Source organism: Papaver somniferum, unplaced genomic scaffold, assembly GCF_003573695.1.
Source record: "Papaver somniferum cultivar HN1 unplaced genomic scaffold, ASM357369v1 unplaced-scaffold_33, whole genome shotgun sequence".
NCBI lineage: Eukaryota > Viridiplantae > Streptophyta > Magnoliopsida > Ranunculales > Papaveraceae > Papaver > Papaver somniferum.
Window position 1 is genome coordinate 6,129,195 of NW_020644373.1, and position 72,089 is coordinate 6,201,283.

Genomic DNA, 72,089 nt, shown 5'->3' on the forward strand with positions numbered 1-72,089 from the left:
TTAGAAAATAAGGCCTTTCTTCATAATTCATGCCTTCACCATTTCTAAGCAAGCAACCTCTATTGGCCATTTTATCCGCTGCAAAATTATCTTCACGATAGCTGTGCACACAACGAATAGAATCATATTTGCTTTGAATATCCCTCCACCTGTGTCGTGCAAACCATGAAACATTAGAAGAGGAAAGAGCTGAAATTGCGCCAACTGAATCTGATCTCACCAAAATCTTCTTTACTTCCCATTTCAAAGCCCATTCCAAACCTAAAATTATACCATACAACTCCGCCAAGAAGTTATTAGTTCTGCCCAAACCAATACACAATGCTAAAATTGCAGTTCGCATCACGAGCCGCAACACCCGCACCGGCGGTTCCAGGTTTGCCTTTGGCCTCCCCATTACAACATAAAAAGAAGCTCATCACTGTTTGGATGGTTCCAAAAACATTCAACAGGCTATGAATGCTTCACTTGCCTATGCCTCACACGAAAAAATTAAGAATACCCAAGTCTGAAGACGTGTTTTGCATATAACTCTTCAAACGAACAGAGTAGTCCTGAATCAAATGAAATATACGCTGCTTGAAAAAGTGAATGCTAGTTGATTTGTTTTGAAAATACTCCAGGTTTCTTGTCTGCCATAACCGAACGAATTACCAATATAGCAACAAGCCACATGTCCTTGATAATTCTACTTCTTCCCTTAGCAGTTTTGTAAGCACTAAATACATCATAACATGGTCGAAGGTTGAAAATACCTGAAATCCACTCTCAAATGTGTGTCGCATAAGAACAGCTCCACAAGATATGCTCCAAGTATTCCTCTCCAGCTTTTCACAAGTAGCATCTATTGGCCAGCTCCACCTTTAATCTACTCTTGATCTTGTCCGAAGTAGCACATGCTTCCCTCACTAATTTCCAGTTTTGTGCAGCAAGTTTAGGATGTACATCCCTCCTCCACAGTAGGTCGTAAACATCTAAAACAGGGAAAGCTTTCCTAATGATTTGTTTGGCAGAACTCACTGAAAAGTTACGGTGCATATCAGGCATCCAAACTCTAGTGTCATCCCCTCATTGCAAAACTGGCAGATTGCGCAAATCCACTCCAGCCCGGGCCAAGTTCTGTTCGTCATCTCCCTGCACCTGCCAAGTATTGTTAATAATAATAGCGCTAACCATGATTGAACTATCCAGATCATTATCTCCTAGCATATCAGCAATGCTTTCATTTCCATACCATACATCAAAATAAAGAGAAGTAGTTTTCCCATCACCAAGAAGAACTTTTGTATTTCTGTCCATAGTGGTATGAACCATTCTTATGCCCGGAAGAATCGAAGACTTCACACCATATTGTTTAATTCTCCCTAGCCGAGTGGTATATTTTTCCCATAGAAAAAGAGCCCATTTTTTTTTGGTGAGCGAATGTTCCACCATAACTTCATGAGAAGCGCCTTATTAGTGACATCCATGCTAGTAATACCCAAACCACCTTCTTTCAAAGGACAACACACCTTTGGATAGCCAACAACAAATTTCCTCGCAACCTCAGCATCCCCAGACCAAAGAAAATTGCGAATAGCTCTCTCAACTTTTTGTATGAACTTCTTAGGCCACTTGTAAACTGCCATGTTGGGAATGGCATAGTAGCAATCACTGAATTAATAAGAACAATTCGATCTTGAAAAGAAAGCAGTTTTCCTTTCCAAACAGCAAGTTTCTTTTTTATTTTATCAATCACATTACTGATATGATGATATTTAACAGCACGGGGCATAATTTGAACACCTAAATACCTGTCTGGGAAAGTAGTAACTTCCATGCCAAGAATATTAGTTATTGTTCGACAGCGACTCAACGAACCACCCCCATAGTAAACCTTACTTTTTTGACGACAAACAGTTTGCCCCGAGGCCGTTTGATATTTACCAAGCAAAGCAAGAAGATTATGCGAACTCCTCAAGTTTCCCTTACAAAAAATCATTATGTCATCAAAAAAGAAAAGGTGTGTGGGAGAAATACCTTTTTTGGAAAGCATTGGCATCATCTTCTTCTCAAGAAAAAATTTAGTAAGGTTTATCAGCTCTCAAAGGTCGTTTTCTAGTTCCAGAGCGCTTTCAGAGCGCTTCCAAGGGTAATTCATATATACTAGGAAAATATCATGTTTGAAACCAATGACCCGCGATTAGTAAAAAAACTAAGGAGGGATCTATTTTGATGGGAAATGGTGTTCAGATTTTAGGCAAATTCCATAATATCCTATCGAAAGCCAGTTTTTCCGATTTTAATAGTAATTATGTCAAATGTTGAGCGTTACAACACTTTGAGTTTCGTAAACAACTCAAGAGGAGAATATTTGGATGGGAAAAGGGCCAACTATGTTAGTACATCACATGGTCCTCAGTTTTCAACCACTATTTTAAGGTTTATCGTCTCTTAAAGGTCGGTTTCTAGTTCCAGAGCGCTTTCAGAGCGCATTCAAGGGTAATTCATATATACAAGGAAAATATCCTGTTTGAAACCAATGACCCGGGATTAGTAAAAAAACTAAGGAAGGATCTATTTTGATGGGAAATGGTGTTTAGATTTTAGGAAAATTCCATAATAGGCTATCGAAAAGCCAGTTTTACCGATTTTAATAGTAATTATGCCAAATGTTGAGCGCTAGTGCACTTTGAGTTTCGTAAACAACTCAAGAGGATAGCATTTGGATGAGAAAAGGGCCAACGATGTTTGTACGTCACATGGTCCTCAGTTTTCAACCACAATTTTAAGGTTTATTAGCTCTTAAAAGTCGTTTTCTAGATCCAGAGCGCTTTCAAGGGTAATTCATATATACTAGGAAAATATCCTATTTGAAACCAATGACCCGGGATTAGTAAAAAAACTAAGGAGGGATATATTTTGATGGGAAACGGTGTTTAGATTTTTAGGCAAATTCCATAATATGCTATCGAAAGCCAGTTTTACCGATTTTAATAGTAATTTTGCCAAATGTTGAGCGTTACAACACTTTGAGTTTCGTAAACAACTCAAGAGGAGATTATTTGGATGGGAAAAGGGCCAACGATGTTTTTACGTCACATGGTCCTCATTTTCCAACCACAATTTTAAGGTTTATCGGCTCTTAAAGGTCGTTTTCTAGTTCCAGAGCGCTTTCAAGGGTAGTTCATATATACTAGGAAAATATCTTGTTTGAAACCAATGACCCGGGATTAGTAAAAAAACTGAGGGATCTATTTTGATGGGAAATGGTGTTCAGATTTTAGGCAAATTCCATAATATTGCTATCGAAAGCCAGTTTTTCCGATTTTAATAGTAATTATGTCAAATGTTGAGCGTTATAACACTTTGAGTTTCGTAAACAACTCAAGAGGAGAGTATTTGGATGGGAAAAGGGACAACGATGTTAGTACGTCACATGGTCCTCAGTTTTCAACCACGATTTTAAGGTTTATCGGCTCTTAAAGGTCGTTTTCTAGTTCCAGAGCGCTTTCAGAGCGCTTTCAAGGGTAATTCATATATACTAGGAAAATATCCTGTTTGAAACCAATGACCCGGGATTAGTAAAAAAACTAAGGAAGGATCTATTTTGATGGGAAATGGTGTTTATATTTTAGGAAAATTCCATAATATGATATCGAAAAGCCAGTTTTACCAATTTAGTAATGATTATGCCAAATGTTGAGCGTTACAGCACTTTGATTTTCGTAAACAACTCAAGAGGAGAGTATTTGGATGGGAAAAGGACCAACGATGTTTGTACGTCTCATGGTCAGTTTTCAACCAAGATTTTAAGGTTTATCAGCTCTTAAAGGTCGTTTTCTAGTTTCAGAGCGCTTTCACAGCGCTTTCAAGGGTAACTCATATATATTAGGTAAATATCCTATTTGAAACCAATGACTCGGGATTAGTAAAAAAACTAAGGAGGGATCTATTTTGATGGAAAATTGTGTTTAGATTTTAGGCAAATTCCATAATATGCAATCGAAAAGCCAGTTTTACCGATTTTAGTAATAATTATGCCAAATGTTGAGCGTTACAGCACTTTGAATTTCATAAAAAATTCAAGTGGAGAGTATTTGTATGGGAAAAGGGCCAACGATGTTTGTACGTCACATTGTCCTCAGTTTTCAACCACGATTTTAAGGTTTATCATTTCTTAAAGGTCGTTTTCTAGTTCCAGAGCGCTTTCAAGGGTAGTTCATATATACTAGGAAAATATCCTGTTTGAAACCAAAGACCCGGGATTAGTGAAAAAACTAAGGAGGGATCTATTTTAATGGGAAATGGTGTTTAGTTTTTAGGCAAATTCCATAATATGCTATCGAAAGCCAGTTTTATCGATTTTAATAGTAATTATGTCAAATGTTAAGCATTACAGCACTTTGAGTTTCGTAAACAACTCAAGAGAAGAGTATTTAGATAGGAAAATGGCCAACGATGTTAGTACGTCACATGGTCCACAGTTTTCAACCAAGATTTTAAGGTTTATCAGCTCTTAAAGGTCGTTCTCTAGTTCCAGATCACTTTCAAGGGTAATTCATGTATACTAAGAAAATGTCCTGTTTGAGACCAATGACCCGGGATAAGTAAAAAAACTAAGGAGGGATCTATTTTGATTGGAAATGGTGTTTATATTTCAGGAAAATTCCATAATATGCAATCGAAAAGCCAGTTTTACCGATTTTAATAATAATTATGCCGAATGTTGAGCGTTATAGTACTTTGAAATTCGTAAACAACTCAAGAGGAGAGTATTTGGATGGGGAAAGGGACAACGATGTTTGTACGTCACATGGTTTTCAGTTTTCAATCACGATTTTAAGGTTTATCAGCTCTTAAAGGTTTTTTTCTAGTTCCAGAGCGCTTTCAGAGCGCTTTCAAGGGTAATTCATATATACTAAGAAAATATCCTGTTTGAAACCAATGACCCGGGATAAGTAAAAAAACTTAGGAGGGATCTATTTTTATGGGAAATAGTGTTTAGATTTTAGGCAAATTCCATAATATGCTATCGAAAGCCAGTTTTACCGATTTTAATAGTAATTATGCCAAATGTTGAGCGTTACAGCACTTGAATTTCGTAAACAACTCAAGAGGAGAGTACTTGGATGGGAAAAGGGCCAACGATGTTAGTACGTCACATGGTCCTTAGTTTTCAACCAAGATTTGAAGGTTTATCAGCTCTTAAAGGTCGTTTTCTAGTTCCAGAGCGCTTTCAAGGGTAATTCATATATACTAAGAAAATATCCTTTTTGAAACCAATGACCCGGGATAAGTAAAAAAACCAAGGAGGGATCTATTTTTATGGGAAATGGTGTTTAGATTTTAGGAAAATTCCATAATATGCTATCGAAAGCCAGTTTTACCGATTTTATAGTAATTGTTCCAAATGTTGAGTGTTACATCACTTTGAGTTTTGTAAACATAATTCAAGAGGATAGTATTTGGATGAGAAAAGGGCCAACGATGTTTGTACGTCACATGGTCAGTTTTCAACCACGATTTTAAGGTTTATCAGCTCTTAAAGGTCGTTTTCTAATTCAGAGCGCTTTCAAGGGTAATTCATATATACTAGGAAAATATCTTGTTTGAAACTAATGACCCAGGATTAGTAAAAAAAACTAAGGATGGATCTTTTTTGATGGGAAATAGTGTTTTGATTTTAGGCAAATTCCAGTTTTACCGATTCCAGCAATCCAATTCCAGGCTCGCGCAACAAAACTGCATTCGAAAAGCACATGGTTTAGAGTTTCCTCATCATTCCCACAAAGGCAACACTTATTGGCCAACTGAATATTGAATCTTTCTTGAAGCAGGTCATAAGTAGCACAAGCACGACGTAAGAATTTCCAGTTTTGAGCTGCCAAAACTGGGTGAATTTTCTTCCTCCAGATTAGAGAATCTCCTTCCAAAGTAGGGTATCTCTGACAAAACAAGTCCTTGGTAGAACTGACGCTGAACTCCTCTTTGAAATCTGGCATCCAAATTCTGCTATCTTCACCTCCAGTAGGGATTGGCAGATGAGCGACGTCCACACCGGTAACTACTAATCGTTCCATATGAACAGCAGGGAAGTCCCAATGGACGCCATTCCAAAAATCACCAACCATAATTGTTCTATCCAATGTATGATCATTGAGAATGTCTGCAATGCACAAATTAGAACACCAAATATCAAAGTAAAGAGCAGTGGACCTACCATCTCCCACAAGAAATTTAGTGTTGATTTAAACAAGTTTATACACCCAACGAATACTCGGTAAAATTGTGGATTTAACTCCATAATTCTTGATGCAACCATTCCTTCCAAAAAAATTGCTCTTAGAAAACCTGCCCATTTCTTCTTCGAAATACGAATTTTCCACCACAACTTCATAATAAGCGCCTTATTCATGGTAGCCATGCGAGATAAGCCTAAACCCCCCTCCTCAAAAGGACAATAGACCTTGTCAAATGCCACCACCACAACACGGCTAATATTAGAATCACCCGACCAAATAAAGTTACGAATTGCCCTTTCACATTGCAAAATGAACTTTCTAGGCCATTTATAGACTGCCATGTTGTGAATAGAGTAGCTGGCTATAACAGACTTAACAAGAACAATACGGTCATGAAAAGAAAGATGTCTCCCTTTCCAACCAGCAAGCTGAGCTTTAATTTTTTCAATGACATTACAAATGTGATAATATCTTACCGTGTCAGGCATAATTTGAACTCCCAAGTAACGATCCGGAAAAGTGGCCACACTCATACCCAAGAAATCAGCAAGGTAAGTTCTCCTACTCAAAGTTCCCCCTCCATAATAAATCTTACTTTTTTGTCTACCCACAGTCTGACCCGAAGCAGCTTGATAATTGCCCAACAAGTCAATAAGATTATGCACACTTTTTAGATTTCCTTTGCAAAAAATCATAATGTCATCAGGAAAAAAGAGATGAGTAGGAGAAATACCATTTCTTGTAACCATTGGAGTAATTTTCTTATCACGAAAGAGTTTCGTAATATTTCTGCTAAGAACATCTTCAATCAAAAGAAAAATCAAAGGAGAAAGTGGATCACCTTGACGCAAGCCTCTATTAATTTTGAAGTAACCCTACGGATTTGCATTCAAAAGAATAGAGATTCTTGCAGAACTTAAAATATCCAGCAACCACCTACACCACCTCTCAGAGAAGCCATACCTTCGAAAACTTCCAAGACAAAAGACCAATTCACCGTGTCAAAATCCTGAGAGATATCAAGCTTAAGACCAATATTACCATCTTTGCGCTTGATGTGAAGCCCATTAACCATTTCCGAAGCCAAACTGGTATTTTCATGGATATTACGACCCTTCATAAAAGCTACCTGTTCTTCAGAAACAATCTTGTCCAAAACACTACTTAATCTTGTAGCTAATATCTTTGTAAAAATTTTGAAGAAAAAATTACTAAGACCAATAGGCCTAAAGTTACGAAGAGTATTAGCACCTCTTACCTTGGACAGCAAAATAATCAAAGAAGAGTTCACACCATTAGGAATATGACTAGAATTCCAACAATAAATAATGGCCTTTATCAAATCATCTTGAATGATATCCCAGCAGTGACGATATAAACAACCCGAGAAACCATCTGGACCCGGAGCACTATCAGAACTTAGCTCAAATACGGCTTGTTTTATTTCCTCCGGAGTAGGAATTTTATCCATATCAAGACTCTCTTCAGCTGAAATACTAGGATGCTCAAAATCAAACAAATTTTCATCAAAATCCAACTCCTGGCCATTGAATTTATCTTCGTAATACTACACCACATGATTACGTAAATGATCATACTCGGAAATGGTAGCTCCATCAGCATCCACTAATTCAGAAATAGTGTTGTTACTTCTCCTAATACGAATACTTTTGTGAAAGAAATTCGCATTACTTGATCCTTCAACCAACCATTGGTTTCTGGATTTTTGTTTGAGCATAACAGACTGTTGTTTACGAGTCTCAGAAAGCCTCCTTCATAGCATTGAGTTTAATAATATTACTAGGGTCCTCGTCAGAATTTCTAACAGCAGTCTCAAAACGCAGTTGGTCTTTCTTCAGCCGAGAATGTATGTTGCCAAACTCGCTAAGATTCCACTCTTTCATCACCACCTTCAACCTCTTCATCTTATAAGGAAAGATAAAATCTGGCGAACCATGCACATGAGAGTTCCAACTGTCACTGACCATGCGATTAAAATCAGCGTGCAAAAACCATATTTTTTGAACTATAAAAGGAGCTCGCTTAGGCCGCGGCACAACAAACGGATACCCAAGAAGAGTAGAGTGATATGAAACCTCTGTCGGAAGGGCTTTACACCTCCAGTTTTCAAACTTAGCTAACCACATCATTATTATAGCTCTATCCAGTTTACTGATGATTCTACGAAGGCCAGATTGGAAATTCAACCAAGTAAAATTACTACCCAAAGAATCAGCTTCGAAGAGGTCATTATCATCCATCCAATCACCAAACTCATTAATGACTGAAGTTCTCGGCTCTAAACCCCCTTTTTCTCATTCAAACGCAAAACACAGTTAAAATCTTCCGTGACCAGCCAAGGAGTAATTGAGTCTTGCATAACCAACTACTGCCAAAGTCTCCTTCTCGTCACTTGAATATAACTAGCATGAACAAAAGAAATGTGCACCCCTTCAATTGAAATTGTTATAGCCTGTGTACTCATATTTACAACCGAAGGAGTCATACCATCTAAGTAGCAGATCCAAAGATTAGCAATATTAGACAAAGAAGCATTACGAATAATATCTGGAGAATAACCTTCCATCTGAAATCGTTTACCAAAGTTCGCAGAACAAACCACCTTTGGTTCAGCAAGACAAAAAACATCAGGTTTAAACTCTCTAAGTTTAGTTTGTGCTGCCTCACGAGCAACACCATTAATATTCCAGAATAAAACCCGCATAGTTAAACTTTGGGGTTGTTTTTCTTGGAAAACTTTTCTTGATGAGAAGAATTTGAGGAGGGTTTGATTCCTGGAGAAGAACCTCTTCTAGATCGTATCCCTAATTATCAGAGACATACTCCGAGCTATGTTCAAGAGCATCACACAGAGGTGTAGACATGGATGTCGCATAAATCCTATCAGGTAATGGAAGTCTAGTTCTTTCCAATTCAACATTCCCACCTGACTTAGCTTTCGAAGCAGAAGCACTCAACGACTTTGCCCTACTCGCTAAAACTGAATGCGCCAATACAGTCTTGTTCCTTTCGAACTTAGCAGACGCAGCACGCAATGCCGCTTCAGATTTTGCTAGGTTATCCGTTAACTGTTGTTCCAACTCCACAGTGTCATCAATGCTCAAAATTTCATTATCTGCCACAACACTTGAAGGAGCAATCCAAGTATTGTTTGGTAATTCAGGAACAAAAGGAATTACAGGAGTCGTCTTGCCTTTCTTCTTCTTTCTTGCTTCTTTCCATTCACCTGAATTGTTAGTTTCCTGGTGATTCTGAACAGTAGTTTCAGGTAAGGCAGTTTGCTGTGGATCATGAATCACAATTGTGTCTTGCTGTTGAACCTTGTAACTATTATTCTTAGTCTTCTTACGACACTCAACATCAAAGTGTCCGGTAATACAACACTTTGAACAAAATTTTGGTTTCTTCAGGATTTCAAAAGGTTTCGAAAAATCTAACCCTCCAACTGCAACATGGATATCATCAGTATTGAGATCCGCAAATCAATATCAATAAGGACTGAAGCAAAGTGACCGTTTCATGAGCCAAGGTTCGTTTATCTACCACAATAGGGGTACCCAACGTCTTTCCCATGGCTAAAAGAGTTTTTTCAATCCAAAACTCCATTGGAAGACCTGGAAACTTGACCCAAACAGTTGCACGAGAGGATCCTTGTTTATCTGCGTCAAAGCTAGGGTACCACTCCATGAGATTTAATTTCTGTTGAGATACAACCCATTTTTCATCTTCCAAAATCTTAGTCTTGTCCTCCTGCGATTGTAGCTTGATGATGAAGAAACCTCTATTCAACAGTACAAACTGGATTCGGTCATCTCCTAGTTGCCATTGAAGCTGTAGGTTTTTCTTCACGTCTGAAAAATTGAGCTCTTTGAGATCTAGCCTTCCAATCAGGCTAAACTTTCAGATTGCACACCCTTCCAAGTAGAAATACTCCGGAATCATATTAGAGGGTTTACCTTCTTTTTTTTGTAGTGTTTGGCAGAGTAGAAAGATCCACAACTGTTTTTGGAAGTAGTTTCTTACCCATTAGTCGATCAGCATAAGTTAAAATCTTATTTGGTTGAGGTGGATCTGTGGGATCCCCCATCTCGAATCACCAAAGATGATCGAGAAGAAGAAAAAACGAAAATTTGAAAAAACCTAAAAAATTCACCAGAGAGCTAAAAAATTTAGGAGAGAGAAAAAGGAGTGAAGAATTAAAGGTGACAAAAAACTTAGTTTAAAAAATCTTAGTTTCATAGTAGGCTTGTTATCAATAAACGTAGTCCTCTAAAATCGAAGAGTTAATAGATGTAACCTGGAACGCTAGAAACTGTTTAAACCATCTAATAATATACAAAAACTTGTAAATTTAAGAGGACGGTTCAAAAGAATACACAAAAGTATAGGTGACTGCTTAGTTTCATAGTATGCTAGTTATCAATAACTCATAGTCCTCTAAAAAATTTTGACTTATAAAAAAAATCATAGTCCTCTAAAATTAAAGAATTAATAGATGTCACTTGGAATGCTAGAAACTGTTTAAAACGCCTAATAATATACAAAAACATGTAAATTTAAGAGGATGGTTCCAAAGAATACACAGAAGTATAAGTGACTGCTTAGTTTCATAGTAGGCTTATTATCAAAAACTCATAGTTCTTTAAAAGAATTAATAGATGTCTCTTGGACCGCTCAAAATTGTTTATAACATCTAATAATATACTAAAACTGATAAATTTAAGAGGATGGTTCAAAAGAATACATAGAAGTACAGGTGACTGCTTAGTTTCATAGTAGGCTTGTTATCAATAACTCATAGTTCTTTAAGATTAAAGAATTAATATATGTCACTTGGACCGCTAGAAACTGTTTAAAACATCTAATTTTATACAAATACTGGTAAATTTACGAGGATAGTTCAAAAGAACACACATAAGTATAAGTGATTGCTTAGCTTCATGGTAGGCTTGTTATCAATAAATCATAGTCCTCTAAAATTAAAGAATTAATACATATCACCTAGAACGCTAGAAACTGTTTAAAACAGCTAATAATATACAAAAACTGGTAAATTTAAGAGGATGGTTCCAAAGAATACACAGAAGTATAGGTGACTGCCTAGTTTCATGGTAGGCTTGTTATCAATAACTCATAGTCCTCTAAAATTAAAAAATTAATAGATATTACCTGGAACACTAGAAACTAATTAAAACAGCTAATAATATACTAAAACTGGTAAATTTAAGAGGATGGTTCAAAAGAATACATAGAAGTATGGGTGACGGCTTAGTTTCATAGTAGGCTTGTTATCAATAACTCATAGTTCTTTAGGATTAAAGAATTAATAGATGTCACTTGGACAGCTAGAAACTGTTTAAAACATCTAATAATATACTAAAACTGGTAAATTTAAGAGGATGGTTCAAAAGAATACATTGAATACAGGTGACTGCTTAGTTTCATGGTACGCTTGTTATCAATGACTCATAGTCCTCTAAAATTAAAGAATTAGTATATATCACCCGGAACGCTAGAAACTGTTTAAAACATCTAATAATATACAAAAACTGGTAAATTTAAGAGGATGGTTCCAAAGAATACACAGAAGCGTAGGTGACTGCTTAGTTTCATAGTAGACTTGTTATCAATAACCATAGTCCTCTAAAATCGAAGACTTAATAGATGTAATCTGGAACGCTAGAAACTGTTTAAAACATCTAATTATATACAAACACTGGTAAATTTACGAGGATGGTTAAACAGTATACACAGAAGTATAGGTGACTACTTAGTTTCCTAGTAGGCTTGTTATCAATAACTCAAAGTCCTCTAAAATTAAAGAATTAATAAATGTCACCTGGAACGATAGAAACTGTTTAAAACATCTAATAATATACTAAAACTGGTAAATTTAAGAAGCTGGTTCAAAAGAATACATTGAAGTACAGATGACGGCTTAGTTTCATGGTAGGCTTGTTATCAATAACTCATAGTCCTCTAAAATTAAAGAATTAATAGATATCACCTAGAACGCTAGAAACTGTTTAAAACAACAAAAAATATAAAAAAACTGGTAAATTTAAGAGGATGGTTCCAAAGAATACACAAAAGTATAAGTGACTGCTTAGTTTCATAGTAGGCTTGTTATCAATAACCATAGTCCTCTAAAATTAAAGAATTAGTAGATGTCACCTGGAACGCTCGAAACTGTTTAAAACATCTAATTTTATACAAATACTGGTAAATTTACGAGGATAGTTCAAAAGAATACACAGAAGTATAGGTGATTGCTTAGCTTCATGGTAGGCTTGTTATCAATAAATCATAGTCCTCTAAATTAAAGAATTAATACATATCACCTAGAACGCTAGAAACTGTTTAAAACAGCTAATAATATAGAAAAACTGGTAAATTTAAGAGGATGGTTCCAAAGAATACAAAGAAGTATAGGTGACTGCCTAGTTTCATGGTAGGCTTGTTATCAATAACTCATAGTCCTCTAAAATTAAAAAATTAATAGATAATACCTGGAACACTAGAAACTAATTAAAACATCTAATAATATACTAAAACTGGTAAATTTAAGAGGATGGTTCAAAAGAATACATAGAAGTATGGGTGACTGCTTAGTTTCATAGTAGGCTTGTTATCAATAACTCATAGTTCTTTAGGATCAAAGAATTAATAGATGTCACTTGGACCGCTAGAAACTGTTTAAAACATCTAATAATATACTAAAACTAGTAAATTTAAGAGGATGGTTCAAAAGAATACATTGAATACAGGTGACTGCTTAGTTTCATGGTACGCTTGTTATCAATGACTCATAGTCCTCTAAAATTAAAGAATTAGTATATATCACCCGGAACGCTATAAACTGTTTAAAACATCTAATAATATACAAAAACTGGTAAATTTAAGAGGATGGTTCCAAAGAATACACAGAAGTATAGGTGACTACTTAGTTTCATAGTAGGCTTGTTATCAATAACTCATAGTCCTCTAAAATTAAAGAATAAATAGATGTCACCTAGAATGCTAGAAATTGTGTAAAACATCTAATAATATACAAAAACTGGTAAATTTATGAGGATGGTTCAAAAGAATATATAGAAGTATAGGTGACTGCTTAGTTTCATAATAGGCTTGTTATCAAAAACTCATAGTTCCTTAAGATTAAAGAATTAATAGATGTCACTTGGACCGCTAGAAACTGTTTAAAACATCTAATAATATACTAAAAAAGGTAAATTTAAGAAGATGGTTCAAAAGAATACATAGAAGTATAGGTGACTGCTTAATTTCATAGTAGGCTTGTTATCAATATCTCATAGTCCTCTCAAATTAGAGAATTAATAGATGTCACTTGGAACGCTAGAAACTGTTTGAACCATCAAATAATATACAAAAACTTGAAAATTTAAGAGGACGGTTCAAAACAATACACAGAAATATAGATGACTGCTTAGTTTCATAGTAGGCTTGTTATCAATAACTCAGAGTCCTCTAAGAAAATTTGACTTATAAAAAAAAAATCATAGTCTTCTAAAATTGAAGAATAAATAGAAGTCACCTGGAACACTAGAAACTGTTTAAACCATCTAATAATATACTAAAAGTGGTAAATTTAAGAGGATGGTTCCAAGGAATACATAGAAGTATAGGTGACTGCTTAGTTTCATAGTAGGCTTGTTATCAATATCTCATAGTCCTCTAAAATTAAAGAATTAATAGATGTCACCTAGAATGCTAGAAACTGCTTAAACCATCTAATAATATACAAAAACTTGTAAATTTAAGAGGACGGTTCAAAAAAATACACAAAAGTATAGATGACCACTTAGTTTCATAGTAGGCTTGTTATCAATAACTCATAGTCCTCTAAAATCGAAGAATTAATAGGTGTCACCTGGAAAACTAGAAATTGTTTAAAACATCTATATACAAATACCGGTAAATTTACGAGGATGGTTCAAAAGAATACACAGAAGTATATGTGACTGCTTAGTTTCATAGTAGGCTTGTTATCAATAACTCATAGTCCTCTAAAATTAAAGAATTAATAGATGTCACCTGGAATGCTAGAAACTGTTTAAAACATCTAATAATATACAAAAACTGTTAAATTTAGGAGGATGGTTCAAAAGAATACACAGAAGTATAGGCGACTGCTTATTTTTTTTTTATTTTTTTTGGGTAAGTATATAGGTGACTCCTTAGTTTCATAGTAGGTTTGTCATCAAAAACTCATAGATTTTTAAGATTAAAGAATTAATAGATGTTACTTGGACCGCTAGAAACTGTTTAAACCATCTAATAATATACTAAAACTGGTAAATTTAAGAGGATGCTTCAAAATAATACATTGAAGTACAGGTCACTGCTTAGTTTCATGCTAGGCTTGTTATCAATAACTCAAAGTCCTCTAAAATTAAAGAATTAATAAATGTCACCTGGAACGATAGAAACTGTTTAAAACATCTAATAATATACTAAAACTGGTAAATTTAAGAGGTTGGTTCAAAAGAATACATTGAAGTACAGTTGACTGCTTAGTTTCATGGTAGGCTTGTTATCAATAACTCATAGTCCTCTAAAATTAAAGAATTAATAGATATCACCTAGAACGCTAGAAACTGTTTAAAACAACAAAAAAATATAAAAAAACTGGTAAATTTAAGAGGATGGTTCCAAAGAATACACAAAAGTATAAGTGATTGCTTAGTTTCGTAGTAGGCTTGTTATCAATAACCATAGTCCTCTAAAATTAAAGAATTAATAGATGTCACCTGGAACGCTCGAAACTGTTTAAAACATCTAATTTTATACAAATACTGGTAAATTTACGAGGATAGTTCAAAAGAACACACAGAAGTATAAGTGATTGCTTAGCTTCATGGTAGGCTTGTTATCAATAAATCATAGTCCTCTAAAATTAAAGAATTAATACATATTACCTGGAACACTAGAAACTAATTAAAACAGCTAATAATATACTAAAACTGGTAAATTTAAGAGGATGGTTCAAAAGAATACATAGAAGTATGGGTGACTGCTTAGTTTCATAGTAGGCTTGTTATCAATAACTCATAGTTCTTTAGGATTAAAGAATTAATAGATGTCACTTGGACCGCTAGAAACTGTTTAAAACATCTAATAATATACTAAAACTGGTAAATTTAAGAGGATGGTTCAAAAGAATACATTGAATACAGGTGACTGCTTAGTTTCATGGTACGCTTGTTATCAATGACTCATAGTCCTATAAAATTAAAGAATTAGTATATATCACCCGGAACGCTAGAAACTGTTTAAAACATCTAATAATATACAAAAACTGGTAAATTTAAGAGGATGGTTCCAAAGAATACACAGAAGTATAGGTGACTGCCTAGTTTCATGGTTGGCTTGTTATCAATAACTCATAGTCCTCTAAAATTAAAAAATTAATAGATATTACCTGGAACACTAGAAACTAATTAAAACAGCTAATAATATACTAAAACTGGTAAATTTAAGAGGATGGTTCAAAAGAATACATAGAAGTATGGGTGACTACTTAGTTTCATAGTAGGCTTGTTATCAATAACTCATAGTTCTTTAGGATTAAAGAATTAATAGATGTCACTTGGGCCGCTAGAAACTGTTAAAACATCTAATAATATACTAAAACTGGTAAATTAAAGAGGATGGTTCAAAAGAATACATTGAATACACGTGACTGCTTAGTTTCATGGTACGCTTGTTATCAATGACTCGTAGTCCTCTAAAATTAAAGAATTAGTATATATCACCCAGAACGCTAGAAAATGTTTAAAACATCTAATAATATACAAAAACTGGTAAATTTAAGAGGATGGTTCCAAAGAATACACAGAAGCGTAGGTGACTGCTTAGTTTCATAGTAGACTTGTTATCAATAACCATAGTCCTCTAAAATCGAAGACTTACTAGATGTCACCTGGAACGCTAGAAACTGTTTAAAACATCTAATTATATACAAATACTGGAAAATTTACGAGGATGGTTCGACAGTGTACACAGAAGTATAGGTGACTACTTAGTTTCCTAGTAGGCTTGTTATCAATAACTCATAGTCCTCTAAAATTAAAGAATTAATAGATGTCACCTAGAATGCTAGAAACTGTTTAAAACATCTAATAATATACAAAAACTGGTAAATTTATGAGGATGGTTCAAGAGAATACACAGAAGTATAGGTGTCTGCTTAGTTTCATAATAGGCTTGTTATCAAAAACTCATAGTTCCTTAAGATTAAAGAATTAATAGATGTCACTTTGACCGCTAGAAACTGCTTAATAATATACTAAAACAGGTAAATTTAAGAAGATGGTTCAAAAGAATACATAGAAGTATAGATGACTGCTTATTTCATAGTAGGCTTGTTATCAATATCTCATAGTCCTCTCAAATTAGAGAATTAATAGATGTCACTTGGAATGCTAGAAACTGTTTAAACCATCTAATAATATACAAAACTTGGAAATTTAAGAGGACGGTTCAAAACAATACACAGAAATATAGGTGACTGCTTAGTTTCATAGTAGGCTTGTTATCAATAACTCACAGTCCTCTAAAAAAATTTGGCTTGTCAAAAAAAATAATCATAGTCCTATAAAATTAAAGAATTAATAGATGTCACCTGGAACGCTAGAAACTGCTTAAACCATCTAATAATATACAAAAACTTGTAAATTTAAGAGGATGGTTCAAAACAATACACAAAAGTATAGATGACCACTTAGTTTCATAGTAGGCTTGTTATCAATAACTCATAGTCCTCTAAAATTAAAGAATTAATACATATCACCTAGAACGCTAGAAACTGTTTAAAACAGCTAATAATACACAAAAACTGGTAAATTTAAGAGGATGGTTCCAAAGAATACACAGAAGTATAGGTGACTGCCTAGTTTCATGGTAGTATTGTTATCAATAACTCATAGTCCTCTAAAATTAAAAAATTAATAGATATTACCTGGAACACTAGAAACTAATTAAAACAGCTAGTAATATACTAAAACTGGTAAATTTATGAAGATGGTTCAAAAGAATACACAGAAGTATAGGTGACCGCTTAGTTTCATAATAGGCTTGTTATCAAAAACTCATAGTTCTTTAAGATTAAAGAATTAATAGATGTCACTTGGACCGCTAGAAACTGTTTAAAACATCTAATAATATACAAAAACTTTTAAATTTAAGAGGACGGTGCAATAGAATACACAGAAGTATAGGTAACTGCTTAGTTTCATAGTAGGCTTGTTATCAAATACTTATAGTTCTTTAAGATTAAAGAATTAATAGATGTCACTTGGACCGCTAGAAACTGTTTAAAACATCTAATTTTATACAAATACTGGTAAATTTACGAGGATAGTTCAAAAGAACACACAGAAGTATAGGTGATTGCTTAGCTTCATGGTAGGCTTGTTATCAATAAATCATAGTCCTCTAAAATTAAAGAATTAATACATATCACCTAGAACGCTAGAAACTGTTTAAAACAGCTAATAATATACAAAAACTGGTAAATTTAAGAGGATGGTTCCAAAGAATACACAGAAGTATAGGTGACTGCTTAGTTTCATAGTAGGCTTGTTATCAATAACTCATAGTCCTCTAAAATTAAAGAATTAATAGATGTCACCTAGAATGCTAAAAACTGTTTAAAACATCTAATAATATACAAAAACTGGTAAATTTATGAGGATGGCTCAAAAGAATACACAGAAGTATAGGTGACTGCTTAGTTTCATAATAGGCTTGTTATCAAAAACTCATAGTTCCTTAAGATTAAAGAATTAGATGTCACTTGGACCGTTAGAAACTGTTTAAAACATCTAATAATATACTAAAACAGGTAAATTTAAGAAGATGGTTCAAAAGAATACATAGAAGTATAGGTGACTGCTTAGTTTCATAGTAGGCTTGTTATTAATATCTCATAGTCCTCTCAAATTAGAAAATTAATAGATGTCACTTGGAACGCTAGAAGCTGTTTAAACCATCTAATAATATACAAAAACTTGGAAATTTAAGAGGACGGTTCAAAATAATACACAAAAATATAGGTGACTGCTTAGTTTCATAGTAGGCTTGTTATCAATAACTCACAGTCTTCTAAAAAAATTTGACTTATCAAAAAAAAATCATAGTCCTCTAAAATTGAAGAATGAATAGATGTCACCTCGAACACTAGAAACTGTTTAAACCATCTAATATTATACTAAAAGTGGTAAATTTAAGAGGATGGTTCCAAAGAATACATAGAAGTATAGGTGACTGCTTAGTTTCATAGTAGGCTTGTTATCAATATCTCATAGTCCTCTAAAATTAAAGAATTAATAGATGTCTCCTGGAACGCTAGAAACTGCTTAAACCATCTAATAATATACAATAACTGTTAAATTTAGGAGGATGGATCAAAAGAATACACAGAAGTATAGGCGACTGCTTATTTATTTATTTTTATTTTTTGGGTAAATATATAGGTGACTCCTTAGTTTCATAGTAGGCTTGTCATCAAAAACTCATAGTTCTTTAAGATTAAAGACTTAATAGATGTTACTTGGACCGCTAGAAACTGTTTAAACCATCTAATACTATACTAAAACTGGTAAATTTAAGAGGATGGTTCAAAATAATACATTGAAGTACATGTCACTGCTTAGTTTCATGCTAGGCTTGTTATCAATAACTCAAAGTCCTCTAAAATTAAAGAATTAATAAATGTCACCTGGAACGATAGAAACTGTTTAAAACATCTAATAATATACTAAAACTGGTAAATTTAAGAGGCTGGTTCAAAAGAATACATTGAAGTACTGATGACTGCTTAGTTTCATGGTAGGCTTGTTATCAATAACTCATAGTCCTCTAAAATTAAAGAATTAATAGATATCACCTAGAACGCTAGAAACTGTTTAAAAGAACAAAAAATATAAAAAAAACTGGTAAATTTAAGGGGGATGGTTTCAAAGAATACACTAAAGTATAAGTGACTGCTTAGTTTCATAGTAGGCTTGTTATCAATAACCATAGTCCTCTAAAATTAAAGAATTAATAGATGTCACCTGGAACGCTCGAAACTGTTTAAAACATCTAATTTTATACAAATACTGGTAAATTTACGAGGATAGTTCAAAAGAACACACAGAAGTATAGGTGATTGCTTAGCTTCATGGTAGGCTTGTTATCAATAAATCATAGTCCTCTAAAATTAAAGAATTAATACATATCACCTGGAACGCTAGAAACTGTTTAAAACAACTAATAATATACAAAAACTGGTAAATTTAAGAGGATGGTTCCAAAGAATACACAGAAGTATAGGTGACTGCCTAGTTTCATGGTAGTATTGTTATCAATAACTCATAGTCCTCTAAAATTAAAAAATTAATAGATATTACCTGGAACACTAGAAACTAATTAAAACAGCTAATAATATACTAATACTGGTAAATTTATGAAGATGGTTCAAAAGAATACACAGAAGTATAGGTGACCGCTTAGTTTCATAATAGGCTTGTTATCAAAAACTCATAGTTCTTTAGGATTAAAGAATTAATAGATGTCACTTGGACCGCTAGAAACTGTTTAAAACATCTAATAATATACAAAAACTTTTAAATTTAAGAGGACGGTTCAATAGAATACACAGAAGTATAGGTAACTGCTTAGTTTCATAGTAGGCTTGTTATCAAATACTTATAGTTCTTTAAGATTAAAGAATTAATAGATGTCACTTGGACCGCTAGAAACTGTTTAAAACATCTATAATATACTAAAACTGGTAAATTTAAAAGGATGGTTCAAAAGAATACACAAAGTATAGGTGACTGCTTAGTTTCATAGTAGGCTTGTTATCAAATACTTATAGTTCTTTAAGATTAAAGAATTAATAGATGTCACTTGGACCGCTAGAAACTGTTTAAAACATCTAATTTTATACAAATACTGGTAAATTTACGAGGATAGTTCAAAAGAACACACAAAAGTATAGGTGATTGCTTAGCTTAATGGTAGGCTTGTTATCAATAAATCATAGTCCTCTAAAATTAAAGAATTAATACATATCACCTAGAACGCTAGAAACTATTTAAAACAACTAATAATATACAAAAACTGGTAAATTTAAGAGGATGGTTCCAAAGAATACACAGAAGTATAGGTGACTGCTTAGTTTCATAGTAGGCTTGTTATCAATAACTCATAGTCCTCTAAAATTAAAGAATTAATAGATGTCACCTAGAATGCTAGAAACTGTTTAAAACATCTAATAATATACTAAAACAGGTAAATTTAAGAAGATGGTTCAAAAGAATACATAGAAGTATAGGTGACTGCTTAGTTTCATAGTAGGCTTGTTATTAATATCTCATAGTCCTCTCAAATTAGAAAATTAATAGATGTCACTTGGAACGCTAGAAGCTGTTTAAACCATCTAATAATATACAAAAACTTGGAAATTTAAGAGGACGGTTCAAAATAATACACAAAAATATAGGTGACTGCTTAGTTTCATAGTAGGCTGTTATCAATAACTCACAGTCCTCTAAGAAAATTTGACTTATCAAAAAAATATCATAGTCCTCTAAAATTGAAGAATGAATAATGTCACCTGGAACACTAGAACTGTTTAAAAACCATCTAATATTATACTAAAAGTGGTAAATTTAAGAGGATGGTTCCAAGAATACATAGAAGTATAGGTGACTGCTTAGTTTCATAGTAGGCTTGTTATCAATATCTCATAGTCCTCTAAAATTAAAGAATTAATAGATGTCTCCTGGAACGCTAGAAACTGCTTAAACCATCTAATAATATACAATAACTTGTAAATTTAAGAGGATGGTTCAAAACAATACACAAAAGTATAGATGACCACTTAGTTTCATAGTAGGCTTGTTATCAATAACTCATAGTCCTCTAAAATCGAAGAATTAATAGCTGTCACCTGGAACACTAGAAATTGTTTAAAACATCTATATACAAATACCGGTAAATTTACGAGGATGGTTCAAAAGAATACACAGAAGTATATGTGACTACTTAGTTTCATAGTAGGCTTGTTATCAATAACTCATAGTCCTCTAAAATTAAAGAATTAATAGATGTCACCTGGAATGCTAGAAACTGTTTAAAACATCTAATAATATACAAAAACTGTTAAATTTAGGAGGATGGATCAAAAGAATACACAGAAGTATAGGCGACTGCTTATTTATTTATTTTTATTTTTTGGGTAAGTATATAGGTGACTCCTTAGTTTCATAGTAGGCTTGTCATCAAAAACTCATAGTTCTTTAAGATTAAAGACTTAATAGATGTTACTTGGACCGCTAGAAACTGTTTAAACCATCTAATACTATACTAAAACTGGTAAATTTAAGAGGATGGTTCAAAATAACATTGAAGTACATGTCACTGCTTAGTTTCATGCTAGGCTTGTTATCAATAACTCAAAGTCCTCTAAAATTAAAGAATTAATAAATGTCACCTGGAACGATAGAAACTGTTTAAAACATCTAATAATATACTAAAACTGGTAAATTTAAGAGGCTGGTTCAAAAGAATACATTGAAGTACTGATGACTGCTTAGTTTCATGGTAGGCTTGTTATCAATAACTCATAGTCCTCTAAAATTAAAGAATTAATAGATATCACCTAGAACGCTAGAAACTGTTTAAAAAACAAAAATATAAAAAACTGTGAAATTTAAGGGGATGGTTTCAAAGAATACACTAAAGTATAAGTGACTGCTTAGTTTCATAGTAGGCTTGTTATCAATACCATAGTCCTCTAAAATTAAAGAATTAATAGATGTCACCTGTAACGCTCGGAACTGTTTAAAACATCTAATTTTATACAAATACTGGTAAATTTACGAGGATAGTTCAAAAGAACACACAGAAGTTATAGGTGATTGTTAGCTTCATGGTAGGCTTGTTATCAATAAATCATAGTCCTCTAAAATTAAAGATTAATACATATCACCTAGAACGCTAGAAACTGTTTAAAACAGCTAATAATATACAAAAACTGGTAAATTTAAGAGGATGGTTCCAAAGAATACACAGAAGTATAGGTGACTGCCTAGTTTCATGGTAGTATTGTTATCAATAACTCATAGTCCTCTAAAATTAAAAAATCAATAGATATTACCTGGAACACTAGAAACTAATTAAAACAGCTAATAATATACTAAAACTGGTAAATTTATGAAGATGGTTCAAAAGAATACACAGAAGTATAGGTGACCGCTTAGTTTCATAATAGGCTTGTTATCAAAACTCATAGTTTTTTAGGATAAAGAATTAATAGATGTCACTTGACCGCTAGAAACTGTTTAAAACATCTATAATATACAAAAACTTTAAATTTAAGAGGACGGTTCAATAGAATACCACAAAGATAGGTAACTGCTTATTTCATAGTAGGCTTGTTATCAAATACTTATAGTTCTTTAAGATTAAAGAATTATAGTCACTTGGACCGCTAGAAACTGTTTAAAAATCTAATTTTATACAAATACTGGTAAATTTACGAGGATAGTTCAAAAGAACACACAGATATAGGTGATTGCTTAGCTTCATGGTAGGCTTGTTATCAATAAATCATAGTCCTCTAAAATTAAAGAATTAATACATATCACCTAGAACGCTAGAAACTGTTTAAAACAGCTAATATACAAAAACTGGTAATTTAAGAGGATGGTTCCAAAGAATACACAGAAGTATAGGTGACTGCTTAGTTCATAGTAGGCTTGTTATCAATAACTCATAGTCCTCTAAAATTAAAGAATTAATAGATGTCACCTAGAATGCTAGAACTGTTTAAAACATCTAATAATATACAAAAACTGGTAAATTTATGAGGATGGCTCAAAAGAATACACAGAAGTATAGGTGACTGCTAGTTTCATAGTAGGCTTGTTATTAATATCTCATAGTCCTCTCAAATTTGAAATTAATAGATGTCACTTGGAACGCTAGAACTGTTTAAACCTCTAATATATACAAAAACTTGGAAATTTAAGAGGACGGTTCAATAATACAAAAAAATATAGGTGACTGCTTAGTTTTCATAGTAGGCTTGTTATCAATAACTCACAGTCCTCTAAAAATTTGACTTATCAAAAAAAATCATAGTTCTCTAAAATTAAAGAATGATAGATGTCACCTGGAACACTAGAAACTGTTTAAACCATCTAATATTATACTAAAAGTGGTAAATTTAGAGGATGGTTCCAAATAATACATAGAAGTATAGGTGACTGCTTAGTTTCATAGTAGGCTTGTTATCAATATCTCATAGTCCTCTAAAATTAAAGAATTAATAGATGTCTCCTGGAACGCTAGAAACTGCTTAAACCATCTAATATATACAATAACTTGTAAATTTAGAGGATGGTTCAAACAATACACAAAAGTATAGATGAACCACTTAGTTTCATAGTAGGCTTGTTATCAATAACTCATAGTCCTCTAAAATCGAAGAATTAATAGCTGTCACCTGGAACCTAGAAATTGTTTAAAACATCTATATACAAATACCGGTAAATTTACGAGGATGGTTCAAAAGAATACCAGAAGTATATGTGACTACTTAGTTTCATAGTAGGCTTGTTATCAATAACTCATAGTCCTCTAAAATTAAAGAATTAATAGATGTCACCTGGAATGCTAGAAACTGTTTAAAACATCTAATAATATACAAAACTGTTAAATTTAGGAGGATGGATCAAAAGAATACACAGAAGTATAGGCGACTGCTTATTTTTTTTTTATTTTTTTTGGGTAAGTATATAGGTGACTCCTTAGTTTCATAGTAGGCTTGTCATCAAAAACTCATAGTTCTTTAAGATTAAAGACTTAATAGATGTCACCTGGAACGCTAGAAACTGTTTAAAACATCTAATTATATACAAATACTGGAAAATTTACGAGGATGGTTCGACAGTATACACAGAAGTATAGGTGACTACTTAGTTTCCTAGTAGGCTTGTTATCAATAACTCATAGTCCTCTAAAATTAAAGAATTAATAGATGTCACCTAGAATGCTAGAAACTGTTTAAAACTTCTAATAATATACAAAAACTGGTAAATTTATGAGGATGGTTCAAGAGAATACTCAGAAGTATAGGTGTCTGCTTAGTTTCATAATAGGCTTGTTATCAAAAACTCATAGTTCCTTAAGATTAAAGAATTAATAGATGTCACTTGGACCGCTAGAAACTGTTTAATAGTATACTAAAACAGGTAAATTTAAGAAGATGGTTCAAAAGAATACATAGAAGTATAGGTGACTGCTTAGTTTCATAGTAGGCTTGTTATCAATATCTCATAGTCCTCTCAAATTAGAGAATTAATAGATGTCACTTGGAATGCTAAAAACTGTTTAAACCATCTAATAATATACAAAACTTGGAAATTTAAGAGGACGGTTCAAAACAATGCACAGAAATATAGGTGACTGCTTAGTTTCATAGTAGGCTTGTTATCAATAACTCACAGTCCTCTAAAAAAATTTGACTTATCAAAAAAAAAAAATCATAGTCCTCTAAAATTGAAGAATGAATAGATGTCACCCGGAACACTAGAAACTGTTTAAACCATCTAATAATATACTAAAAGTGGTAAATTTAAGAGGATGGTTCCAAAGAATACATAGAAGTATAGGTGACTGCTTAGTTTCATAGTAGGCTTGTTATTAATATCTCATAGTCCTATAAAATTAAAGAATTAATAGATGTCACCTGGAACGCTAGAAACTGCTTAAACCATCTAATAATATACAAAAACTGTAAATTTAAGAGGATGGTTCAAACAATACACAAAAGTATAGATGACCACTTATTTCATAGTAGGCTTGTTATCAATAACTCATAGTCCTCTAAAATCGAAGAATTAATAGTTCTCATCTGGAACTAGAATTTTTTTAAAACATCTATATACAAATACCGGTAAATTTACGAGGATGGTTCAAAAGAATACACAGAAGTATATGTGACTACTTGGTTTCATAGTAGGCATGTTATCAATAACTCATAGTCCTCTAAAACTAAAGAATTAATAGATGTCCTGGAATGCTAGAAACTGTTTAAAACATCTAATAATACAAAAACTGTTAAATTTAGGAGGATGGTTCAAAAGAATACACAGAAGTATAGGCGACTGCTTATTTTTTTTTATTTTTTTGGGTAAGTGTATAGGTGGCTCCTTAGTTTCATAGTAAGGCTTGTCATCAAAAACTCATAGTTCTTTAAGATTAAAGAATTAATAGATGTTACTTGGACCGCTAGAAACTGTTTAAACCATCTATAATAATACTAAAACTGGTAAATTTAAGAGGATGGTTCAAAATAATACATTGAAGTACATGTCACTGCTTAGTTTCATGCTAGGCTTGTTATCAACTCAAAGTCCTCTAAAATTAAAGAATTAATATGTCACCTGGAACGATAGAAACTGTTTAAAACATCTAATATACTAAAACTGGTAAATTTAAGAAGCTGGTTCAAAAGAATACATTGAAGTACAAATGATGCTTAGTTTCATGGTAGGCTTGTTATTAATAACTCCTAGTCCTCTAAAATTAAAGAATTAATAGATATCACCTAGAACGCTAGAAACTGTTTAAACAACAAAAAATATAAAAAAACTGGTAAATTTAAGAGGATGGTTCCAAAGAATACACAAAAGTATAAGTGACTGCTTAGTTTTCATAGTAGGCTTGTTATCAATAACCATAGTCCTCTAAAATTAAAGAATTAATAGATGTCACCTGGAACGCTCGAAACTGTTTAAAACATCTAATTTTATACAAATACTGGTAAATTGACGAGGATAGTTCAAAAGAACACACAGAAGTATAGGTGATTGCTTAGCTTCATGGTAGGCTTGTTATCAATAAATCATAGTCCTCTAAATTAAAGAATTAATACATATCACCTAGAACGCTAGAAACTGTTTAAAACAGCTAATAATTACAAAAACTGGTAAATTAAGAGGATGGTTCAAAAGAATACATAGAAGTATGGGTGACTGCTTAGTTTCATAGTAGGCTTGTTATCAATAACTCATAGTTTTTTAGGATTAAAGAATTAATAGATGTCACTTGGACCGCTAGAAAAACTTTAAAACATCTAATAATATACTAAAACTGTAATTTTAAGAGGATGGTTCAAAAGAATACATTGAATACAGGTGACTGCTTAGTTTCATGGTACGCTTGTTATCAATGACTCATAGTCCTCTAAAATTAAAGAATTAGTATATATCACCCGGAACGCTAGAAACTGTTTAAAACATCTAATAATGTACAAAAACTGGTAAATTTAAGAGGATGGTTCCAAAGAATACACAGAAGCGTAGGTGACTGCTTAGTTTCATAGTAGACTTGTTATCAATAACCATAGTCCTCTAAAATCGAAGACTTAATATGTAATCTGGAACGCTAGAAACTGTTTAAAACATCTAATTATATACAAATACTGGTAAATTTACGAGGATGTTCAACAGTATACACAGAAGTATAGGTGACTACTTAGTTTCCTAGTAGGCTTGTTATCAATAACTCATAGTCCTCTAAATTAAAGAATAATAGATGTCACCTAGAATGCTAGAAACTGTTTAAAACATCCAATAATACAAAAACTGGTAAATTTATAGGATGGCTCAAAAGAATACACAGAAGTATAGGTGACTGCTTAGTTTCATAATAGGCTTGTTATCAAAACACATAGTTCCTTAAGATTAAAGAATTAATAGATGTCACTTGGACCGTTAGAACTGTTTAAAACATCTAATAATATACTAAAACAGGTAAATTTAAGAAGATGGTTCAAAAGAATACATAGAAGTATAGGTGACTGCTTATTTCATAGTAGGCTTGTATTAATATCTCATAGTCCTCTCAAATTAGAAAATTAATAGATGTCACTTGGAACGCTAGAAACTGTTAAAACCATCAAATAATATACAAAAAACTTGGAAATTTAAGAGGACGGTTCAAAATAATACACAAAAATATAGGTGACTGCTTAGTTTCATAGTGGCATGTTATCAAAACACATAGTTTCCTTAAGATTAAAGAATTAATAGATGTCACTTGGACCGTTAGAAACTGTATAAACATCTAATAATATACTAAAACAGGTAAATTAAGAAGATGGTTCAAAAAGAATACATAGAAGTATAGGTGACTGCTTAGTTTCATAGTAGGCTTGTTATTAATATCTCATAGTCTCTCAAATTAGAAAATTAATAGATGTCACTTGGAACGCTATAAAAACTGTTTAAACCATCAAATAATATACAAAAACTTGGAAATTTACGAGGACGGTTCAAAATAATACACAAAAATAGGTGACTGCTTAGTTTCTAGTAGGCATGTTATCAATAACTCATAGTCCTCTAAAATTAAGAATTAATAGATGTCACCTGGAATGCTAGAAACTGTTTAAAACATCTAATAATACAAAAACTGTTAATTTAGGAGGATGGTTCAAAAGAATACACAGAAGTATAGGCGACTGCTTATTTTTTTTTTTTTTTTTTGGGTAAGTAATTAGGTGGGCTCCTTTGTTCATAGTAGGCTTGTTATCATAACTCATATGTCTTTAGGATTAAAGAATAATAGATGTCACTGGACAGCTAGAAACTGTTAAAACATCTAATAATATACTAAAACTGGTAAATTTAAGAGGATGGTTCAAAAGAATACATTGGAATACAGGTGATGCTTAGTTTCATGGTACGCTTGTTATCAATGACTCATAGCCCCTCTAAAATTAAAGAATTAGCATATATCACACCGGAACGCTAGAAACTGTTTAAAACATCTAATATATACAAAAACTGGTAAATTAAGAGGATGGTTCCAAAGAATACCCAGAAGCGTACGTGACTGCTTAGTTTCATAGTAGACTGTTATCAATACCATATCCTCTAAATCGAAGACTTAATAGATGTCACCTGGAACGCTAGAAAAAACTGTTTAAAACATCTAATTATATACAAATCGGGTAATTCGCGGATGGTTCAACAGCATACCCAGAAGTATAGTGACTACTTAGTTTCCTAGTAGGCTTGTTATCAATAACTCAAAGTCCTCTAAAATTAAAGAATTAATAAATGTCACCTGGAACGATAGAAGCTGTTTAAAACATCTAATAAGATACTAAAAGGGTAAATTTAAGAAGCTGGTTCAAAAGAATACATTGAAGTACAGATGACGGCTTAGTTTCATGGTAGGCTTGTTATCAATAACTCATAGTCCTCTAAAATTAAAGAATTAATAGATATCACCTAGAACGCTAAAAACACTGTTTAAAACAACAAAAAATATAAAACACTGGTAAATTTAAGAGGATGGTTCCAAAGAATACACAAAAATATAAGTGACTGCTTAGTTTCATAGTTGGTTGTTATCAATAACCATAGTCCTCTAAAATTAAAGAATTAATAGATGTCACCTGGAACGCTCGAGCTGTTTAAAAATATCTAATTTTTACAAATACTGGTAATTTACGAGGATAGTTCAAAAGACACACAGAAGTATAGGTGATTGCTTAGCTTCATGGTAGCTTGTTATCAATAAATCATAGTCCTCTAAAATTAAAGATTAGTATAATCACCAGGAACGCTAGAAACTGTTTAAAACATCTAATAATATACACAAACTGGTAAATTTAAGAGGATGGTTCCAAAGAATACACAGAAGTATATGTGACTACTTAGTTTCATAGTAGGCTTGTTATCAATAACTCATAGTCCTCTAAAATTAAAGAATTAATAGATGTCACCCTAGAATGCTAGAAATTGTTTAAAACATCTAATAATATACAAAAACTGGTAAATTTATGAGGATGGTTCAAAAGAATACACAGAAGTATAGGTGACTGCTTAGTTCATAATAGGCTGTTATCAAAAACTCATAGTTCCTTAAGATTAAAGAATTAATATATTTACTTGGACCGCTAGAAACTGTTTAAAACATCTAATAAATATAAAACAGGTAAATTTAAGAGATGGTTCAAAAGAATACATAGAAGTATAGGTGACTGCTTAGTTTCATAGTAGCTTGTTATCAATATCTCATAGTCTCTCAAATTAGAGAATTATATATGTCACTTGGAACGCTAGAAACTGTTTAAACCATCAATAATACAAAAACTTGAAAATTTAAGAGGCGGTTCAAAACAATACACAGAAATATAGGTGACTGCTTAGTTTCATAGTAGGCTTGTTATCAATAACTCACAGTCCTCTAAGAAAATTTGACTTATCAAAAAAAAATCATAGTCCTCTAAAATTGAAGAATGAATAGATGTCACCTGCAACACTAGAAACTGTTTAAACCATCTAATAATATACTAAAAGTGGTAAATTTAAGATGATGGTTCCAAAGAATACATAGAAGTATAGGTGACTGCTTAGTTTCATAGTAGGCTTGTTATTAATATCTCATAGTCCTATAAAATTAAAGAATTAATAGATGTCACCTGGAACGCTAGAAACTGCTTAAACCATCTAATAATATACAAAAACTTGTAAATTTAAGAGGATGGTTCAAAACAATACACAAAAGTATAGATGACCACTTAGTTTCATAGTAGGCTTGTTATCAATAACTCATAGTCCTCTAAAATCGAAGAATTAATAGTTCTCATCTGGAACACTAGAATTTTTTTAAAACATCTATATACAAATACCGGTAAATTTACGAGGATGGTTCAAAAGAATACACAGAAGTATATGTGACTACTTGGTTTCATAGTAGGCATGTTATCAATAACTCATAGTCCTCTAAAACTAAAGAATTAATAGATGTCACTTGGAATGCTAGAAACTGTTTAAAACATCTAATAATATACAAAAACTGTTAAATTTAGGAGGATGGTTCAAAAGAATACACAGAAGTATAGGCGACTGCTTATTTTTTTTTTATTTTTTTTGGGTAAGTGTATAGGTGGCTCCTTAGTTTCATAGTAGGCTTGTCATCAAAAACTCATAGTTCTTTAAGATTAAAGAATTAATAGATGTTACTTGGACCGCTAGAAACTGTTTAAACCATCTAATAATATACTAAAACTGGTAAATTTAAGAGGATGGTTCAAAATAATACATTGAAGTACATGTCACTGCTTAGTTTCATGCTAGGCTTGTTATCAATAACTCAAAGTCCTCTAAAATTAAAGAATTAATATATGTCACCTGGAACGATAGAAACTGTTTAAAACATCTAATAATATACTAAAACTGGTAAATTTAAGAAGCTGGTTCAAAAGAATACATTGAAGTACAAATGACTGCTTAGTTTCATGGTAGGCTTGTTATTAATAACTCATAGTCCTCTAAAATTAAAGAATTAATAGATATCACCTAGAACGCTAGAAACTGTTTAAAACAACAAAAAATATAAAAAAACTGGTAAATTTAAGAGGATGGTTCCAAAGAATACACAAAAGTATAAGTGACTGCTTAGTTTCATAGTAGGCTTGTTATCAATAACCATAGTCCTCTAAAATTAAAGAATTAATAGATGTCACCTGGAACGCTCGAAACTGTTTAAAACATCTAATTTTATACAAATACTGGTAAATTGACGAGGATAGTTCAAAAGAACACACAGAAGTATAGGTGATTGCTTAGCTTCATGGTAGGCTTGTTATCAATAAATCATAGTCCTCTAAAATTAAAGAATTAATACATATCACCTAGAACGCTAGAAACTGTTTAAAACAGCTAATAATATACAAAAACTGGTAAATTTAAGAGGATGGTTCAAAAGAATACATAGAAGTATGGGTGACTGCTTAGTTTCATAGTAGGCTTGTTATCAATAACTCATAGTTTTTTAGGATTAAAGAATTAATAGATGTCACTTGGACCGCTAGAAACTGTTTAAAACATCTAATAATATACTAAAACTGGTAATTTTAAGAGGATGGTTCAAAAGAATACATTGAATACAGGTGACTGCTTAGTTTCATGGTACGCTTGTTATCAATGACTCATAGTCCTCTAAAATTAAAGAATTAGTATATATCACCCGGAACGCTAGAAACTGTTTAAAACATCTAATAATGTACAAAAACTGGTAAATTTAAGAGGATGGTTCCAAAGAATACACAGAAGCGTAGGTGACTGCTTAGTTTCATAGTAGACTTGTTATCAATAACCATAGTCCTCTAAAATCGAAGACTTAATAGATGTAATCTGGAACGCTAGAAACTGTTTAAAACATCTAATTATATACAAATACTGGTAAATTTACGAGGATGGTTCAACAGTATACACAGAAGTATAGGTGACTACTTAGTTTCCTAGTAGGCTTGTTATCAATAACTCATAGTCCTCTAAAATTAAAGAATAATAGATGTCACCTAGAATGCTAGAAACTGTTTAAAACATCCAATAATATACAAAAACTGGTAAATTTATGAGGATGGCTCAAAAGAATACACAGAAGTATAGGTGACTGCTTAGTTTCATAATAGGCTTGTTATCAAAAACACATAGTTCCTTAAGATTAAAGAATTAATAGATGTCACTTGGACCGTTAGAAACTGTTTAAAACATCTAATAATATACTAAAACAGGTAAATTTAAGAAGATGGTTCAAAAGAATACATAGAAGTATAGGTGACTGCTTATTTCATAGTAGGCTTGTTATTAATATCTCATAGTCCTCTCAAATTAGAAAATTAATAGATGTCACTTGGAACGCTAGAAACTGTTAAAACCATCAAATAATATACAAAAACTTGGAAATTTAAGAGGACGGTTCAAAATAATACACAAAAATATAGGTGACTGCTTAGTTTCATAGTAGGCATGTTATCAAAAACACATAGTTCCTTAAGATTAAAGAATTAATAGATGTCACTTGGACCGTTAGAAACTGTATAAAACATCTAATAATATACTAAAACAGGTAAATTTAAGAAGATGGTTCAAAAGAATACATAGAAGTATAGGTGACTGCTTAGTTTCATAGTAGGCTTGTTATTAATATCTCATAGTCCTCTCAAATTAGAAAATTAATAGATGTCACTTGGAACGCTAGAAACTGTTTAAACCATCAAATAATATACAAAAACTTGGAAATTTAAGAGGACGGTTCAAAATAATACACAAAAATATAGGTGATTGCTTAGTTTCATAGTAGGCATGTTATCAATAACTCATAGTCCTCTAAAATTAAAGAATTAATAGATGTCGCCTGGAATGCTAGAAACTGTTTAAAACATCTAATAATATACAAAAACTGTTAAATTTAGGAGGATGGTTCAAAAGAATACACAAAAGTATAGGCGACTGCTTATTTTTTTTTTATTTTTTTTGGGTAAGTATATAGGTAGCTCCATAGTTTCATAGTAGGCTTGTTATCAATAACTCATAGTTCTTTAGGATTAAAGAATTAATAGATGTCACTTGGACAGCTAGAAACTGTTTAAAACATCTAATAATATACTAAAACTGGTAAATTTAAGAGGATGGTTCAAAAGAATACATTGAATACAGGTGACTGCTTAGTTTCATGGTACGCTTGTTATCAATGACTCATAGCCCTCTAAAATTAAAGAATTAGCATATATCACCCGGAACGCTAGAAACTGTTTAAAACATCTAATAATATACAAAAACTGGTAAATTTAAGAGGATGGTTCCAAAGAATACACAGAAGCGTACGTGACTGCTTAGTTTCATAGTAGACTTGTTATCAATAACCATAGTCCTCTAAAATCGAAGACTTAATAGATGTCACCTGGAACGCTAGAAACTGTTTAAAACATCTAATTATATACAAATACTGGTAAATTTACGAGGATAGTTCAACAGTATACACAGAAGTATAGGTGACTACTTAGTTTCCTAGTAGGCTTGTTATCAATAACTCAAAGTCCTCTAAAATTAAAGAATTAATAAATGTCACCTGGAACGATAGAAGCTGTTTAAAACATCTAATAATATACTAAAACGGGTAAATTTAAGAAGCTGGTTCAAAAGAATACATTGAAGTACAGATGACGGCTTAGTTTCATGGTAGGCTTGTTATCAATAACTCATAGTCCTCTAAAATTAAAGAATTAATAGATATCACCTAGAACGCTAAAAACTGTTTAAAACAACAAAAAATATAAAAACACTGGTAAATTTAAGAGGATGGTTCCAAAGAATACACAAAAATATAAGTGACTGCTTAGTTTCATAGTTGGCTTGTTATCAATAACCATAGTCCTCTAAAATTAAAGAATTAATAGATGTCACCTGGAACGCTCGAGACTGTTTAAAATATCTAATTTTATACAAATACTGGTAAATTTACGAGGATAGTTCAAAAGAACACACAGAAGTATAGGTGATTGCTTAGCTTCATGGTAGGCTTGTTATCAATAAATCATAGTCCTCTAAAATTAAAGATTTAGTATATATCACCAGGAACGCTAGAAACTGTTTAAAACATCTAATAATATACAAAAACTGGTAAATTTAAGAGGATGGTTCCAAAGAATACACAGAAGTATATGTGACTACTTAGTTTCATAGTAGGCTTGTTATCAATAACTCATAGTCCTCTAAAATTAAAGAATTAATAGATGTCACCTAGAATGCTAGAAATTGTTTAAAACATCTAATAATATACAAAAACTGGTAAATTTATGAGGATGGTTCAAAAGAATACACAGAAGTATAGGTGACTGCTTAGTTTCATAATAGGCTTGTTATCAAAAACTCATAGTTCCTTAAGATTAAAGAATTAATATATGTTACTTGGACCGCTAGAAACTGTTTAAAACATCTAATAATATACTAAAACAGGTAAATTTAAGAAGATGGTTCAAAAGAATACATAGAAGTATAGGTGACTGCTTAGTTTCATAGTAGGCTTGTTATCAATATCTCATAGTCCTCTCAAATTAGAGAATTAATAGATGTCATTTGGAACGCTAGAAACTGTTTAAACCATCAAATAATATACAAAAACTTGAAAATTTAAGAGGACGGTTCAAAACAATACACAGAAATATAGGTGACTGCTTAGTTTCATAGTAGGCTTGTTATCAATAACTCACAGTCCTCTAAGAAAATTTGACTTATCAAAAAAAAATCATAGTCCTCTAAAATTGAAGAATGAATAGATGTCACCTGCAACACTAGAAACTGTTTAAACCATCTAATAATATACTAAAAGTGGTAAATTTAAGATGATGGTTCCAAAGAATACATAGAACTATAGGTGACTGCTTAGTTTCATAGTAGGTTTGTTATCAATATCTCATAGTCCTCTAAAATTAAAGAATTAAAAGATGTCACCTAGAACGCTAGAAACTGCTTAAACCATCTAATAATAAACAAAAACTTGTAAATTTAAGAGGACGGTTCAAAAAAATACACAAAAGTATAGATGACCACTTAGTTTCATAGTAGGCTTGTTATCAATAACTCATAGTCCTCTAAAATCGAAGAATTAATAAGTGTCACCTGGAACACTAGAAATTGTTTAAAACATCTATATACAAATACCCGGTAAATTTACGAGGATGGTTCAAAAGAATACACAGAAGTATAAGTGACTGCTTAGTTTCATAGTAGGCTTGTTATCAATAACTCATAGTCCTCTAAAATTAAAGAATTAATAGAAGTCACCTGGAATGCTAGAAACTGTTTAAAACATCTAATAATATACAAAAACTGTTAAATTTAAGAGGATGGTTCAAAAGAATACACAGAAGTATAGGCGACTGCTTATTTTTTTTTTATTTTTTTTGGGTAAGTATATAGGTGACTCCTTAGTTTCATAGTAGGCTTGTCATCAAAAACTCATAGTTTTTTAAGATTAAAGAATTAATAGATGTTACTTGGACCGCTAGAAACTGTTTAACCATCTAATAATATACTAAAACTGGTAAATTTAAGAGGATGGTTCAAAATAATACATTGAAGTACAGGTCACTGCTTAGTTTCATGCTAGGCTTGTTATCAATAACTCAAAGTCCTCTAAAATTAAAGAATTAATAAATGTCACCTGGAACGATAGAAACTGTTTAAAACATCTAATAATATACTAAAACTGGTAAATTTAAGAGGCTGGTTCAAAAGAATACATTGAAGTACAGATGACTACTTAGTTTCATAGTAGGCTTGTTATCAATAACTCATAGTTCTTTAGGATTAAAGAATTAATAGATGTCACTTGGACCGCAAGAAACTGTTTAAAACATCAAATAATATACTAAAACTGGTAAATTTAAGAGGATGGTTCAAAAGAATACATTGAATACAGGTGTCTGCTTAGTTTCATGGTACGCTTGTTATCAATGACTCATAGTCCTCTAAAATTAAATAATTAGTATATATCACCCGGAACGCTAGAAACTGTTTAAAACATCTAATAAAATACAAAAACTGGTAAATTTAAGAGGATGGTTCCAAAGAATACACAGAAGTATAGGTGGCTGCCTAGTTTCATGGTAGGCTTGTTATCAATAACTCATAGTCCTCTAAAATTAAAAAATTAATAGATATTACCTGGAACACTAGAAACTAATTAAAACAGCTAATAATATACTAAAACTTGTGACTTTAAGAGGATGGTTCAAAAGAATACATAGAAGTATGGGTGACTGCTTAGTTTCATAGTAGGCTTGTTATCAATAACTCATAGTTCTTTAGGATTAAAGAATTAATAGATGTTACTTGGACCGCTAGAAACTGTTTAAACCATCTAATACGATACTAAAACTGGTAAATTTAAGAGGATGGTTCAAAATAATACATTGAAGTACATGTCACTGCTTAGTTTCATGCTAGGCTTGTTATCAATAACTCAAAGTCCTCTAAAATTAAAGAATTAATAAATGTCACCTGGAACGATAGAAACTGTTTAAAACATCTAATAATATACTAAAACTGGTAAATTTAAGAGGCTGGTTCAAAAGAATACATTGAAGTACAGATGACTGCTTAGTTTCATGGTAGGCTTGTTATCAATAACTCATAGTCCTCTAAAATTAAAGAATTAATAGATATCACCTAGAACGCTAGAAACTGTTTAAAAGAACAAAAAATATAAAAAAACTGGTAAATTTAAGAGGATGGTTCCAAAGAATACACAAAAGTATAAGTGATTGCTTAGTTTCATAGTAGGCTTGTTATCAATAACCATAGTCCTCTAAAATTAAAGAATTAATAGATGTCACCTGGAACGCTCGAAACTGTTTAAAACATCTAATTTTATACAAATACTGGTAAATTTACGATGATAGTTCAAAAGAACACACATACGTATAGGTGATTGCTTAGCTTCATGGTAGGCTTGTTATCAATAAATCATAGTCCTGTAAAATTAAAGAATTAATACATATCACCTAGAACGCTAGAAACTGTTTAAAACATCTAATAATATAGAAAAACTGGTAAATTTAAGAGGATGGTTCCAAAGAATACACAAAAGTATAGGTGACTGCCTAGTTTCATGGTAGGCTTGTTATCAATAACTCATAGTCCTCTAAAATCGAAGACTTAATAGATGTCACCTGGAACGTTCGAAACTGTTTAAAATATCTAATTTTATACAAATACTGGTAAATTTACGAGGATAGTTCAAAAGAACACACAAAAGTATAGGTGATTGCTTAGCTTCATGGTAGACTTGTTATCAATAAATCATAGTCCTCTAAAATTAAAGAATTAATACATATCACCTAGAACGCTAGAAACTGTTTAAAACAACTAATAATATTGAAAAACTGGTAAATTTAAGAGGATGGTTCCAAAGAATACACAGAAGTATAGGTGACTGCCTAGTTTCATGGTAGGCTTGTTATAAATAACTCATAGTCCTCTAAAATTAAAAAATTAATAGATATTACTTGGAACACTAGAAACTAATTAAAACAACTAATAATATACTAAAACTGGTAAATTTAAGAGGATGGTTCAAAAGAATACATAGAAGTATGGGTGACTGCTTAGTTTCATAGTAGGCTTGTTATCAATGACTCGTAGTTCTTTAGGATTAAAGAATTAATAGATGTCACTTGGACCGCTAGAAACTGTTTAAAACATCTAATAATATACTAATACTGGTAAATTTAAGAGGATGGTTCAAAAGAATACATTGAATACAGGTGACTGCTTAGTTTCATGGTACGCTTGTTATCAATGACTCATAGTCCTCTAAAATTAAAGAATTAGTATATATCACCCGGAACGCTAGAAACTGTTTAAAACATCTAATAATATACAAAAACTGGTAAATTTAAGAGGATGGTTCCAAAGAATACACAAAAGTATAGGTGACTGCTTAGTTTCATAGTAGACTTGTTATCAATAACCATAGTCCTCTAAAATCGAAGACTTAATAGATGTCACCTGGAACGTTCGAAACTGTTTAAAACATCTAATTTTATACAAATACTGGTAAATTTACGAGGATAGTTCAAAAGAACACACAAAAGTATAGGTGATTGCTTAGCTTCATGGTAGGCTTGTTATCAATAAATCATAGTCCTCTAAAATTAAAGAATTAATACATATCACCTAGAACACTAGAAACTGTTTAAAACAGCTAATAATATAGAAAAACTGGTAAATTTAAGAGGATGGTTCCAAAGAATACACAGAAGTATAAATGACTGCCTAGTTTCATGGTAGGCTTGTTATCAATAACTCACAGTCCTCTAAAATTAAAAAATTAATAGATATTACCTGGAACACTAGAAACTAATTAAAACAGCTAATAATACACTAAAACTGGTAAATTTAAGAGGATGGTTCAAAAGAATAAATAGAAGTATGGGTGACTGCTTAGTTTCATAGTAGGCTTGTTATCAATAACTCATTGTTCTTTAGGATTAAAGAACTAATAGATGTTACTTGGACCGCTAGAAACTATTTAAAACATTTAATAATATACTAAAACTGGTAAATTTAAGAGGATGGTTCAAAAGAATACATTGAATACAGGTGACTGCTTAGTTTCATGGTACGCTTGTTATCAATGACTCATAGTCCTCTAAAATTAAAGAATTAGTATATATCACCCGGAACGCTAGAAACTGTTTAAAACATCTAATAATATACAAAAACTGGTAAATTTAAGAGGATGGTTCCAAAGAATACACAGAAGCGTAGGTGACTGCTTAGTTTCATAGTAGACTTGTTATCAATAACCATATCCTCTAAAATCGAAGACTTAATAGATGTCACCTGGAACGCTAGAAACTGTTTAAAACATCTAAATATATACAAATACTGGTAAATTTACGAGGATGGTTCAACAGTATACACAGAAGTATAGGTGACTACTTAGTTTCCTAGTAGGCTTGTTATCACTAACTCATAGTCCTCTAAAATTAAATAATTAATAGATGTCACCTAGAATGCTAGAAACTGTTTAAAACATCTAATAATATACAAAAACTGGTAAATTTATGTGGATGGTTCAAAAGAATACACAGAAGTATAGGTGACTGCTTAGTTTCATAATAGGCTTGTTATCAAAAACTCATAGTTCATTAAGATTAAAGAATTAATAGATGTCACTTGGACCGCTAGAAACTGTTTAAAACATCTAATAATATACTAAAACAGGTAAATTTAAGAAGATGGTTCAAAAGAATACATAGAAGTATAGGTGACTGCTTAGTTTCATAGTAGGCTTGTTATCAATATCTCATAGTCCTCTCAAATTAGAGAATTAATAGATGTCACTTGGAACGCTAGAAATTGTTTAAACCATCTAATAATAGACAAAAACTTGGAAATTTAAGAGGACGGTTCAAAACAATACACAGAAATATAGGTGACTGCTTAGTTTCATAGTAGGCTTGTTATCAATAACTCACAGTCCTCTAAAAAAATTTGACTTATCAAAAAAAAAATCACAGTCCTCTAAAATTGAAGATTGAATAGATGTCACCTGGAATGCTAGAAACTGTTTAAACCATCTAATAATATACTAAAAGTGGTAAATTTAAGAGGATGGTTCCAAAGAATACATAGAAGTATAGGTGACTGCCTAGTTTCATGGTAGGCTTGTTATCAATAACTCATAGTCCTCTAAAATTAAAAAATTAATAGATATTACCTGGAACACTAGAAACTAATTAAAACAGCTAATAATATACTAAAACTGGTAAATTTAAGAGGATGGTTCAAAAGAATACATAGAAGTATGGGTGACTGCTTAGTTTCATAATAGGCTTGTTATCAATAACTCATAGTTCTTTAGGATTAAAGAATTAATAGATGTCACTTGGACCGCTAGAAACTGTTTAAAACATCTAATAATATACTAAAACTGGTAAATTTAAGAGGATGGTTCAAAAGAATACATTGAATACAGGTGACTGCTTAGTTTCATGGTACGCTTGATATCAATGACTCATAGTCCTCTAAAATTAAAGAATTAGTATATATCACCCGGAACGCTAGAAACTGTTTAAAACATCTAATAATATACAAAAACTGGTAAATATAAGAGGATGGTTCCAAAGAATACACAGAAGCGTAGGTGACTGCTTAGTGTCATAGTAGACTTGTTATCAATAACCATAGTCCTCTAAAATCGAAGACTTAATAGATGTCACCTGGAACGCTAGAAACTGTTTAAAACATTAAATTATATACAAATACTGGTAAATTTACGAGGATGGTTCAACAGTATACACAGAAGTACAGGTGACTACTTAGTTTCCTAGTAGGCTTGTTATCAATAACTCATAGTCCTCTAAAATTAAAGAATTAATAGATGTCACCTAGAATGTTAGAAACTGTTTAGAACATCTAATAATATACAAAAACTAGTAAATTTATGAGGATGGTTCAAAAGAATACACATAAGTATAGGTGACTGCTTAGTTTCATAATAGGCTTGTTATCAAAAACTCATAGTTCCTTAAGATTAAAGAATTAATAGATGTCACTTGGACCGCTATAAACTGTTTAAAACATCTAATAATATACTAAAACAGGTAAATTTAAGAAGATGGTTCAAAAGAATACATAGAAGTATAGGTGGCTGCTTAGTTTCATAGTAGGCTTGTTATCAATATCTCATAGTCCTCTCAAATTAGAAAATTAATAGATGTCACTTGGAATGCTAGAAATTGTTTAAACCATCTAATAATATACAAAAACTTGGAAATTTAAGAGGACGGTTCAAAACAATACACAGAAATATAGGTGACTGCTTAGTTTCATAGTAGGCTTGTTATCAATAACTCACAGTCCTCTAAAAAAATTTGACTTATAAAAAAAAAATCATAGTCCTCTAAAATTGAAGAATGAATAGATGTCACCTGGAATGCTAGAAACTGTTTAAAACATCTAATAATATACAAAAACTGGTAAATTTAAGAGGATGGTTCCAAAGAATACACAGAAGTATAGGTGACTGCCTAGTTTCATGGTAGGCTTGTTATCAATAACTCATAGTCCTCTAAAATTAAAAAATTAATAGATATTACCTGGAACACTAGAAACTAATTAAAACAGCTAATAATATACTAAAACTGGTAAATTTAAGAGGATGGTTCAAAAGAATACATAGAAGTATGGGTGACTGCTTAGTTTCATAGTAGGCTTGTTATCAATAACTCATAGTTCTTTAGGATTAAAGAATTAATAGATGTCACTTGGACCGCTAGAAACTGTTTAAAACATCTAATAATATACTAAAACTGGTAAATTTAAGAGGATGGTTCAAAAGAATACATTGAATACAGGTGACTGCTTAGTTTCATGGTACGCTTGTTATCAATGACTCATAGTCCTCTAAAATTAAAGAATTAGTATATATCACCCGGAATGCTAGAAATTGTTTAAAACATCTAATAATATACAAAAACTGGTAAATTTAAGAGGATGGTTCCAAAGAATACACAGAAGCTTAGGTGACTGCTTAGTTTCATAGTAGACTTGTTATCAATAACCATAGTCCTCTAAAATCGAAGACTTAATAGATGTCACCTGGAACACTAGAAACTGTTTAAAACATTAAATTATATACAAATACTGGTAAATTTACGAGGATGGTTCAACAGTATACACAGAAGTACATGTGACTACTTAGTTTCCTAGTAGGCTTGTTATCAATAACTCATAGTCCTCTAAAATTAAAGAATTAATAGATGTCACCTAGAATGCTAGAAACTGTTTAAAACATCTAATAATATACAAAAACTGGTAAATTTATGAGGATGGTTCAAAAGAATACACATAAGTATAGGTGACTGCTTAGTTTCATAATAGGCTTGTTATCAAAAACTCATAGTTCCTTAAGATTAAAGAATTAATAGATGTCACTTGGACCGCTATAAACTGTTTAAAACATCTAATAATATACTAAAACAGGTAAATTTAAGAAGATGGTTCAAAAGAATACATAGATGTATGGGTGGCTGCTTAGTTTTATAGTAGGCTTGTTATCAATATCTCATAGTCCTCTCAAATTAGAGAATTAATAGATGTCACTTGGAATGCTAGAAATTGTTTAAACCATCTAATAATATACAAAAACTTGGAAATTTAAGAGGACGGTTCAAAACAACACACAGAAATATAGGTGACTGCTTAGTTTCATAGTAGGCTTGTCATCAATAACTCACAGTCCTCTAAAAAAATTGACTTATCAAAAAAAAATCATAGTCCTCTAAAATTGAAGAATGAATAGATGTCACCTGGAACACTAGAAACTGTTTAAACCATCTAATAATATACTAAAAGTGGTAAATTTAAGAGGATGGTTCCAAAGAATACATAGAAGTATAGGTGACTGCTTAGTTTCATAGTAGGCTTGTTATCAATATCTCATAGTCCTCTAAAATTAAAGAACTAATAGATGTCACCTGGAACGCTAGAAACTGCTTACCATCTAATAATATACAAAAACTTGTAAATTTAAGAGGACGGTTCAAAACAATACACAAAAGTATAGGTGACCGCTTAGTTTCATAGTAGGCTTGTTATCAATAACTCATAGTCCTTCAAAATCGAAGAATTAATAAGTGTCACCTGGAACACTAGAAATTGTTTAAAACATCTATATACAAATACCGGTAAATTTACGAGGATGGTTCAAAAGAATACACAGAAGTATATGTGACTGCTTAGTTTCATAGTAGGCTTGTTATCAATAACTCATAGTCCTCTAAAATTAAAGAATTAATAGATGTCACCTGGAATGCTAGAAACTGTTTAAAACATCTAATAATATACAAAAACTGTTAAATTTAGGAGGATGGTTCAAAAGAATACACAGAAGTATAGGCGACTGCTTATTTTTTTTTTATTTTTTTTGGGTAAGTATATAGGTGACTCCTTAGTTTCATAGTAGGCTTGTCATCAAAAACTCATAGTTCTTTAAGATTAAAGAATTAGTAGATGTTAATTGGACCGCTAGAAACTGTTTAAAACATCTAATAATATATTAAAACTGGTAAATTTAAGAGGATGGTTCAAAATAATACATTGAAGTACATGTCACTGCTTAGTTTCATGCTAGGCTTGTTATCAATAACTCAAAGTCCTCTAAAATTAAAGAATTAATAAATGTCACCTGGAACGATAGAAACTGTTTAAAACATCTAATAATATACTAAAACTGGTAAATTTTTAAGAGGATGGTTCAAAAGAATACATTGAAGTACAGATGACTGCTTAGTTTCATGGTAGGCTTGTTATCAATAACTCATAGTCCTCTAAAATTAAAGAATTAATAGATATCACCTAGAACGCTAGAAACTGTTTAAAACAACAAAAAATATAAAAAAACTGGTAAATTTAAGAGGATGGTTTTAAAGAATACACAGAAGTATAAGTGACTGCTTAGTTTCATAGTAGGCTTGTTATCAATAACCATAGTCCTCTAAAATTGAAGAATTAATAAATGTCACCTGGAACGCTCGAAACTGTTTAAAACATCTAATTTTATACAAATACTGGCAAATTTACGAGGATAGTTCAAAAGAACACACAGAAGTATAGGTGATTGCTTAGCTTCATGGTAGGCTTGTTATCAATAAATCATAGTCCTCTAAAATTAAAAAATTAATAGATATTACTTGGAACACTAGAAACTAATTAAAACAGCTAATAATATACTAAAACTGGTAAATTTAAGAGGATGGTTCAAAAGATTACATAGAAGTATGGGTGACTGCTTAGTTTCATAGTAGGCTTGTTATCAATGACTCATAGTTCTTTAGGATTAAAGAATTAATAGATGTCACTTGGACCGCTAGAAACTGTTTAAAACATCTAATAATATACTAAAACTGGTAAATTTAAGAGGATGGTTCAAAAGAATACATTGAATACAGGTGACTGCTTAGTTTCATGGTACGCTTGTTATCAATGACTCATAGTCATCTAAAATTAAAGAATTAGTATATATCACCCGGAACGCTAGAAACTGTTTAAAACATCTAATAATATACAAAAACTGGTAAATTTAAGAGGATGGTTCCAAAGAATACACAGAAGTGTAGGTGACTGCTTAGTTTCATAGTAGACTTGTTATCAATAACCATAGTCCTCTAAAATCGAAGACTTAATAGATGTCACCTGGAACGCTAGAAACTGTTTAAAACATCTAATTATATACAAATACTGGTAAATTTACGAGGATGGTTCAACAGTATACAAAGAAGTATAGGTGACTACTTAGTTTCATAGTAGGCTTGTTATCAATAACTCATAGTCCTCTAAAATTAAAGAATTAATAGATGTCACCTAGAATGCTAGAAACTGTTTAAAACATCTAAGAATATACAAAAACTAGTAAATTTATAAGGATGGTTCAAAAGAATACACAGAAGTATAGGTGACTGCTTAGTTTCATAATAGGCTTGTTATCAAAAACTCATAGTTCCTTAAGATTAAAGAATTAATAGATGTCACTTGGACCGCTAGAAACTGTTTAAAACATCTAATAATATACTAAAACATATAAATTTAAGAAGATGGTTCAAAAGAATACTTAGAAGTATAGGTGACTGCTTAGTTTCATAATAGGCTTGTTATCAATATCTCATAGTCCTCTCAAATTAGAGAATTAATAGATGTCACTTGGAACACTAGAAACTGCTTAAACCATCTAATAATATACAAAAACTTGTAAATTTAATAGGACGGTTCAAAACAATACACAAAAGTATAGGTGACCGCTTAGTTTCATAGTAGGCTTGTTATCAATAAATCATAGTCCTCTAAAATCGAAGAATTAATAGGTGTCACCTGGAACACTAGAAATTGTTTAAAACATCTATATACAAATACCGGTAAATTTACGAGGATGATTCAAAAGAATACACAGAAGTATATGTGACTGCTTACTTTCATAGTAGGCTTGTTATCAATAACTCATAGTCCTCTAAAATTAAAGAATTAATAGATGTCACCTGGAATGCTAGAAACTGCTTAAAACATCTAATAATATACAAAAACTGTTAAATTTAGGGGGATGGTTCAAAAGAATACACAGAAGTATAGGCGACTGCTTATTTTTTTTTTATTTTTTTTTGGGTAAGTATATAGGTGACTCCTTAGTTTCATAGTAGGCTTGTCATCAAAAACTCATAGTTCTTTAAGATTAAAGAATTAGTAGATGTTACTTGGACCGCTAGAAACTGTTTAAAACGTCAAATAATATATTAAAACTTGTAAATTTAAGAAGATGGTTCAAAATAATACATTGAAGTACAGGTCACTGCTTAGTTTCATAGTAGGCTTGTCATCAAAAACTCATAGTTCTTTAAGATTAAAGAATTATTAGATGTTACTTGGACCGCTAGAAACTGTTTAAAACATCTAATAATATACTAAAACTTGTAAATTTAAGAGGATGGTTCAAAATAATACATTGAAGTACAGATGACTGCTTAGTTTCATGGTAGGCTTGTTATCAATAACTCATAGTCCTCTAAAATTAAAGAATTAATAGATATCACCTAGAACGCTAGAAACTGTTTAAAACAACAAAAAATATAAAAAAACTGGTAAATTTAAGAGGATGGTTCCAAAGAATACACAGAAGTATAAGTGACTGCTTAGTTTCATAGTAGGCTTGTTATCAATAACCATAGTCCTCTAAAATTGAAGAATTAATAGATGTCACCTGGAACGCTCGAAACTGTTTAAAACATCTAATTTTATACAAATACTGGCAAATTTACGAGGATAGTTCAAAAGAACACACAGAAGTATAGGTGATTGCTTAGCTTCATGGTAGACTTGTTATCAATAAATCATAGTCCTCTAAAATTAAAGAATTAATACATATCACCTAGAACGCTAGAAACTGTTTAAAACAACTAATAATATTGAAAAACTGGTAAATTTAAGAGGATGGTTCCAAAGAATACACAGAAGTATAGGTGACTGCCTAGTTTCATGGTAGGCTTGTTATAAATAACTCATAGTCCTCTAAAATTAAAAAATTAATAGATATTACTTGGAACACTAGAAACTAATTAAAACAACTAATAATATACTAAAACTGGTAAATTTAAGAGGATGGTTCAAAAGAATACATAGAAGTATGGGTGACTGCTTAGTTTCATAGTAGGCTTGTTATCAATGACTCGTAGTTCTTTAGGATTAAAGAATTAATAGATGTCACTTGGACCGCTAGAAACTGTTTAAAACATCTAATAATATACTAATACTGGTAAATTTAAGAGGATGGTTCAAAAGAATACATTGAATACAGGTGACTGCTTAGTTTCATGGTACGCTTGTTATCAATGACTCATAGTCCTCTAAAATTAAAGAATTAGTATATATCACCCGGAACGCTAGAAACTGTTTAAAACATCTAATAATATACAAAAACTGGTAAATTTAAGAGGATGGTTCCAAAGAATACACAAAAGTATAGGTGACTGCTTAGTTTCATAGTAGACTTGTTATCAATAACCATAGTCCTCTAAAATCGAAGACTTAATAGATGTCACCTGGAACGCTAGAAACTGTTTAAAACATCTAATTATATACAAATACTGGTAAATTTACGAGGATGGCTCAACAGTATACAAAGAAGTATAGGTGACTACTTAGTTTCATAGTAGGCTTGTTATCAATAACTCATAGTCCTCTAAAATTAAAGAATTAATAGATGTCACCTAGAATGCTAGAAACTGTTTAAAACATCTAAGAATATACAAAAACTAGTAAATTTATAAGGATGGTTCAAAAGAATACACAGAAGTATAGGTGACTGCGTAGTTTCATAATAGGCTTGTTATCAAAAACTCATAGTTCCTTAAGTAATGTTCCATGGTTTGCTACACAAAGATGGCTGAATGCTAAGGGTTTATATGGTGCTATTCGGTTTGAACACACTTTTCGTGAAGCGAATTTTGCTGCGGATGGAATGGCTAAGCGTGGTTGTTTGTTAGAAGAAGGAGTAGGTATTCACTTTGAGGGAAGACCAGATTTCTTAAGTTCAATTGAGTTTCCAAATGTAATTTATTATCGTTTTAAATAGTTTGTGTGAGTTTTTGGGGTTTCTATGACCTCTTTTCTCCTAAACTATCTTGTAAATATCGTTTCTTGCAATATAATTTTTGACTTATCAAAAAAAATCATAGTTCCTTAAGATTAAAGAATTAATAGATGTCACTTGGACCGCTAGAAACTGTTTAAAACATCTAATAATATACTAAAACATGTAAATTTAAGAAGATGGTTCAAAAGAATACATAGAAGTATAGGTGACTACTTAGTTTCATAGTAGGCTTGTTATCAATATCTCATAGTCCTCTCAAATTAGAGAATTAATAGATGTCACTTGGAATGCTAGAAACTGTTTAAACCATCTAATAATATACAAAAACTTGAAAATTTAAGAGGACGGTTCAAAACAATACACAAAAATATAGGTGACTGCTTAGTTTCATAGTAGGCTTGTTATCAATAACTCACAGTCCTCTAAAAAATTTGACTTATCAAAAAAAAATCATAGTCCTCTAAAATTGAAGAATGAATAGATGTCACCTGGAACACTAGAAATTGTTTAAACCATCTAATAATATACTAAAAGTGGTAAATTTAAGAGGATGGTTCCAAAGAATACATAGAAGTATAGGTGACTGCTTAGTTTCATAGTAGGCTTGTTATCAATATCTCATAGTCCTCTAAAATTAAAGAACTAATAGATGTCACCTGGAACGCTAGAAACTGCTTAAACCATCTAATAATATACAAAAACTTGTAAATTTAAGAGGACGGTTCAAAACAATACACAAAAGTATAGGTGACCGCTTAGTTTCATAGTAGGCTTGTTATCAATAAATCATAGTCCTCTAAAATCGAAGAATTAATAGGTGTCACCTGGAACACTAGAAATTGTTTAAAACATCTATATACAAATACCGGTAAATTTACGAGGATGATTCAAAAGAATACACAGAAGTATATGTGACTGCTTAGTTTCATAGTAGGCTTGTTATCAATAACTCATAGTCCTCTAAAATTAAAGAATTAATAGATGTCACCTGGAATGCTAGAAACTGCTTAAAACATCTAATAATATACAAAAACTGTTAAATTTAGGAGGATGGTTCAAAAGAATACACAGAAGTATAGGCGACTGCTTATTTTTTTTTGGGTAAGTATATAGGTGACTCCTTAGTTTCATAGTAGGCTTGTCATCAAAAACTCATAGTTCTTTAAGATTAAAGAATTAGTAGATGTTACTTGGACCGCTATAAACTGTTTAAAACGTCTAATAATATATTAAAACTGGTAAATTTAAGAAGATGGTTCAAAATAATACATTGAAGTACAGGTCACTGCTTAGTCTCATAGTTGGCTTGTCATCAAAAACTCATAGTTCTTTAAGATTAAAGAATTAATAGATGTTACTTGGACCGCTAGAAACTGTTTAAAACATCTAATAATATATTAAAACTTGTAAATTTAAGAGGATGGTTCAAAATAATACATTGAAGTACTGATGACTGCTTAGTTTCATGGTAGGCTTGTTATCAATAACTCATAGTCCTCTAAAATTAAAGAATTAATAGATATCACCTAGAACGCTAGAAACTGTTTAAAACAACAAAAAATATAAAAAAAACTGGTAAATTTAAGAGGATGGTTCCAAAGAATACACAGAAGTATAAGTGACTGCTTAGTTTCATAGTAGGCTTGTTATCAATAACCATAGTCCTCTAAAATTGAAGAATTAATAGATGTCACCTGGAACGCTCGAAACTGTTTAAAACATCTAATAATATAATAAAACTGGTAAATTTAAGAGGATGGTTCAAAAGAATACATTAAAGTACAGATGACTGCTTAGTTTCATGGTAGGCTTGTTATCAATAACTCATAGTCCTTTAAAATTAAAGAATTAATAGATATCACCTGGAACGCTAGAAACTGTTTAAAACAGCTAATAATATAATAAAACTGGTAAATTTAAGAGGATGGTTCAAAAGAATACATTAAAGTACAGATGACTGCTTAGTTTCATGGTAGGCTTGTTATCAATATCTCATAGTCCTCTCAAATTAGAGAATTAATAGATGTCACTTGGAACGCTAGAAAATGTTTATAACATCTAATAATATACGAAAACTATTAAATTTAGGAGGATGATTCAAAAGAATACCCAGAAGAATAGGTGGCTGCTTAGTTTCATTGTAGGCTTGTTATCAATAACTCATAGTCCTCTAAAATTAAAGAATTAATAGATGTCACCTAGAATGCTAGAAAATGTTTATAACATCTAATAATATACGAAAACTATTAAATTTAGGAGGATGATTCAAAAGAATACCCAAAAGTATAGGTGGCTGCTTAGTTTCATAGTAGGCTTGTTATCAAAAACTCATAGTTCTTTAAGATTAAAGAATTAATAGATGTCACTTGGACCGCTAGAAACTGTTTAAAACATCTAATAATATACTAAAACTGGTAAATTTAAGAGGATGGTTCAAAAGAATACATAGAAGTATAGGTGACTGCTTAGTTTTATAGAAGGCTTGTTATCAATAACTCTTTGTCTTCTAAAATTAAAGAATTAATAGATGTCACATGGAACGCTAGAAACTGTTTAAACCATCTAATAATATACAAAAACTTGTAAATTTAAGAGGACGGTTCAAAAGAATACACAGAAGTATAGGTGACTGCTTACTTTCATGGTATGCTTGTTATCAATAACTCATAGTCCTCTAAAATTAAAGAATTAATAGATGTCACTTGAAACGCTAGAAACTGTTTAAAACATCTAATAATATAATAAAACTGGTAAATTTAAGAGGATGGTTCAAAAGAATACATTAAAGTACAGATGACTGCTTAGTTTCATGGTAGGCTTGTTATCAATAACTCATAGTCCTTTAAAATTAAAGAATTAATAGATATCACCTGGAACGCTAGAAACTGTTTAAAACAGCTAATACTATACAAAAACTGGTAAATTTAAGAGGATGGTTCTAAAGAATACACAGAAGTACAGGTCACTACTTAGTTTCATAGTAGGCTTGGTATCAGTAACTCATAGTCCTCTAAAATCGAAGAATTAATAGATGTCACCTGGAACGCTAGAAACTGTTTAAAACATCTAATTATATACATATACTAGTAAATTTACGAGGATGGTTCAAAAGAATACACAGAAGTATAGGTGTCTTCTTAGTTTCATAGCAGGCTTGTTATCAATAACTCATAGTCCTCTAAAATTAAAGAATGAATATAGGTCACCTGGAATGCTAGAAACTGTTTAAAAAATTAAATAATATAGAAAAATTGGTAAATTTAGAAGGATGATTCAAAAGAATACACAGAAGTATAGGTGACTGCTTAGTTTCATGGTAGGCTTGTTATAAAAAACTTATAGTTCTTTTAGATTAAAGAATTCATAGATGTCACTTGGACCACTAGAAACTGTTTAAAACATCTAATAACATACTAAAACTGGTAAATTTAAGTGGATGGTTCAAAAGAATACATTGAAGTACAGGTGACTACTTATTTTCATGGTAGGCTTGTTATCAATGACTCATAGTCCTCTAAAATTAATGAATTAATATATGTCACCTGGAACGCTAGAAATTGTTTAAAACAGCTAATACTATACAAAAACAGGTAAATTTAAGAGGATGGTTCCAAAGAATACACAGAAGTATAGGTGACTGCTTAGTTTTATAGTAGGATTGTTATCAAAAACTTATAGTTCTTCAAAACTAAAGAATTAATAGATGTCACTTGGACCGCTAGAAACTGTTTAAAACATCTAATAATATACTAAAACTGTTAAATTTACGAGGATGGTTCAAAATAATACATTGAAGTACAGGTCACTGCATAGTTTCATAGAAGGCTTGTTATCAACAACTCATAGTCCTCTAAAATTAAAGAACTAATAGATGTCACCTGGAATACTAGAAACCGTTTAAAACATCTAATAATATACAAAAACTGGTAAATTTAGGAGGATGGTTCAAAAGAATACACAGAAGTATAGGTGACTGCTTAGTTTCAGAGTAGGCTTGTTATCAAAAACTCATAGTTCTTTAAGATAAAGAATTAATAGATGTCACTTGGACCGCTAGAAACTGTTTAAAACATCTATAATATACTAAAAATGGTAAACTTAAGAGGATGGTTCAAAAGAATACATAGAAGTATAGGTGATTGCTTAGTTTCATAGTAGGCTTGTTATCAATATCTCATAGTCCTCTAAAATTAAAGAATTAATATATGTCACCGGGAACGCTAGAAACTGTTTAAACCATCTAATAATATACAAAAACTTGTAAATTTAAGAGGACGGTTCAAAAGAATACACAGAAGTATAGGTGACTGCTTAGTTTCATAGTATGCTTGTTATCAATAACTCATAGTCCTCTAAAAAAATTTGACTTATCTAAAAAAATCATAGTCCTCTAAAATTAAAGAATTAATACATGTCACTTGGAATGCTAGAAACTGTTTAAAACACCTAATAATATACTAAAACAGGTAAATTTAAGAGGATGGTTCCAAAGAATACACAGTAGTATAAGTGACTGCTTAGTTTCATAGTAGGCTTGTTATCAAAAACTCATAGTTCTTTAAAATAATTAATAGATGTCTCTTGGAGCGCTCGAAATTGTTTAAAACATCTAATAATATACTAAAACTGGTAAATTTAAGAGGATGGTTCAAAAGAATACATAGAAGTACAGGTGACTGCTTAGTTTCATAGTAGGCTTGTTGTCAATATCTCATAGTCCTCTAAAATTAAAGAACTAATAGATGTCACCTGGAACGCTAGAAACTGCTTAAACCATCTAATAATATACAAAAACTTGTAAATTTAAGAGGACGGTTCAAAACAATACACAAAAGTATAGGTGATCGCTTAGTTTCATAGTAGGCTTGTTATCAATAACTCATAGTTCTCTAAAATCGAAGAATTAATAGGTGTCACCTGGAACACTAGAATTTTTTTAAAACATCTAATTATATACAAATACTGGTAAATTTACAAGGATGGTTCAAAAGAATACACAGAAATATATGTGTCTGCTTAGTTTCATAGTAGGCTTGTTATCAATAACTCATAGTCCTCTAAAATTAAAGAATTAATAGATGTCACCTGGAATGCTAGAAACTGTTTAAAAAATCTAATAATATACAAAAACTGTTAAATTTAGGAGGATGGTTCAAAAGAATACACAGAAGTATAGGCAACTGCTTATTTTTTTTTTTTGGGTAAGTATATAGGTGACTGCTTAGTTTCATAGTAGGCTTGTTATCAAAAACTCATAGTTCTTTAAGATTAAAGAATTAATAGATGTTACTTGGACCGCTAGAAACTGTTTAAAACATCTAATAATATTACTAAAACTGGTAAATTTAAGATAATGGTTCAAAAGAATGCATAGAAGTATATGTGACTGCTTAGTTTCATGCTAGGCTTGTTATCAATAACTCAAAGTCCTCCAAAATTAAAGAATTAATAAATGTCACCTGGAACGATAGAAACTGTTTAAAACATGTAATAATATACTAAAACTGGTAAATTTAAGAGGATGGTTCAAAAGAATACAATGAAGTACAGATGATTGCTTAGTTTCATGGCAGGCTTGTTATCAATAACTCATAGTCCTCTAAGAAATATTTGAAAAGAGAAAAAAATGAGAGGAAAGTGAAGCTCTGGCGAAAACACTAAGGTTTAGGATTTTTTCACGTAAGTTTCATTCACTTTGGATTCAATATGGTAGAAGATACTCATAGTTCATCACGGATTCAGCAACACCAATCCTTTGCGGACAAGGTAAAGGCAAAACAAACCCTAAAGCCAAGAGGAGTTGATATTACTAGCTTACCTAATCCTACTATGATTGATGGAGAGCCATCCCTTGTTATACCTGCGGACTTCTATGAAGAGGGTTGTAAACCCTTTCAACACAGCTTCATTGCAAGGTTAAACTTCACGGGACTGAAGTTCTTTGAGGTTAAAACAATTTTAATCTCTCAATGGCAGATTAATCCTAATTCTGTTAGGTTTATGACTATGGGAAAAGGTATCTTTGTTATTATGCTACAAGATGAGGAAACAAAAGAGAGAATCAGACGTACAAAGTGGTTTGTTCAACAGCATGAACTCAAGTTAATGGATTGGTACCCAGGTTTTGATCCTGATCGTCAAAAAACTTCCCATGCAAACGTATGGGTTCACTTTCCTGGATTACATGCAGAACTATGGACTGAGAAGAACTTGTTATCAATGGGAAAAGTTTTAGGGACTCCAATTGTTGTTGATCAAAGAACCCTAAATCTGGAGTATGGAACCTTTGCCTCAGTTTTGGTAGATGTGGATTTTGCTAAACATATTCCAAGTAGAATTAAGATAACAGCTGGGGGGAGGACGTTTTGGCAATATTTGGATATTCCAAAATCACCTAAATTCTGTATGAAGTGCTGCATAATTGGTCATCATGATGATGAATGTAGAAGACAACCAAAGAATGATGAGAAATCGTCTAAGGCTGATGCGAAAGGGGAGTGGCAGAATGTGCGTAATAGGAGAAACCGTAAGGGAGGTGCTGGAGAGGATGCAACCAAGGCTGGTGAGGGTACAAGCGCTGTTTATGTAGGTGTTGGCGCTGTTGTAGGTGGTGTGAACGTTGGTGCTGTTGTAGTTAATGAGGTTGTTACCGGTGCTGGTGATAATGTGGATGATGCTCTTGCTGTAGGGCATGGTGGAGCTGTGGTGAATGGGGTGGTTGAAGCTGGTTTAGTAGAGAGTGCTGTTGGTTTGGAGCAAACTATTCATCTAGAGAATGAATTAGCGTCTTCTGAAGCCAATTTTCATGCAGCGTCTGAAGCTTTTGAGAAGGCTAAGAAGGCGTTAGCATTGAAAAAGGGTTTGGCTAGTGGGTTGTCAATGGTTGAAATTGCAACCTCAGCTAAGTCAACTAAGAGTGGTGAATTGGCAAGAACTAATCACTCTAGTGATAGGAATGAGGCTAGTTCTTCTTTTACGCCGGTTGAGGCTATTAATAAGTCATTGCAAGACATGGTGGTTGATAATATTGAGGATATCTCAAGCTACAGAGCTGTTGCTGAAGCTTCTATCAAGATTTCTCCTAATAAGTTCAATGTCTTGAATGATGAGTTGGGTGTTGATAATGATGATGTTGAGCACTCTTCTGGAGGGAGTTCGGATGCTGCTGAAAACTCTTCTGGAGGTGTTTGGATGAAGAGTTGACGCCTGAGAAAGCTTCATCAGGTGTTAAGGGTGTTAAGTGGGCGGAAATACCAGTGGATATGCCAAAGAAAAGTAGGAAACCAGGTCGGGTTTTGCTTACAAGTTCTAGTTCTTCTCAGCAACGTTTTAATGATTCCAAATCAGATTCGGATTCTGAAGTGAATGCTTTGGGAAACCGAGTTAGGAAGGGTGTCTCCTGTTTTACAAAGTAGGATTCCTAGCAAGATTCCACAAGCTATTCATAAATAAAGAAGAGTGTTTCCTGATGAGAGTTCTCTATTGGAATATTAATGGGGTGGCGAAGGTGGAAGCGGGTAGTAAGTTACGTAATTGGTGCATGATCAAGCCGGTGTACTTTGTATTGCTGAGCCTAAGATTCGTTGCACTGACAATGTATGATAAGGTTAAATTTGGCTGGTTATAATAAAAAGGTAATTCATAATTCTACTTCTAGTTCTTTGGGTAATTTGTGGATTCTTTGGGATGATTGTATTGAGGAGCCGGTGGTGATTAATATGTCTAGCAGGCCATTACGGTTAAAACTGAGGGGTTTTATCTCTTTTGTTCATGCTAGTTATATTCAAGTTTTTCGTAGGAGGCTTTGGAGTCAACTTGCTGCTGTTGACGTAACTACTCCTTGGTTGGTTATGGGTGATTTCAATTGTCGTAAAGGGGGTAGGGTAACTCGTCTCTTGTATTAATGAGTTTTCTGATTGGATGGAGGATAATAACTTGTTTGAAGCTGATTCGTTGGGGTCTAAGTTTACTTGGACCAATGGTCAGCTGGTGTTGGTAGAATTATTAGTAAGTTGGATCGTGCTATTATTAATGAACCTTGGTTGTCTAAGTTTTCGAATTGGCGGTGTAAAGCTCTTCCTAGGGAAGTTTCTGACCATTCGACTCTTATTGGTTTTCCTTTTTGTGATCCTAGGCCTAGACGTGCTCCTTTTCGTATCAGAAGATGTGGTTTTCTCATCCGGATTTTTTGAAGATGGTGGAGTTATCTTGGATGGCGCCGGTGTATGGTAATCATGGTTTTATCTTTCAAATTGAAGCGGTTGAAGGAGGCTTAAGTTATGGAATCAAATGTTTTTGGTAATGTCAATGCTAGATTAAAGCAAGCAACGCTTAAGTTTGAGGTAGCTAGTAGAAATTCAGATGAAGATCCTTTGATGTTTCAAAACTTAATAATATGAAGGATGCTCTTGTTGAGGTTCAAGATATTCAAAGGCAGCAGAATATAATGTTAAAGCAAAAATCTAGAAATAAGTGGTTGTTGGAGGGTTCTAGTAACACTTCTTTCTTTCACAACTCTATTAAAATTCAGTGCTAATACAATCTCGGAGCTTGTTGCTGAAGATGGGAGTACTATTACTGATCCGGTTCATCTTAGTGCTCATGTGGTTTCTTATTATCAGGCTAAATTCAATGGTGAGGATGGTCAGGTAAGTGAAACTCTTTTTGATTATGATCATGATTCTATTACTGTGGAAGAGTCGCATATGTTGGATGCTATTCCTACTTGTGATGAGATTAAACAGGCGGTTTTTGATTTGGGAGCTGATAGTGCGCCTGGTCCAGATGGTTTCTCGGGGTGTTTTTATAGACATTGTTGGGAGATTATTCAAGGGATCTGATTTTAGCGGTTACTTATTGCTGGTCTTCTAAAACCATTCCTAATGGGGTTAATTCTAGTCTTATTCTTTTGCTTGCAAAGGTTAGGGGAGCTGCTAGTTGAAGAACTTTAGGCCGATTGGTTTAAGTAATTTTTTTTAAGATTTTTACTAAAATCTTGGCTACTAGGCTTGGTAGTGTGTTGGGTAAGTTGGTGTCTGAAGAGCAAGTGGCTTTCATGAAGGGAAGGAATATCCATGAGAATATTAGTTTAGCTTCTGAGATGGTGAATGAATTGCACATCAAAAGGAAGGACGGTAATTTGGGTTTGAAGCTTGATATCTCTCAGGCTTTTGATACGGTGAGCTGGTCTTTTGTTCTTGAGTTTTTAGAAGGTATGGTTTTTCTGAAGATTGGTGCTCTTGGATTTGGAAAATTCTGGATTCGGCGCGTATTTCTATTCTTCTTAATGGTAGTCCGGAGGGTTATTTCAAGATTAATAGGGGTTTACGGCAGGGGGATCCTCTTCTTCTTATTTTTGTTTTGATTGAGGATGTGCTTAGCCGCAACATCACTAAACTCTTTCAGAATAAGGATATGTCTTATATGGTAAACGTAAGGGTATTGCTCCAACTCATTTATTTTTTGCTGATGATATTATGATTTTTTGCAAGGGAAATATGAAGAGTGTGAAGAATTGGTGAAACTTTTGGAGAATTACCCAAGCTCTGGTCAGAGGGTTTGTAGGGAGAAGAGCAAGATTTACTTTGGTGGTGGGACTTTGAGTAGGCGCCAGACCATTGCAACTTTCTTAGGTATGGCAATTTCTAACTTTCCTGATAGTATTTGGGAGTTAAGGTGATGCCGGGATGGTAAGTATAGTCACATCAGCAACGTTGTTGATAAGTTGAGGGATCAACTTTCGGTTCTGAAAGGTAAGATGTTATCTTTTCAAGATAGGTTGTGCTTGTTAAGAATGTTCTTTCGAGTTATTCATTCATAACATGGCTGTGTACAAATGGCCGGTAAAATTCACTCTTCAATGTGAGCGTGTGATTCGTAATTTTCTGTGGTCGGGTGATTCTAATCTTTCTAGAGCTTTTGTAGTGGTTTGATAAGATTTGTAGTCCTTTAAAGGAAGGTGGTCTTGGGATCACTAGCCTAAGGACTATGAATAAAGCTTTGCTGATGAAATTGTGGTGGCTATAAAATCTTCTCGTAAGAGGTGGGCGGTTTTTGGAAGCCAAATTCACTTGTAGGGATGGTCGTATTAAGATGGCGGGGGTGAAATCTTCTATTCTTCCTGGTCTTCGTTGGGTTCATAAGGAGATGGTGAATAACACGAAGTGTTTTATTGGTGACGGTAGGGATACTTCTTTATTCTTTGATATTTGGTATGGAAATACAACCTTAGCTAGTGTTTTAAATCGCACGAACTTAGAAAGATCAGCTCGTGTATGTGATATTATTGTGCAAGGTGATTGGCAGATTCAAGGAGTTCATTTGAAGCTCCTCTTAAGTGCTGGTGTGGTGCAACAAGATTTACCAAAAATTCATATGGGAGTGGATAGGCGTATTTGGATGCCTGATTTACAAGGTAAATTTTCTGTCAAGGCAGCAAGGGAGTTGATTAGGAAGAAATATCCTATTTTGAGGGAGGCGTGGTTGTTATGGAAGAGGGTGGTGCATCCTTTATTGGCGGCTAAGAACTGGAAGTTTATTCGTGGTGCGTGTGCAACTCTTGATAAGGTTCGCAGCAGATTCAAATTTCAACTTGGATCTAAATGTAGTGTGTGTCAGATTGAGGAGGAGTCTCTCCAACATATTCTTTGGAGCTGTAATTTTGCGCAAAGAGCTTGGGAGTGGATTGAAGGTATTTTCAAAATTAAACCTCATTATGATATTATTACTTCTTACCAAGAGGCAAAAAATCATAGTGGTATTGTTAAGGATTTGTGGTTGGTAGTGAATTGGTTGTGCGTTCAGAATTATGGTTCACTAGAAACAAAAAAGTGTATGAAAAGAAGAATCCTTGTTGGTATTTATTTCAAAAACGTGTTTTTAATTTGATGCAAGAATATTCAGTTCGAATGAAGAGTTTTACGCATAATTCTTTGGAGGACTTGAGAATTCTGGAGTTTTTTCGAGTTCGGCATAGAAAGGTGAAGTTTACTGATCCTAAGGAGTGTTTTTGGTTTCCTCCTAATGCTAATGAATTGCTTTTGTGCACGGATGGCGCCTCAAGAGGTAATCCAGGGGTCGCGGGAGCTGGTGTTGTTGCAAGGAATGCAAATTGTGAAGTGGTTGGTGCTATGTGTATTGGCTTGGGAGTTACTTCTAATTATTTGGCTGAATTGTATGGTATTATTGTGGGTATGGAGTGGGCAGTTCAGTGGGGATATGATTGCATTGTTATTAGATCAGATTCTACAAGTGTGTTGAAGGCTTTGGAAGAAGATAACGTTCCTTGGTTTGCTAGGCAAAGATGGATGGAAGTTAAAGGTTTATATGGTTCAATTCGCTTTGAACATTCCTTTAGAGAGGCAAATTTTTCAGCTGATACCATGGCAAAGCGTGGTTGTTTATTAGAGGATGGGGTTGGTATTCATTTTGAAGGTCGTCCAGTTTTCTTAAGTTCAATTGAATTCCGAAATGTAATTTATTATCGTTTTAAATAGGTTTTAGGAGTTTTTGGGGTCACATTGATCTCTTTTCTCCTATATCTATCTTGTAAATAACTTTTTTATCAATATAATTTCTTGACTTGCAAAAAAAAATCATAGTCCTCTAAAATTAAAGAATTAATAGATATCACCTAGAACGCTAGAAACTGTTTAAAACAACAAATAATATAAAAAAACTGGTAAATTTAAGAGGGTGGTTCCAAAGAATACACAGAAGTATAAGTGACTGCTTAGTTTCATAGTAGGCTTGTTATCAATAACCATAGTCCTCTAAAATCGAAGAATTAATAGATGTCACCTGGAACGCTAGAAACTGTTTAAAACATCTAATTTTATACAAATACTGGTAAATTTACGAGGATAGTTCAAAAGAACACACAGAAGTATAGGTGACTGCTTAGCTTCATGGTAGGCTTGTTATCAATAAATCATAGTCCTCTAAAATTAAAGAATTAATACATATCACCTAGAACGCTAGAAACTGTTTAAAACAACTAATAATATACAAAAACTGGTAAATTTAAGAGGATGGTTCCAAAGAATACATAGAAGTATAGGTGACTGCTTAATTTCATAGTAGGCTTATTATCAATAACTCATAGTCCTCTAAAATTAAAGAATTAATAGATGTCACCTGGAATGCTAGAAATTTAAAACATCTAGTAATATACAAAAACTGTTAAATTTAGGAGGATGATTCAAAACAATACACAGAAGTATAGGTGACTGATTAGTTTCATAGTAGGCTTGTTATCAAAAACTCATAATTCTTTAAGATTAAAGAATTAATAGATGTCACTTGGACCGCTAGAAACTGTTTAAAACATTTAATAATATATTAAAACTGGTAAATTTAAGAGGATGGTTCAAAAGAATACACAAAAGTATGGGTGACTGCTTAATTTCATAATAGCCTTGTTATCAATAACTCATAGTTCTTTATGATTAAAGATTTAATAGATGTCACTTGGACCGCTAGAAACTGTTTAAAACATCTAATAATATACTAAAACTGATAAATTTAAGAGGATGGTTCAAAAGAATACATTGAATACAGGTGACTGCTTAGTTTCATGGTAGGCTTGTTATCAATGACTGATAGTCCTCTAAAATTAAAGAATTAGTATATAACACCTGGAACGCTAGAAACTATTTAAAACATATAATAATATATAAAAACTGGTAAATTTAAGAGGATGGTTCCAAAGAATACAAGGAAGTGTAGGTGACTGCTTAGTTTCATAGTAGACTTGTTATCAATAACCATAGTCCTCTAAAATCGAAGACTTAATAGATGTCACCTAGAACGCTAGAAACTGTTTAAAACATCTAATTATATACAAATACTGGTATATTTACGAGGATGGTTCAACAATATACACAGAAGTATAGGTGACTGCTTAGTTTCATAGTAGGCTTGTTATCAATTACTCATAGTCCTCTAAAATTAAAGAATTAATAGATGTCACCTAGAATGCTAGAAACTGTTTAAAACATCTAATAATATACAAAAACTGTTAAATTTAGGAGGATGATTCAAAAGAATACCCAGAAGTATAGGTGGCTGCTTAGTTTCATAGTAGGCTTGTTATCGAAAACTCATAGTTCTTTAAGATTAAAGAATTAATAGATGTCATTTGGACCGCTAGAAACTGTTTAAAACATCTAATAATATACTAAAACTGGTAGTTTTAAGAGGATGGTTCAAAAGAATACATAGAAGTATAGGTGACTGCTTAATTTTATAGAAGGCTGGTTATCAATAACTCTTAGTCCTCTAAAATTAAAGAATTAATAGATGTCACATGGAACGCTAGAAACTGATTAAACCATCTAATAATATACAAAAACTTGTAAATTTAAGAAGACGGTTCAAAAGAATACACAGAAGTATAGGTGATTGCTTATTTATTTTTTTGTTTTTTTGGTAAGTATATAGGTGACTACTTACTTTCATGGTAGGCTTGTTATTAATAACTCATAGTCCTCTAAAATTAAAGAACTAATAGATGTCACCTGGAACGCTAGAAACTGTTTAAAACATCTAATAATATACTAAAACTGGTAAATTTAAGAGGATGGTTCAAAAGAATACATTGAAGTACAGGTGACTTCTTAGTTTCATGGTAGGCTTGTTATTAATAACTCATAGTCCTCTAAAATAAAAGAATTAGTAGATATCACCTGGAATGCAAGAAACTGTTTAAAACATATAATAATATACAAAAACTGGTAAATTTAAGAGGATGGTTCCAAAGAATACACAGAAGTGTAGGTTACTGCTTAGTTTCATACTAGGCTTGTTACGAATAACCATAATCCTCTCAAATCGAAGAACTAATAGATGTCACCTGGACCGCTAGAAACTGTTAAAACCATCTAATAATATATAAAAACTTGTAAATTTAAGAGGACGGTTCAAAAGAAAACATAGAACTATAGGTGACTGCGTAGTTTCATAGTAGGCTTGTTATCAATAACTCATAGTCTTCTAAAATTAAAGAATGAATAAATGTCACCTGGAACACTAGAAACTGTTTAAAACATCTAATAATATACAAAAACTGGTAAATTTAAGAGGATGGTTCCAAAGAATACACAGAAGTGTAGGTGACTGCTTAGTTTCATAATAGACTTGTTATCAATAACCATAGTCCTCTAAAATTGAAGACTTAATAGATGTCACCTGGAACGCTAGAAAAAGTTTAAAACATCTAATTATATACAAAACTGTTAAATTTAAGAGGATGGTTTAAAAGTATACACAGAAGTATAGGTGACTGCTTAGTTGCATAGTAGGCTTGTTATCAATAACTCATAGTCCTTTAAAAGTAAAGAATTAATAGATGTCACCTAGAATGCTAGAAACTGTTTAAAACATCTAATAATATACAAAAACTAGTAAATTTAAGAGGATGGTTCCAAAGAATACACAGAAGTGTAGGTGACTGCTTAGTTTCATTGTAAGCTTGTTATCAATAACACATATTTCTTGAAGATTAAAGAATTACTATATGTCACTTGGGCCCCTAGAAACTGTTTAAAACATCTAATAATATACTAAAACTGGTAAATTTAAGAGGATGGTTCAAAAGAATACATTGAAGTACATGTCATTGCTTAGTTTCATAGTAGGCTTGTTATCAATAACTCATATTCCTCTAAAATTAAAGAATTAATAGATGTCACCTGGAATGCTAGAAACCGTTTAAAACATCTAATAATACACAGAAACTGGTAAATTTAGGAGGATGGTTCAAAAGAATACACAAAACTATAGGTGACTGCTTAGTTTCATAGTAGGCTTGTTATTAATAACTCATAGTCTTCTAAAATTAAAGAATGAATAGATGTCACCTGGAACACTAGAAACTGTTTAAAACATCTAATAATATACTAAAACTGGTAATTTAAGAGGATGGTTCAAAAGAATACATAGAAGTATAGGTGACTGCTTAGTTTCATAGTAGGCTTGTTATCAATAACTCATAGTTCTTTAGGATTAAAGAATTAATAGATGTCACTTGGACCACTAGAAACTGTTTAAAACATCTAATAATGTACTAAAACTGGTAAATTTAAGAGGATGGTTCAAAAGAATACATTGAAGTACAGGTGACTGCTTAGTTTCATGGTAGGCTTGTTATCAATGACTCATAGTCCTCTAAAATTAAAGAATTAGTAGATATCACATGGAACGCTAGAAACTGTTTAAAACATCTAATAATATACAAAAACTAGTAAATTTAAGAGGATGGTTCCAAAGAATACACAGAAGTGTAGGTGACTGCTTAGTTTCATAGTACATCTAATAATGCAACTCCATTTTAGTACATCTAATAATGTACTAAAACTGGTAAATTTAAGAGGATGGTTCAAAAGAATACATTGAAGTACAGGTGACTGCTTAGTTTCATGGCAGGCTTGTTATCAATGACTCATAGTCCTCTAAAATTAAAGAATTAGTAGACATCACCTGGAACGCTAGAAACTGTTTAAAACATCTAATAATATACAAAAACTAGTAAATTTAAGAGGATGGTTCCAAAGAATACACAGAAGTGTAGGTGACTGCTTAGTTTCATAGTAGACTTGTTATCAATAACCATAGTCCTCTAAAATCGAAGACTTAATAGATGTCACCTGGAACTCTAGAAACTGTTTAAAACATCTAATTATATACAAAACTGGTAAATTTACGAGGATGGTTTAAAAGTATACACAGAAGTATAGGTGACTGCTTAGTTTCATAGTAGGCTTGTTATCAATAACTCATAGTCCTTTAAAATTAAAGAATTAATAGATGTCACCTAGAATGCTAGAAATTGTTTAAAATATCTAACAATATACAAAAACTACTAAATTTAGGAGGATGATTCAAAAGAATACACAGAATTATAGGTAGCTGCTTAGTTTCATAATAGGCTTGTTATCAAAAACTCATAGTTTTTAATATTAAAGAAATAATAGATGTCACTTGGACCGCTAGACACTGTTTAAAACATCTAATAATTTACTAAAACTTGTAAATATAAGAGGATGGTTCAAAAGAATACATAGAAGTATCGGTGACTGCTTAGTTTCATAGAAGGCTTGTTATCAATAACTCTTAGTCCTCTAAAATTAAAGAATTAATAGATGTCACATGGAACGCTAGAAACTATTTAAACCATCTAATAATATACAAAAACTTGTAAATTTAAGAGGACGGTTAAGGAGATCCTTCAAAAAAAATTCAAAAATTTCTCTCTTGGCTCTAAGGCGATTTTTCCTTAGGGTTTAGGGTTTACAAACTTTTCAAAAATTTCTGGCGCTCAATACTATAATCATCCTTGGTGATTACGATGGGAGAAAAATCTGTGGGTGATCCTAATCATCCAAAGTTCACGTTTGCTGAATTGGTGATGGGAAAACATAACAAAAAACAAGTTTCAACAGTTGTTGATATAAGCTCTTTACGAAACCCTACTACCAGAGATGGAAAACCGGCAATTGTTATTCCTCAGGATTATTATGAAGAAGGCTGTCAAATATGGAGATTTAGCCTTATTGGAAGATTAGATCTCAAAGTTGTGAAGCTCATTGATGTCAAAAAAAATCTGGAACAACAATGGGGTTTGGGAGATGCTAGGGTTCAGTTTATCCCTATGAACCGTGGTTTCTTCATTATAAAACTGTTAACTCAAGAAGACAAAGACAAAGTTTTCAAGGATGGTAACAAAGAACCATGGATTGTTAATGATCAGCCTCTTCGTTTGATTGAATGGTATCCAGGGTTTGACGCAGACAAACAATGTACTTCTCATTCAACGGTTTGGGTGAAGTTTCCTAGCCTTCCTGTGGAGATGTGGGTAGAAAAAACTCTTTTAGCTTTAGGGAAATCTCTTGGAACACCCATTGTGGTAGCTAAGAGAACCCTAAATCATGAATATGGTCATTATGCATCTGTTTTGATTGATATAGATTTTGCTAAACATGATACTGATTCAGTTTATGTTGAAGTTGATGGACGTCATTTTCTGCAACCTATTGAAATTCTAAAACAACCTAAGTTTTGCTCCAAGTGCAAGATTGTTGGGCACTTAGATAAAGAGTGTAGGAATAAGATTGCAGTTAATGCATTACATGCAGCCCATGCACGTACAGATGTTCAAAAAACTGCTCGTAACTCATCACAGCAGCTGGGTGGTATTTCTTCTCTACAGTTAGATAGACCTTTAGAGTTGGGAAGTTCTTCATCAAACCAAGAAACACAGCAGAAAGAATCGCATCAGGCTCAGCAACCTCAAACTCTTGTTATTCATCAAGGGGAGAATAATGGTACATGGCAGACTATAAATCATAAGAAGAATGGTAAGAAGAATAAGAAAGTAGCTACAGATACTCGTGTGCAAGTTGAAGTGGTGAGGATTGGAACTGCTGATTATGAACAACAGCTTCAGGAAGAGCTGATCAGGTCCGAAGCTGCAATGCGCAATGCTTCAGCTATGGCGGAGAAGGCTGTTGCTGCGCATTCAGTTTTAGTTAGTAAGGCAAAGTCGTTGAGTACTGTTGCCTTAAATACTAAGCCTGGTGGGAATGTTGAATTGGCTAGAACTAGACTTCCTAATCCGGGTAGGATTCCTGTTTCGGATGCTATATATACTCCTGTTTGTGAAGCTGTGGAGAAGAGTTCTGAATACGTCTCTTCAAATAAGTTTAATATCTTGGACAATACTCTTGTGGGTGAAACAACAAGTGTACATGATCTTAGGCATATTGATGAAGTTGCACGTAAGGCTAAGCATCAACAGCTTATGGCTTTCAGGCTAGACTAGACACTTTGAGGGATGTAGAAGCTCAAGATAAACTAAAGGAGTTGATTAGAGAGTTTAAACCAGACATTTTTGGTATTGCTGAACCAAAAGTTCCCTGTTCTGCTGGGTTCAGATATGGTTATCTAAGAGAAGGTTATTCTTCTCATGTTATTAATAATGCTTCTTCTTCTAGTATTACTAATATTTGGGTTTGTTATTCAAATACTCTAAATCTTTCAATTGTTAATGTCAGTAAGCAGGCAATAACGGTTGAGGTGGATGGTGTACATGTTTCTTTTGTCCATGCTAGCTATATTCAGGTTACTAGGAGGAGTCTTTGGCAGCAACTTGTTAGTTCTGGTGATGGTATTCCTTGGTTAGTCATTGGGGATTTTAACTGTACTCTTCGTTTGGATGAGAAGAAGGGTGGTCTTGAACCTAGAACCTCAGCTATTAATGAGTTTTCAGATTGGTTGGATGACAACAATCTCTTTGAAGCTGATGCTTTGGGAAGTAAGTTCACTTGGACGAATAGACAATCAGGTATGACTAGAATTGTTAGTAAACTTGATCGTGCTATTATTAATGCGGCTTGGCTTGAGAAATTTGAGAATTGGCGGTGTAAAGCTCTTTCTAGGGAAGTTTCTGACCATTCTACTCTTTTGGGTTTTCCTTTTGCTGTTCCAAGACCCAAAAGAGCTCCTTTTCGAGTTCAAAAGATGTGGTTCTTACATTCTGATTTCCTTCGTATGGTTAGAGATAGTTGGAGTATGCCTATTTCTGGGTCTCTTGATTTTATTTTCACACAAAAATTAAAGAGACTAAAAGGAGTTATCAAGGAATGGAATCTTCGTGTTTTTGGTAATGTGCATTCTAGGTTAAAGCAGGATCAGTTGAGGTTTGAGGCAGCTGCTCTTCTTTCTAATGAAAACCCGGATGACATTACAAAGTTAAATATTATGAAGGATGCTATGGCTAAACTTAATGATACTCGTGCTCAGTTGAATACTATGCTTAATCAGAAATCTAGAAATAAGTGGCTTGTGGAGGGTTCAAGTAACACTAATTTCTAATAGTATTAGAATTCGTAGAAGTTCTAACACTATCTCTAAACTTGTTGACAGTGCATGCAATACTATTTCTGATTTTGAGCAGCTTAGAAATCATGTTGTGCACTATTATGAGGACAAATTTAATGGGCCGGAGTTGGAGATTGATCCTATTTTATTTGACTATGATCATATTAGCATCTCGGAGGAGGAAAGTTTAGCCATGGACATAATTCCATCTTCTGAGGAGATTAAACAAGCAGTTTTTGATCTAGGGGCAGACAGTGCTCCAGGGCCGGATGGGTTTTCTGGATGTTTCTATAGACACTGCTGGGATATTATTCAAGATGACTTATTAAGAGACGTTATTTATTGCTGGAATTATGGTCATATCCCAAATGGAGTAAATTCTAGCCTAATTGTCTTGATTCCCAAGGTAAGAGGTGCTAATTCTCTTCGTAATTTTTGTCCTATTGGTCTCAGTAATTTTTTCTTCAAAATCTTTACTAAGATCTTAGCTACTAGACTGGGGAGCGTTTTAGATAAACTTGTTTCTGAAGAACATGCGGCTTTCATGAAAGGGCGTAACATCCATGAAAACATTAGTCTTGCTTCTGAATTGATTAATGAGCTTCATATCAATCGTAAGGATGGTAATTTGGGCCTTAAGCTAGATATCACACAAGCTTTTGACACGGTCAGTTGGTCTTTTTTCTTGGAGGTTTTTCGTAGGTATGGTTTCTCGGAGCATTGGTGCACTTGGATTTCTCATATCTTCAATTCTGCTAGAATCTCTATTCTCTTGAATGGCAGTCCGGAGGGTTTTTTCAAGATAAATAGAGGTTTACGTCAGGGAGATCCTCTTTCTCCCTTGATCTTTGTTTTAATGGAGGATGTCCTTAGCAGAAATATCACAAAGCTTTTTGCAGAGAAGAGGATGTCTTACATGGTAACTAGAGGTGGTATTTCTCCTACTCATCTCTTTTTTGCTGATGATATTATGATTTTCTGTAAAGGAAATTTGCGGAGCATTAATAATCTGGTGGATCTGTTGGGTAAGTATCAGTGTGCTTCGGGTCAATCAGTTTGTCGCCAAAAGAGTAAAATTTATTATGGTGGTGGTTCGTGGAGTAGACGTAATTATCTTGTTGATTATTTGGGTATGAGTGTAGCTACTTTCCCTGATCGTTATTTGGGTATTCAAATAATTCCTGGTGTTGTGAGGTATCATCATATTGCTAATGTGGTTGAGAAGATTAAAACCCATCTTGCTGGTTGGAAGGGTTTTCTTTTATCTTTTCATGACCGTATTGTGCTTGTTAAATCTGTTATTTCGAGTTATTCCATCCATAATATGGCTATTTATAAGTGGCCTAGCAAGTTCATTGTGTAATGTGAGCGTGCAATTAGGAATTTTATTTGGTCTGGTGACTCTAGTGTCAGTCGTGCTGTTGTGGTGGCGTATGATAAAATCTGTTGCCCTTTTGAGGAGGGGGGTTTGGGTTTATCTCGTATGGCTACTATGAATTTTGCAATGTTGATGAAGTTATGGTGGAAGATCAGTACTTCTAAGAAGAATTGGGCAGGTTATCTTAAGGCTAAGTTTTTTAGTCGAAGAGGCTACATTAAGACTTATGGGGTGAAGTCTACCATTCTTCCAGGCATTAGAAGGGTTTATAAATATGTGGAGGCTAACACTAAAGTTCTTCTTGGTGATGGAAGGTCTACTTCTCTCTATTATGATGTTTGGTATGGAGAAAAATGTTTTGCAGAGATATTAGATGATTTTACTCTTGACAGATTGGTTTTGGTGAGTGATTGTTATAGGGATAACCAATGGGTTTTTCCTGAAAATCACTTGAACTGTTTACTCGCGGCTGGTGTGGATATGCATAATCTTCCTTTGCCAAATGGGGGTGAAGATAAGAGAGTTTGGATGCCAAACTTTTCAAGTGATTTTTCGGTAAGTTCTTCCAAGGAACTTATTCGTCAGAAACATGGTAGCTTCAATGCAGCGTCTATGCTGTGGAGGAAGGAAATTCACCCTAAACTTGCGGCTCAAAACTGGAAATTCATTCGTGGTGCTTGTGCTACTTTGGATATCATTCAATCTAGGTTCAAAATTCATTTGGCTAACAAGTGTGTTCTATGTGAAACTGAGGAAGAACCTCTAGAACATATTCTTTTTCATTGTTCATTTGCAGCTCGTGCGTGGTCTTGGATTTCTGGTATCTTTGGTATGACAACAAACTTCAACATTGTGGCTTCTCTCAAGGCAGCTAAGGGAAGAAGTGCAATTGTCCGTGACTTGTGGATGTTGGCGAACTTAGTAATCAGGTCAGAACTATGGGCTATGCGCAATAAATGCATCTTTGAGAAACAGAAACCGAGCTGGGGCCTTTTTTCTAAAAGAGTGCTGAAGCTAATACAAGAATATTCAGTCCGTCTATGTACGTTGATTCAAGAAAATATGAAGGAAGTCAAATTTCACAATATAAGAAGGATGAAAGACCATCCAGAACTAATCCAAATTCTAACAAATTTCATCTATTTGAATCAAATTGAAAGACAAAGCCAATACAAACATAAAGAGTTCATAAAAATGTTGAATTTTTTATACGTTAACTCAAAAAAGTCTACACTCTTCGCTATAAGTCAGAAGTTGATTTCTGAGATTAAATTGTAAACTAGATAAACTCATATTTAACAGAAAGTTTTTGAAAATTGTATTGTAATCACAATTAATATGTTCTAAGGCAGTACGTATAGTAAAAATTGCATTTCTATGTACGTTGATTCAAAAATATATGAAGGAAGTCAAATTTCACTATAGAAGAAAGACGGAAGACCAAGCAGAACTAACCCAAATCTTAACAAATTTCAACTATCTTCAATCAAATAGAAAGACAAAGCCAACACAAAAAGAAAGTGTTCATAAAAATGTTGAATTTTATATACGTTAACTCAAAAAGTCTACACACTTCGTTATAAGTCGGAAATTGATTTCTGAGACTAAATTATAAACTAGATAAATTCATCTTTAACAGATAAAGTTTGAAAAATATATTGTAATCACAAATAATATGTTCTAAGGCTTTACGTCTAGTAAAAATTGCATTTCTATGTACGTTGATTCAAGAAAATATGAAGGAAGTCAAATTTCACAATATAAGAAGGATGAAAGACCATCCAGAACTAATCCAAATTCTAACAAATTTCATCTATTTGAATCAAATTGAAAGACAAAGCCAATACAAAAATAAAGAGTTCATAAAAATGTTGAATTTTTTATACGTTAACTCAAAAAAGTCTACACTCTTCGCTATAAGTCAGAAGTTGATTTCTGAGATTAAATTGTAAACTAGATAAACTCATCTTTAACAGAAAAAGTTTGAAAAATGTATTGTAATCACAATTAATATGTTCTAAGGCAGTACGTCTAATAAAAATTGCATTTCTATGTACGTTAATTCAAGAATATATGAAGGAAGTCAAATTTCACTATAGAAGAAGGACGAAAGACCAAGCAAAACTAATCCAAATCTTAACAAATTTCATCTATCTTGAACCAAATAGAAAGACAAAGCCAACACAAAAAGAAAGTGTTCATAAAAATGTTGAGTTTTATATACGTTAACTCAAAAAAGTCTACACACTTCGATATACATGTGAAATTGATTTCTGAAACTAAATTGTAAACTGGATAAACCCATTTTTAACAGAAAAAATTTGAGAAATGTATTGTAATCACAATTAATATGTTCTAAGGCAGTATGTCTAGTAAAAATTGTATTTCTATGTACGTTGATTCAAAAATATATGAAGGAATTCAAATTTCACTATAGAAGAAAGACGAAAGACCAAGCAGAATTAACCCAAATCCTAACAAATTTCAACTATCTTGAATCAAATAGAAAGACAAAGCCAACACAAAAAGAAAGTGTTCATAAAAATGTTGAATTTTATATACGCTAACTAAAAAAGTCTACAAACTACGTTATAAGTCGGAAATTGATTTATGAGACTAAATTGTAAACTAGATAAACTCATCTTTAACAAAAAAAGTCTGAAAAATGTATTGTAATTACAAATAATATGTTCTAAGGCATTCTGTCTAGTAAAAATTGCATTTCTATGTCCGTTGATTAAAAAATATATGAAGGAAGTCAAATTTCACTATAGAAGAAAGACGAAAGAACAAGCAAAACTAACCCGAATCCTAACAAATTTCATCTATCTTGAATCAAATAGAAAGACAAAGCCTACACAAAAATAAAGAGGTCATAAAAATGTTGTATTTTATATACGTTAACTCAAAAAAGTCTACACACTTCTTTATACGTCTGAAATTGATTCCTGAAACTTATGTAAACTAGATAAACTCATCTTTAAGAGAAAAAGTTTGAATAATGTATTGTAATCACAAATAATATGTTTTAAGGCATTACGTCTAGTAAAAATTGCATTTCTATGTACGTTGATTCAAGAAAATATGAAGGAAGTCAAATTTCACAATATAAGAAGGATGAAAGACCAGCCAGAACTAATCCAAATTCTAACAAATTTCATCTATTTGAATCAAATTGAAAGAAAAAGCCAATACAAACATAAAGAGTTCATAAAAATGTTGAATTTTTTATACGTTAACTCAAAAAAGTCTACAGTCTTCGCTATAAGTCAGAAGTTGATTTCTGAGACTAAATTGTAAACTAGATAAACTCATCTTTAACAGAAAGTTTTTGAAAAATGTATTGTAATCAAAATTAATATGTTCTAAGACAGTACGTGTAGTAAAAATTTCATTTCTATTTACGTTGATTCAAAAATACATGAAGGAAGTCAAATTTCACTATAGAAGAAAGACGAAAGACCAAGCAGAACTAACCCAAATCTTAACGAATTTCAACTATATTCAATCAAACAGAAAGACAAAGCCAACACAAAAAGAAAGTGTTCATATAAATGTTGAATGTTATATACGTTAACTCAAAAAGTCTACACACTTCGTTATAAGTCGGAACTTGATTTCTGAGACTAAATTATAAACTAGATAAATTAATCTTTAACAGAAAAAGTTTGAAGGATATATTGTAATCACAAATAATAAGTTCTAAGGCTTTACGTCTAGTAAAAATTGCATTTCTATGTACGTTGATTCAAGAAAATATGAAGGAGGTCAAATTTCACAATATAAGAAGGATGAAAGACCATCCAGAACTAATCCAAATTGTAACAAGTTTCATCTATTTGAATCAATTTGAAAGACAAAGCCAATACAAACATAAAGAGTTCATAAAAATGTTGAATTTTTTATACGTTAACTCAAAAAAGTCTACACTCTTCGCTATAAGTCAAAAGTTAATTTCTGAGACTAAATTGTAAACTAGATAAACTCATCTTTAACAGAAAATTTTGGAAAAATGTATTGTAATCACAATTAATATGTTCTAAGGCAATACGTCTAGTAAAAATAGCATTTCTATGTACGTTGATTCAAGAAAATATGAAGGAAGTCAAATTTCACAATATAAGAAGGATGAAAGACCAGCGAGAACTAATCCAAATTCTAACAAATTTCATCTATTTGAATCAAATTGAAAGACAAAGCCAATACAAACATAAAGAGTTTATAAAAATGTTGAATTTTTTTTACTTTAACTCAAAAAAGTCTACACTCTTCGCTATAAGTCAGAAGTTGATTTCTGAGACTAAATTGTAAACTATATAAACTCATCTTTAACAGAAAATTTTTGAAAAATGTATTGTAATCACAATTAATATGTTCTAAGGCAGTACGTATAGTAAAATTTGCAATTCTATGTACGTTGATTAAAAAATATATGAAGGAAGTCAAATTTCACTATAGAAGAAAGACGAAAGACCAAACAGAACTAACCCAATCCTTATAGATTTCAACTATCTTGAATCAAATAGAAAGACAAAGCCAACACAAAAAGAAAGTGTTCATAAAAATGTTGAATTTTATGTACGTTAACTCAAAAATTCTACACACTTCGTTATAAGTCGGAAATTGATTCCTGAAACTTAATTGTAAACTAGATAAACTCATATTTAAGATAAAAAGTTTGAATAATGTATTGTAATCACAAATAATATGTTTTAAGGCATTACGTCTAGTAAAAATTGCATTTCTATGTACGTTGGTTCAAGAAAATATGAAGGAAGTCAAATTTCACAATATAAGAAGGAAGAAAGACCAGCCAGAACTAATCCAAATTCTAACAAATTTCATCTATTTGAATCGAATTGAAAGACAAAGCCAATACAAACATAAAGAGTTCGTAAAAATGTTGAATTTTTTATACGTTAACTCAAAAAAGTCTATACTCTTCGCTATAAGTCAGAAGTTGATTTCTGAGACTAAATTGTAAACTAGATAAACTCATCTTTAACAGAAAGTTTTTGAAAAATGTATTGTAATCACAATTCATATATTCTAAGGCA